Source organism: Aristolochia californica, unplaced genomic scaffold (assembly GCF_029961685.1).
Source record: "Aristolochia californica isolate CCGP_79_NKW_82.1479 unplaced genomic scaffold, dmAriCali1.0.hap1 SCAF_6, whole genome shotgun sequence".
Classification (NCBI taxonomy): Eukaryota; Viridiplantae; Streptophyta; class Magnoliopsida; order Piperales; family Aristolochiaceae; genus Aristolochia; species Aristolochia californica.
This window is the reverse complement of record NW_027182257.1, coordinates 32,372,119-32,444,207: the sequence shown is the minus strand read 5'-3', so window position 1 is coordinate 32,444,207 and position 72,089 is coordinate 32,372,119.

Below are 72,089 nucleotides of genomic sequence, written 5' to 3'. Positions count from 1 at the left end.
TGGACAAAGAACGTTTTGTTTCTGCTCTGTTCAGCCGAGAGGAAGACAAAGGATGTTCTAGATCTCCTAATCTCTTTGTCGCCGAGAAGGACGCACTGTTGTGATCGGAAAGTCATCTTCTATTGCTGACTATGTTCGGAAAGATTTTTCGGAAACTCCTCTCACGCCGATTAATCTGCCTAGATTAAAGTTCCAGGGTTAAAACCCTAAACCCTAAACCTTAAGTTCAGGGGTATTATTGTAATACAGTAGTTTAATAAATCTATAAATAGAGCTTCAGGGGAAGGGTTAGGAATCAAGTCCATAACCTCTTCTCCTCCAGTTTTCTTCCAATGATGTCTCTCTCATTTTTCTCCATGACCTAAATTCATGCAGTTCTGAAAATCAACACTTTGTTCTGGCATGATAAATAAGATTCTTTGCTAAATGAATAGCACTCTAACTGTCACAATACAACACATTCTTCCCATGCTTGAGACTTAATTCTTCTCAGTAAGGCTACAACGATATCATCTCTTAGTTGGATTCGGTCACGACGACATATTCTACCTCAGTAGTGGAAAGAGCAAATATCTTCTACAACTTAGAGACCCAACTAACTACTGTACTGTTAGGATCCTCACGAGCCATGGATCTTGTCACCCTCCTCTCTTCTCTTCCTTCCATTACCTTGCTTGACGTTGAGATAGAATGATGGAATGGTGAAGACAAAATTTCGGAAAAGGAATTGGAGAAAAACGGGAGAGAGCTTGAAGCAGCTCTCGACCTGTTTATCTAATTTAATCTAAGCTAGAGTCGACTCAATTGCTACCTCTTCATTACCCTAGCCATCCCCCTAAATAGGGTTGAGGACGCCCAAAACACTTTAGACCCCTTGGGTCAATGGTTCAAACCAATAAATGCTAAACCAACCAAAACCAAAGACAATTACATGGAAATTGAAAATCACATTAATTAATTCCTACACCTGTTGGTAACTCGTGATGCTATAGAGTCCATAACATCACCCCCCTTTTGGAAAAAGAGCTTGTCCTCAATCTTGAAGGAAGGATATAGGAGTCGAAATGCTGATAACGGCTCCCATGTGGTGTCATTGGGTTGACATCTGCCCACTGGACTAGAATTTCCCAATCACTTTGAATGTGGCATGCTTTTAAAACCTGAAGTGGAGTAGAAAAGACTCTGCCCTCATGTAGTGGCGGCAGTGGAGTATGAAGTAGGGGCTAGTCTCTCTGGAATGGCTTCAATTGGGAGACATGAAATACATTATGTATCTTTGATTCCGTTGCTAGCTGCAAGCGGTTTGCCATGGGACCAATTTTGTCCAACACCTGAAATGGACCTTAATATTTTGGAGATAGCTTATGGTGCTTGGATGCCGTCAGGGATAGCTGGCGGTAGTGTTGAAGCTTTAATCACACATAGTCTCTAGGGAAATAAGATTCCTCCCGGCTCTTCTTATCATAATAGAGCTTCATAAAGTGTTGGGCCTCCTAGAGATGAGTACGTACCTCAATGAGCACAACGTCTCTTTCAGCTAACGCTTGGTCCAAAGTGACGACTTTGGATGCCCCAGGTTCATATGGTAACAGACGAGGTGGATCTCTGCCATAAACTACCCTGAAAGGAGTAGTTCCCAGTGCTGTGTGGTAAGATGTGTTATAGCAAAATTCTGCCCATGAAAGCCATTTCACCCACCGTCTAGGTGCGTCCCCCACAAAACAAACAAGATACATTTCAATCGTACGATTGATGGCCTCTGTTTGTGGATGATATGCAGACGAAAATGCCAATTGGGTGCCCTGTAATTTGAATAATTCCTTCCAAAAGATACTGGTAAAAATGGCATCCCAGACACTGATAATGGATGTGGGAATTTCGTATAATCGGACAATGTTGTCCATAAATAACTGAGCGACCTGACCAGCAGTATATGGATGCACCAAAGCAATGAAGTGACCATATTTTGAAAACCGATCAATGACGACGAATATCGTTGATTTATCGGATGAAATGGGAAGGCCAGCAATGAAGTCCATTGAAATGTCGGACCATATTTGAGACTATAGTTGCAGAGGTTCCAGTAGGTCAGCTGGACTTAAAGATTCGTCCTTGTTTCATTGGCAAATCTGACAAGCAACTACATAATCAGCAATTGTGCCCTTCATGCCCTTCTAGTGAAATTCCCGACTGATTCAGAAATAAGTTTTCTATCGACCCTCATGTGTGCTATCATGGATAGAAGACAGGATGGTGTGAAGAAGTGGGGACATATGATGCATAAAAATCCTATTTTTGTAGAGTATAAGACGATCTTGAATCGTCCAATGAGGAGCTGCTGTCCCCTATTGAATCTCCTGATATAATGACATCATTTCCGGATATTGATGTATTTCCTCACGAATAGAATCCAGCACAAGTGAATGTGGGTTACTGATAGCATAAACTTGTGTTGCTGAAATATCCTGACGTGACAAAGCATCAGTCCCCAAATTCGAACTACCTGGCTTATAGTGAACCGTAAAATTGAAGCCCATGAGTTTAGTTAACCAATGCTGCTGTGGGGATGTGGTGAGGCACTGTTCAAGAAGATACTTGAGGCTGCACTGATCTGTACGAATGAGAAATGGTCATCCCCATAGATAAGGTCGCCAATGTTGGACAACTTTGGCTAACCCAATCAATTCCCTCTCATATGCAGCTAATTTATGGTGGTGTTGTCCCAACTGACGGCTGAAATAAGCTATAGGGTGTCCCAATTATTGTAACACTGCCCCTACACCTCCCTCGGATGCATCACATTCCACCACAAAGTGTCCCTCAAAATCTGGTAGTTGTAGTACTGGCGTTGAGGCTAAGGCCTCCTTTAACAACTGAAAGGCCTGATCCGCTGAAGAAGACCAGTGGAAGGCATGTTTTTTTGAGAAGGTGTTTGAGTGGTGCTGCTATTTGGCCATAAGATTTGATAAATTTTCTGTAATATCCCTCTAGGCCCAAAAATCCCCTTAATGCAGTGATGGAGGTGGGAATCGGCCAATCTGTTACTGCTTGTATCTTGCTCTGGTCAACTTTCATGCCCACAGCTGATATGACGTGGCCCAAATATGCCACCTTAGAGGTACCCATAGAACATTTGGATTTATTCAAAACCAAATGATGAGGGCTTAGAATGGTAAATACCTGATGGAGGTGTTGGAGATGTTCGACCCAATTTTTGCTGTAGACCAGAATGTCATAAAAAAATACTAACACATAGTTGTGCAGAAGTGATGAAAATACCTCATTGATGAGGGCCTAACAGGTGGAGGGTGCATTGGAGAGACTGAAGGGCATGACGTGGACCTCGAAATGACCGTGATGTGTGCAGAACACAGTCTTCTCCACATCTGCCGGGTGAACTCTTATTTGATGATAGCCCAATTTCAAATCTAACTTGGTAAAAATTGTAGCACCATGTAACTCATCTAGCAACTCGTCCACTACTGGAATGGGAAAATTGTCTTTAATTGCCTGCAAGTTGAGTTGCCTATAGTCGACACAAAACCTCCATGATTTATCCTTTTTGCGTACTAGTAACACTGGTGAGGAGAAAGGAGACCGACTGGGTTGGATCATTCCCTGAGCGAGCATATTCATGCACTGTCTTTCTATTTCATCTTTCTGTATATGTGGGTAACGATAAGGCCGCACCACTACTGGATCAATTCCCAACTTTAAACAAATGCGGTGATCACAGTGACGCACTGGTGGTAGACCCGTAGGGTCATTAAATAAATTCAAAAATGCTGTAAGTAAAGGAGCTAACTGACCATCACCATTTTTTTGAAGCTGTAACGTATGAAGGGCATTAGGGACCTGTGCCACAATACCTTGTAATGTAATCTGGCCCTGTGGTGCTGTAAATGTCATAGTCCGAGCCTAAAAGTCCCATAATATAGGGCCTAATAACTGAAACCATTTGACCTCGTGCACCAAATCAAATCCTGCCAAGGGAATGACCAATAAGTCCGCCTGAAATGAATGTCCCTCAATGGTGAAAGGGGTGTTTATACATAACCCCACACTTGAAATTTTAGCCCCATTGGCCACTGAAACCGAGAGACCCCTTTGTTGTTGAATTTCCAATCCCAATTGTTGCGCTGCTGGTTCACTGATAAAATTATGTGTGCTGCCCGAATCAACTAAAGCAAGTAGCATGAGGTGGTGTAACTTGACCTTTACCTGCATAGTATTAGAACTACGTAGGCCATGCATGGCATGGAGGGAGAGCTCTGGTTCTTGTTGTACCTCTTCCACAAATTCATTTTCAGGAAGCTCTTCTGAATCTTCTTCCAAAAGCTCAATACTAAATAAACATTTATAGTTATGTCCTTGAAGGAATTGTTCGTCACAATTAAAACATAGGCCCTTGGCCTTTCTAGCCTCCATTTCCTGTTTAGTCAAAAATTTACGTGGAAGAGTGTGGGGAGGCACACTTGTAGACTGGTCTGCTCGGTTAGGGGCAGAGGACCCAAAATGTGGACCAGATGCAGTACCCTGTATTCTGTTGTTCCAAAATGGTTTTCAGTGTAAGGATTCTTTTAGAAGTCCTTGTTTGTATTCCACAACTCTGGCATAATTCATTGCTAAGTCCAAATTTGTCGGACCAAGTAATTCCACTTCCAATCTAACAGCCTTAGTCAATCCAGCATTAAAAATCTAATCGTGTAGGTGAGGAGGAACAAATTCACTGGCTCAGGCCAACCTTTCTTGGAACATTTTTTGGTACACTTCTAAGATGCCTGTCTATTTAAAGTTAATCAATGCCCCCACTGGGTTGCTGCTAGTTGGAGGTCCAAACCTCATCTGGAAAACATGTTTAAAGTGTAGCCAATCCTGAGTGGAATGGACATTTCGATAGTGATGGAACCACATGAGCGCTTCATCGAGCAGGTGGTAGGCGGCCAATGTAACCTTGTCCATATCCACTGTTTTTTTATGATAGAAAAATTGTTCACATTTTGTGAACCAAAGTAAAGGATCTTTAGAGCCATCATATATAGGAAAGTTAAGTTTAAAGTACCTTGGAACCGTGGTTGGTCCTTGTGCGTGACTAGACATAGGAACTGATTGTTGGCGCAGTGGTGGGTTTGGTGGTGGCGTGAATTGTGGGTGATGTACTGGTTGTGGTTGAAAGTTGGTGGCTGGTGGTGGCGTTGGTGATTGAATTGCAGCAAGTTGGCGGATGACTGTTTGGAGAGATGATTCCAGCATATGTAATGTATTATGGATGTGAGAAATTTCGGTACCTTGAAGAGTGGATCATTGTTGAAGTTCTGAAAGTACTTGATGTATGTCCTCTGGAGAAGAGGAATCACCGAAGGTGGACCTGTCTGATACCACGTTGTTAGGATCCTCACAAGCCATGGATCTTGTCATCCTCCTCTCTTCTCTTCCTTCCATTACCTTGCTTGACGTTGAGATAGAATGATGGAATGGTGAAGACAGAATTTCAGAAAAGGAATTGGGGGAAAACGGGAGAGCACTTGAAGGAGCTTTCAACCTATTTATCTAATTTAATCTAAGCATAGTAGACTCAATTGCTACCTCTTCATTACCCTAGCCGTCCCCCTAAATAGGGTTGAGGACGCCCAAAACACCTTAGAGCCCTTGGGTCAATGGTTCAAACCAATAAATGCTAAACCAACCCAAACTAAAGACAATTACATGGAAATTGAAAATCACATTAATTAATTCTTACGCCTTCTAGTAACTCGTGATGCTATAGAGTCCATAACATGTACCACCTAATGTGTACATATTCAGTGGTACTCTTCCTGCCACGAATATCTACAGACATGTTAGCATCTACATAACCCTATAATCCCATGTTTGACTTTTGGAAACATAAGACTGAGTTTGCAGTGTCTCTCAAATACCTAAGAACCGAGTTCACTACTTCCCAATGTTATTTAGTCAAATTACTCATATATCTACTCACAACTCTCACTGCATGAGTGTTATGGACTCTATAGCATCACGAGTTACCAACAGGCGTAGGAATTAATGAATGTGTTTTTCAATTTCCATGTAATTGTTTCTTGGTTTGGTTTTGTCTTTGGTTTGGGTTGGTTTAGCATTTATTGGTTTGAACCATTGACCCAAGAGGTCTTTAGGGTTTTGGACGTCCTCAACCCTATTTAAGGGGGCGGCTAGGGTAATGAGAATTATGAATTGAGTTAACTTTAGCTAACGTAATTTAGATAAACAGGTCAAGAGCTCCTCCAAGCTCTCTTCCGTTTTTCCCCCAATTCTCCTTTCCGAAATTCAATTCCCTTCAACCCCTCATTCCATCTCAACGTCAAGCAAGGTAATGGAAGGAAGAGAAGAGAGGAGGGTGACAAGATCCATGGCTCGTGAGGATCCTAACAACGTGGTATCAGACAGGTCCACCCTCGGTGATTCCACTTCTCCAGAGGACATACGTCAAGTACTTTCAGAACTTCAACAATTATCCACTCTTCAAGGTACTGAAATTTCTCACATCAATAATACCTTACAAACACTGGAATCATCTCTACAAACCATCCTCCGACAACTTGCTGCACTTCAAGCACCAACGCCACCACCAGCAACCAATTTTTGCCCACAACCAGTTCCCCACCAACAATTCATGCCACCACCAAATCCACCCCTGCGCCAACCAATGGGTTCAATGACCACTCACACACAAGGACCATCAACGGTTCCCAGGTACTTTAAACTTAACTTTCCTACATATGATGGCTCTAAAGATCCTTTACTGTGGTTCACGAAATGTGAACAATTCTTCTATCATCAACAAACGGTGGAAATGGACAAGGTTACTTTGGCCGCCTACCACATGCTCGATGAAGCGCTCATGTGGTTCCATCACTACCGAAATGTCCATTCCATTCAGGATTGGCTGCACTTTAAACATGCTTGCCAGTTGAGGTTCGGACCTCCAGCTAGCAGCAACCCAGTGGGGGAATTGATCAACTATAAACAGACCAGCACCTTAGAAGTTTACCAAAAAACGTTCCAAGAAAGGTTGGCCCGAGCTAGTGAATTTGTTCCTCCTCACCTACATGTTCAGATTTTTAATACTGGATTGACAGAGGCAATTAGATTGGAAGTGGAATTACTTGGTCTGACAGATTTGGACTCAACAATGAATTATGCCCGAGCTATGGAACACAAACAGAGAGTTCTAAAAGAGTCTTTACAGCGAAAACCATTTTGGAACAACAGAATACAGGGTACTGCATTTGGGCCACATTTTGGGTCCTCTACCCCTAACCGAGCAGATCAGGCTACCAATGTGCCTCCACAGACTATGCCATGTAAATTTTTGACTAAACAGGAAATGGATGCTAGAAAGACAAAGGGCCTATGTTTTAATTGTGATGAACAATTCCTGCCAGGCCATACTTGTAAACGCTTATTCAGTATTGAACTGTTGGAAGAAGATTCAGAAGAGCTTATTGAAAATGAAATTGTTGAAGAGGTACAGCAAGAACCAGAGCTCTCCCTCCATGCCATGCATGGCCTACGTACTTCTAATACCATGCAAGTAAGGGCCAGGTTACATCATCTCATGCTACTTGCTTTAGTTGATTCGGGCAGCACACATAATTTTATCAGTGAACCAGCCATGCAACAATTGGGATTGGCCATTCAACAACAAAGGGGACTCCCAGTTTTTGTGGTCAATGGGGCCAAAATTGCTAGTGTGGGGTTATGTGCTAACACCCCTTTCAACATTGAAGGCCATTCATTTCAGTTGGATTTATTAGTCATTCCATTGGCTGGATTTGATTTGGTGCTCGAGGTCAAATGGCTCCAGCTATTAGGACCGATATTATGGGACTTTCAGGCTCGGGCTATGACACTTTCAGCACCATAGGGCTAGATTACATTACAAGGCATTGTGGCACAGGTCCCTAACGCACTTCACACTTTGCATATTCAACACACGGGTGATGATCAGTTAGCTCCTTTACTTACAACATTTGCGGATTTATTTAATGACCCTACAAGTCTACCACCAGTGCGTCATTGCGATCACCGCATTCGTTTAAAGTTGGGAACTGATCCAGTAGTGGTGTGACCTTATCGTTACCCGCATATCCAGAAAGATGAAATAGAGTGACAGTGCATGCATATGCTCGCTCAAGGTGTGATCCAGCCCAGTCGATCTCCTTTCTCCTCACCAGTGTTACTTGTACGTAAAAAAGATAAATCTTGGAGATTTTGTGTCGACTATAGGCAACTCAACTTGCACACAGTTAAGGACAAGTTCCCCATTCCAGTCGTGGACGAGTTGCTGGATGAGTTACATGGTGCTACAATTTTTACCAAATTAGACTTGAAATCGGGCTATCATCAAATACGAGTTCACCCAGCGGATGTGGAGAAGACTGCCTTCCGCACACATCATGGTCATTTCGAGTTCCTCGTCATGCCCTTCGGTCTCTCCAATGCACCATCCACCTTTCAGGCCCTCATGAATGAGGTCTTTTCATCACTTCTGCGCCACTATGTGTTAGTCTTTTTTTATGACATTCTGGTCTACAACAAAAATTGGGAAGAACATCTCCACCACCTCCATCAGGTATTTACCATTCTACGCTCTCATCATTTGGTTTTGAATAAATTGAAATGTTCTATGGGTACATCTGAGGTGGCATATTTGGGCCACGTCATATCAGCTGTGGGCATGAAAGTTGACCAGAGCAAGATACAGGCAGTTACAGATTGGCCGATTCCCACCTCCACCACAACATTAAAGGGCTTTTTGGGCTTACCGGGATATTATAGAAAATTTATCCAATCTTATGGCCAGATAGCAGCACCTCTCAATAACCTGCTAAAAAAAATGCCTTCCATTGGTCTTCTTCAGCAGAACAGGCCTTTAACCTGTTAAAGGAGGCCTTAGGCTCAGCGCCAGTCCTACAATTACCAGATTTTGAGGCAGAATTTGTGGTGGAATGTGATGCCTTCGGGGGAGGCATAGGGGCAGTGTTACAGCAATTGGGACACCCCATTGCTTATTTCAGCCGTCAGTTGGGACAACACCACCATAAGTTAGCTGCATATGAGAGGGAATTGATTGGGTTAGCCAAGGCTGTCCAACATTGGCGACCTTATCTTTGGGGACGACCGTTTCTCATTCGTACAGATCATTGCAGCCTCAAGTATCTTCTTGAACAGTGCCTCACCACATCCCCACAGCAGCATTGGTTAACTAAACTCATGGGCTTCGATTTTACGGTTCATTATAAGCCAGGTAGTACGAATTTGGGGGCTGATGCCTTATCACGTCGGGATATTTCTGCCACACAAATTTATGCTATCAGTCACCCACGTGCACTGCTTTTAGATTCTATTCATGAGGAAGTACATCAATATCCGGATCTCATGTCATTATATCAGGATATTCAACAGGGGACAACTGCTCCTCATTGGACGATTCAGGATCGTCTCATTCTCTACAAAAACATGATCTTTTTGCATAATACATCCCCACTTCTTCACACCATCCTGTCCTCTATCCATGATAGCACACATGAGGGTTGACAGAAAATATATTTCCGAATCAGTTGGGACTTTTACTGGAAGAGCATAAAGAGCACAATTGCTGATTATGTAGCTGCTTGTCAGAATTGTCAAAGAAACAAGGCCGAATCTTTAAGTCCGGCCGGCTTACTGCAACCTCTGCAACTACCATCTCAAATCTGGTTGGATATTTCCATGGACTTCATTGCTGGACTTCCCATTTCATCAGGTAAATCGGTGATATTCGTCGTCGTTGATCGGTTGTCAAAATATGGGCACTTCATTGCTTTGGCGCATCCATATACTGCTGCTCAGGTCGCTCAATTATTTATTGATAACATTGTCCGATTACATGGAATTCCCTCATCCATTATCAGTGATAGGGATGCCATTTTTACCAGTATCTTTTGGAAGGAATTATTCAAATTATAGGGCACCCAATTGGCATTTTCATCTGCCTATCATCCACAAACGGACGGCCAAACAGAGGTTGTCAATCGCACGATTGAAATGTATCTTCGTTGTTTTGTGGGGGACGCACCTAGAAGATGGGTGAAATGGCTTTCATGGGCAGAATTTTGCTATAACACATCTTACCATACAACACTGGGCACTACTCCTTTCAGGGTAGTTTATGGCAGAGATCCACCTCGTCTGTTACCATATGAACCTGGGGCATCCAAAGTAGTCACTTTGGACCAAGCATTAGCTGAAAGAGACGCTATGCTCACTGAGGTACGTACACATCTACAGGAGGCCCAACACTCTATGAAACACTTTTATGATAAGAAGCACCGAGAGGCATCTTATTTCCTTGGAGACTATGTGTGGTTAAAGCTTCAACACTACCGCCAGCTGTCCCTGACTGCATCAAAGCGCCATAAGCTGTCTCCTAAATATTATGGTCAATTTCAGATATTGGACAAAATTGGGCCCGTGGCATACCGCTTGCAGCTACCACCAGAATCAAAGATCCACAATGTCTTTCACGTCTCCCAGTTGAAGCCCTTCCAGGATGACCAACCCCTACTGCACACTCCACTGCCGCCACTACATGAGGGAAGAGTCCTTTCTATTCTGGCTCAGGTAATACAAGCACGCCACATTCAAGGTGATTGGGAAATTCTTGTCCAGTGGGCAGATGTCGATCCAATTGACACCACATGGGAGCCGTTATCAACATTTCGACTTTTATATCCTTCATTCGAGCTTGAGGACAAGCTCTTTCTCCAAGGGGGGGGGGGGGGGGGGGGGGGGGGGGGGGTGATGTTATGGACTCTATAGCATCACGAGTTACCAACAGGCGTAGGAATTAATGAATGTGTTTTTCAATTTCCATGTAATTGTTTCTTGGTTTGGTTTTGTCTTTGGTTTGGGTTGGTTTAGCATTTATTGGTTTGAACCATTGACCGAAGAGGTCTTTAGGGTTTTGGACGTCCTCAACCCTATTTAAGGGGACGGCTAGGGTAATGAGAATTATGAATTGAGTTCACTTTAGCTAACGTAATTTAGATAAACAGGTCTAGAGCTCCTTCAAGCTCTCTTCCGTTTTTCCCCCAATTCTCCTTTCCGAAATTCAATTCCCTTCAACCCCTCATTCCATCTCAACGTCAAGCAAGGTAATGGAAGGAAGAGAAGAGAGGAGGGTGACAAGATCCATGGCTCGTGAGGATCCTAACAATGAGCTATGTCTGGTCTAGTGTACACCATAGCATACATGAGACTGCCAATAGTAGAAGCATAAGGCACATTGGCCATGTATGCTCATTCCTACTCTGTAGAAGGTGATTGCTCCTTAGATAACCTAAAGTGAGTACTCACTAGTTTTGCATCATTCATGTTGAATATGCTCAACACATTCTTCACATATTCTTCTTGTGACAGTTTCAAGACATCGGTGTCCCTGGTAATCCTCATCCCAAGGATTTGTTTTACAGTACCCAAATCCTTCATTACAAACTTCTTGGACAACTACCTTTTCAACTTATCTATTTTCTGTTTGTAGGCACCCTATCAATATGTCATCAACTTATAGTAGTACTATGATATAGGAGTCATCAAAGTTTTTCACATAACAACAATGATCCGCCTGGTACCCAGAAATCATTACTACTCATAAAGGTGTCAAACTTCTTATACCATTGTCGTGGATCTTGTTTAAGACAACACAAGGTCTTTTGAAGTTTGCACACCATTTTCTCCTTTCCTTGTGCTTTGAAACCATGTGGCTTCATCATGTAAATTTCTTCCTCCAAATCACCATGAAGAAAGGTTGTCTTTACATCTAACTACTCTAAGTGCAAGCCTTCATTTACCACTTCTACAAGCACTATTCTAAAAGTAGTCGATTTCACTATTGGAAAGAAAATCTCATTGTAGTCAATGCTTTCTTTTTGTTGAAAACCCTTTACCTCCAGTCTTGCCTTGTACCACTTTCTGCCATCATGTTCGTCTTTTATTTGGTACAACCATTTATTCTACAAGGCCTTCTTCCCTTTTGGTAACTTGACCAACTGCCATGTTTGATTGGAGGACAGTGAATCCATCTCATCCCTCATGGCCAACTCCCACTTGGTTGATTGATCAACTTGCATGACTTTCACATAACTCTCTGGTTCACCTTTATCAGTCAACAAAATATATTTCTATGGTGGTTTGCTAGTTCTGGCAGATCTCCTAAGTTCAATCACAGGAATGTTCTGATTTACTTATGGGGGTATGTTTTCCTGGTCTTCCTGAGCAAATTCTCCATCTCAATAACTGGAAGATCTCTCAACTGAATCACTTCATACTACTTGGATTCATCACTTGTGTTCTCAGACTCTATTCTCAACATGTCTTTATACAGGGCACCTTCATTGAAAATCACGTCCCTGCTCCTGATAACCTTACAACTTTGGTTATCCCATAAGCGAGAACCAAACTCGGTACCACCATAGCCAATAAAGAAACATATCTTAGATTTAGTATAAAGTTTACTTCTAATAGTATAAGCAATATGAATATAAGAAACACAACCACAAACTTTCAAGAAAGAAAGTTTTACCTCTTTTCTGCTCTAGACCTCTTCTAGTATTTTGCAATCCAATGGTGTTGAGGGACATCTATTAATCAATTAGGCAGTAATGCTAATAGCCTTAGACCAGAACATCGTTGGCAATCTCGCATGGAATCTCTTGCTCCTAGCACGCTCATTCAAAGTTCTATTCATCCACTCAGCCACACCATTTTTTGAGGTTTTGCAAGAATGGTCTTCATCATCTTGATTTCATTATCAACACAATACCGCTTGAAATCATCATATATGTATTCTCCCCCATTATCTGACTGTACGCACTTCACCTTCAAATATTTCTCTATTATGGACTCAATAGCATCACGAGTTACCAGCAGGTGTAGGAATTAATTAATGTGGTTTTCAATTTTCATGTAATTGATTTTGGTTTGGTTTGGTGTAGAATTTATTTGGCTTGAACCAGTGACCCAAGGGTCTGAATTGTATTTGGCATCCTCAACCCTATTTAAGGGGACGGCTAGGTTAATGAAAGATAGCAATTGAGTTATAATTTAGCCTAGAGTAAGTAGTTAACAGGACGAGAGCTCCTTCAAGCTCTCCCCCATTTTCCCCAATTCCCTTTTCCGAAATTCTTTCTTCATCACTCCATCAATCTACCTCAACGTCAAGCAAGGCAATGGAAGGAAGAGAAGAGAGGATGGTGACTAGATCCATGGCTCATGAGGACCATAACAACGTGGTATCAGACAAGTCCACCCTCGATGACTCCTCTTCTCCAAAGGACATACGTCAAGTGCTTTCAGATCTTCAACAAAGGTACACTCTTCAAGGTGCTGAAATTAATAACATCCATAATACATTGCACACGCTGGAATCCTCTCTCCAAACCGTCATCTGCCAGCTTGCTGCAATTCAATTGCTAGCGCCACCACCACCCCCACCATTGCGCCAACAACCTGTTCCTATGGCTACTCACGCACAGGGACCAACTATAGTTCCCAAGTACTTTAAACTCAACTTTCCTACATATGAAGGATCTAAAGATCCTTTACTTTGGTTCATGAAATGTGAGCAATTTTGCTATCATCAACAAACGGTGGATCTGGACAAGGTTACACTGGCCGCCTACCACCTACTTGATGAAGTGCTCATGTGGTTCCATCACTAATGAAATGTCCATTCCACTCAGGATTGGCTTCATTTTAAACATGCTTGCCCGATGAGGTTTGGACCTCCAGCTAGTAGCAACCCAGTGGGGGAATTGATCAATTATAAACAAACTGGCACTTAGAATTGTACCAGAAAACATTTCAAGAAAGTTTGGCCCGAGCAAGTAAATTTGTTCCTCCTCACCTACATGTGCAGATTTTTAATGCGGGCTTGACTGAGGCGGTTCGATTGGAAGTAGAATTACTTGGTCTAATAGACTTGGAATTAGCCATGAATTACGCCTGGGCTGTGGAATAGAAACAAAGAGTTCTGAGGGAATCATTAGGCAGAAAACCATTTTGGAACAACAGACTACCGGGTACTACACTTGGACCACGTTTTGGCTCCTCTGCCCCTAACCGTGCAGACCAGTCTCCAAGTGTGCCCTCCCACAATCTTCCACGTAAATTCTTGACTAAACAAGAAATGGAGGCTAGAAAGGCCAAGGGCCTCTGTTTTAATTCTGATGAACAATTTCTTCCAGGACATACATGTAAATGATTATTCAGTATTGAACTTTGGGAAGAAGGTTCAGAAGAGCTTCTTGAAACGGAATTTGTTGAAGAGGAACAGCAAGACCCAGAGCTCTCCCTCCATGCCATGCATGGCCTGCGTAGTTCTAATACAATGTAGCTAAAGGCTGAGTTACACCACCTCCTATTACTTGCTTTAGTTGATTCTGGCAGCACACATAATTTTATCGGTGAGCCCACAGCGAAACAATTGGGATTGGAAATTCAACAGCAAAATGGTTTCTCAGTTTCAGTGGCCAATGGGGCTAAAATTTCCAGTGTGGGGTTATGTGCAAACATCCCTTTTACCTTTGAGGGACATTCATTTCAGGCGGACTTACTGGTCATTCCTTTGGCACGATTTGATTTGGTGCTCGGGGTAAAATGGCTTTAGTTATTAGGCCCTATATTGTGGGACTTTCATGCTCGGACTATGACATTTACAGCACAACAGGACCAGATTACATTAGAAGGTATTGTGGCATAGGTACCTAACGCACTTCACACTTTACAGATTCAGAACACTGGTGATTGTAAGTTAGCTCCTTTACTTACAGTATTTGCGGATTTATTTAATGACCCTACTGGTCTACCACCAGTGTGTCACTGTGATCACCACATTCGTTTGAAGTTGGGAACCGATCCGGTGGTGGTGCGCCCTTATCATTACCCACATATACAGAAAGATGAAATCGAAAGACAGTGCATGAATATGCTCGCTCAGGGAGTTACTAGCCCATTAGGTCTCCCTTCTCATCACCTGTTTTACTGGTATGCAAAAAGGATAAATCATGGAGGTTTTGTGTCGACTATAGGAAACTCAATTTGTAGACAATTAAAGACAAGTTCCCCATCCCAGTGGTGGACGAGTTGCTGGATGAGTTACATGGTGCTACAATTTTTACCAAGTTAGATTTCAAATTGGGCTATCATCAAATTAGAGTTCACCCTGCAGATGTGGAGAAGACTGCGTTCCACACGCACCATGATCATTTTGAGTTCCTCGTCATGCCTTTAGGTCTCTCCAATGCACCCTCCACCTTCCAGGCCCTCATGAATGAGGTATTTTCCCCACTTCTGCGGAACTATGTGTTAGTATTTTTTTATGACATCTTGGTCTATAGAAAAAATTGGGTCGAACATCTCCAACACCTCCATCAGGTATTTACCATTCTACGCTCCCATCATTTGGTTTTGAATAGATCCAAATGTTCTATGGGCACTTTAGAAGTGGCATATTTGGGCCACATTATCTCAATTGTGGGCGTGAAAGTTGACTAAAGCAAGATCCAAGCAGTCACAGATTGGCCTCCTCCCACCTTCCTTACCGCATTAAGGGGATTTTTGGGCCTAGCGGAATATTACAGAAAATTTATCCGTTCTTATGGCCAGATAGCAGCACCACTCAACAACCTTCTCAAGAAACATGCATTCAACTGGTCTTCCTCAGCGAATCAGGCCTTTCAGCTGTTAAAGGAGGCCTTTGCCTCAGTGCATGTACTACAATTACCAGATTTTTATGAAGACTTTGTGGTGGAATGTGATGCGTCTGATGGAGGTATTGGTGCAGTGTTACAAAACTTGGGACACCACATCACTTATTTCAGCCACCAGTTGGGACAACACCACCACAAGTTAGCAGCACATGAGAGGGAACTGATTGGGGTAGCCAAGGCTGTCCAACATTGGCAACCTTATCTCTGGGGATGATCATTTCTCATTCGTATAGATCATTGCAGCCTCAAGTATCTTCTTGAACAATGCCTCACCACATCACCACAGCAGCATTGGTTGACTAAACTCATGGGCTTCGATTTTATAGTTCAATATAAGCTAGGTAGTTCGAATTTGAGGGCTGATGCTTTGTCTCGTCGGGACATTCCAGAACCACATGTTTATGCTATCAGCAACCCACGTTCACTTTTGCTGGATTCTATTCGTGAGGAGATACATCAATATCCAGAACTTATTTCATTATATCAGGATATTCAGCAAGGGACAACAGCTCATCATTGGACGATTCAGGATCATCTTATACTCTACAAAAACAAGATTTTTATGCATCACACGTCCCCATTTCTTCACACCATTCTGTCTTCTATCCATGATAACACCCATGAGGGTCGATAGAAAATATATTTCCTAATCAGTAGGGAATTTTATTGGAGGGGCATGAAGACCACGACTGCTGATTATGTAGTTGCTTGTCAGATTTATCAACGAAACAAGGCCGAATCTTTAAGTCCTGCCGGCCTACTACAACCTCTGCAGCTACCGTCTCAAGTCTGGTCCGACATTTCAATGGACTTCATTGATGGCCTTCCCACTTCATCAGGTAAATCAGTGATATTAGTTTTGGTTGACCGTTTTTCAAAATATGGTCACTTCATTGCTTTGGCGCATCCATATACTGCTGCTCAAGTAGCTCAGTTATTTATGGACCACAATGTCCGATTACACGGAATTCCAGCATCCATTATCTGTGACAGGGATGCCATTTTTACTAGTACCTTTTGGAAAAAATTATTCAAGTTACCGGGCACCCAATTGGCATTCTCTTATGCATATCATCCACAGACTGATGGACAAACCGGGGTCGTCAATCGCACGATTGAAATGTATCTTCATTGTTTTGTAGGGGACTCACCTAAACGGTGGGTTAAGTGGCTTTCCTGGGCAGAATTTTGCTATAACACCTCTTACCACAGTGCACTGAGAACTACTCAGGTAGTTTATGGTAGAGATCCACCTCGTTTGTTATCCTATGAACCAGGGGCATCCAAAGTTGCCACTTTGGACCAAGCGTTAGTTAAAAGAGACACTATGCTCACTAAGGTACGTACTCATCTCCAGGAGGCCCAACATTCTATGAAGCTCTATTATGATAAGAAGCACCGTGAGGTATATTATTTCCCAGGAGATTATGTGTGGTTAAAGCTCCAACACTACCGCCAACTGTCACTAACTACCTCCAAGCGCCATAAGCTTTCTCCAAAATATTATGGTCCATTTTAGGTGTTGGACCAAATTGGCCCTGTGGCCTACCGCTTGCAGCTACCAATCGAGGCAAAGATACATAATGTATTTTACGTATCCCAACTGAAGTCATTCAAGGGTGACTCGCCCTTGCTGCACACACCACTGCCACCACTCCATGAGCGCAGAGTCCTTTCTACTCCAGCTCAGGTATTGAAAGCACGCCACATTCAAGGCGATTTGGATATTCTTGTCCAGTGGGCAGATGCAGACCCCAGTGACATGACATGGGAGCCATTATCTGCATTTTGACTTCTCTACCCTTCCTTTGAGCTTGAGGACAAGCTCTTTGTCCAGTAGGGGGGTGATGTTATGGACTCAATAGCTTCACGAGTTACCAGCAGGCGTAGGAATTAATTAATGTGGTTTTTAATTTCATGTAATTGATTTTGGTTTGGTTTGGTTTAGAATTTATTTGGCGCCCTCAACTCTATTTAAGGGGGCAGCTAGGTTAATGAAAGATAGCAATTGAGTTATAATTTAGCCTAGAGTAAGTAGTTAACAGGTCACGAGCTCCTTCAAGCTCTCCCCCATTTTCCCCAGTTCCCTTTTCTGAATTCTTTCTTCGTCACTCCATCAATCTACCTCAACGTCAAGCAAGGCAATGGAAGGAAGAGAAGAGAGGAGGGTGACAAGATCCATGGCTCGTGAGGACCATAACAGTCTCATTCTCAACCATTTCTCTCCATCTATTGAAGGTATCAAAGACATGAAATTTATTTTCAGGAAATAATCTGTATGGTCTTGGGGTTAAGTACCTATGCCTTCCGCTCCTAATAGGCCGGTCTTTTGGGTAGTATTGGTTAGGTGCTTAAAATTTGGTATCAGAGCTGGCACTACATCCCGAGTTCTACTCCCGCGCGGGGCATCTATGTGTGTTAATCTCGGGTGTCCCGATAGCTGCGTGTGATTAATCCCGATCGGTGGCTGCGTGTGTTAATCCCAGCTACCGTGGTCGTCGGCTCGAGAAGGTGGTGTATCGTTATGGTATTGGGGTTAAGTACCTATGCCTTCTGCTCCTAATAGGGCGGTCTTTTGGTAGTATTGTGTTATGCCCCCTTGGGATGGATTGATTCACCCAACATTCTGTTATGGACTCTATAGCATCACGAGTTACCAACAAGCGTAGGAATTAATTAATGTGATTTTCAATTTCCATGTAATTGATTTTGGTTTGGGTTGGTTTAGAATTTATTTGGTTTGAACCATTGACCCAAGGGGTCTGAATTGCAGTTGGCGTCCTCAACCCTATTTAAGGGGACGGCTAGGTTAATGAAAGGCAGCAATTGAGTCTACTTTAGCCTAGAGTAATTTAGCTAAACAGGTCGAGAGCTCCTTCAAGCTCTCTCTCATTTTTCCCCCAATTACTTTCCAAAATTTTCCTTCCAAAATTCTTCTTCAGCACACCATCAATCTAGCTCAACGTCAAGCAAGCAATGGAAGGAAGAGAAGAGAGGAGGGTGAAAAGATCCATGGCTCGTGAGGATCCTAACAACGTGGTATCAGACAGGTCCACCCTCGGCAACTCCTCTTCTTCAGAGGATATACATCATGTACTTTTAGAACTTAAACAATGATCCACTCTTCAAGGTACTAAAATTACTAACATCCACAGTACATTGCACACACTGGAATCCTCTCTCCAGACAGTCATCCACCAACTTGCTGAAATTCAATAGCCAACGCCACCACCAGCCACCACCTTTCAACCCCAGCCAGTACATCACCCACACTTCACGCCACCACCACCCCCACCACTGCGCCAACAACCTGTTCCCATGGCTAATCACGCACAAGGACCAACTACAGTTCCTAGGTACTTTAAACTCAACTTTCCTACATATAATGGCTCTAAAGATCCTTTACTATGGTTCACGAAATGTGAACAATTTTTATATCATCAACAAACGGTGGATGGCCGCCTACCACCTGCTCGATGAAGCGCTCATGTGGTTCCATCACTATCAAAATGTCCATTCCACTCAGGATTGGCTACACTTTAAACATGCTTGCCAGATGAGGTTTGGACTTCCAGCTAGTAGCAACCCAGTGGTGAATTGATTAACTATAAACAGATGGGCACCTTAGAATTGTACCAAAAAATGTTCCAAGAAAGGTTGGCCCGAGCCAGTAAATTTGTTCCTCCTCACCTACATGTTCAGATTTTTAATGCTGGGTTGACTAAGGCGGTGAGATTGGAAGTGGAATTACTTGGTCCGACAGATTTGGACTCAGCCTTGAATTATGCCAGAGCTGTGGAACACAAAAAAAGAGTTCTAAAAGAATACTTAGGCCGAAAACCATTTTGGAACAACAAAATATAGGGTACAACCTGGCCCACGTTTTGGCTCATCTGCCCCTAACCGAGCAGACCAGTCAACAAGAGTGCTCCCCCCTCCCCCACATTCTTCCATGTAAGTTTTTGACTAAATAGGAAATGGAGGCTAGAAAGGCCAAGGGCCTATGTTTTCATTCTGATGAACAATTCCTTCCAGGACATACCTGTAAACGTTTATTCAGTATTGAACTCTAGGAAGAAAGTTCAGAAGAGCTTCCTGAAAATGAATTTGTTGAAGAGGAACAACAAGAACTAGAACTCTCCTCCATGCCATGCAGGGCCTGCGTAGTTCTAATACCATGCAGGTAAAGGCCACGTTACTCCACCTCATGCTACTTGCTTTAGTTGATTCTGGCAGCACACATAATTTTATCAGTGAGCCCGCAGTGAAACAATTGAGATTGGAAATTCAACAGCAAAGGGGTCTCTCAGTTTCAGTGGCCAGTGGGGCTAAAATTGCCAGTGTGGGGTTATGTGCAAACACACCTTTTACCTTTGACGGACATTCATTTCAGGCGGACTTATTGGTCAATCCTTTGGCAGGATTTGATTTGGTGCTCGGGGTCAAATGGCTTCAGTTATTAGGGCCTATATTGTGGGACTTTCAGGCTCGGACTATGACATTTACAACACCACAAGGCCAGATTACATTACAGGGTATTGTAGCACAGGTACCTAACGCACTTCACACTTTACAACTTTAGAACACTGGTGATTGTCAGTTAGCTCCTTTACTTACAACATTTGCGGATTTATTTAATGACCCTACGGGTCTACCACTAGTGCGTCACTGTGATCACCGCATTCATTTATACCCACATATACAGAAAGATAAAATAGAAAGACAGTGCATGAATATGCTCGCTCAGGGAGTGATCCAACCCAGTCGGTCTCCCTTCTCATCACCTGTTTTACTGGTACGCAAAAAGGATAAATCATGGAGGTTTTGTGTCGACTATAGGCAACTCAATTTGAAGACAATTAAAGACAAGTTCCCCATTCCAGTGGTGGACGAGTTGCTGGATGAGTTACATGGTGCTACGATTTTTACCAAGTTAAATTTGAAATCACGCTATCATCAGATTAGAGTTCACATGGCAGATGTGGAAAAGACTGCGTTCCGCACACACCATGGTCATTTCGAGTTCCTCGTCATGCCCTTCGGTCTCTCCAATGCACCCTCCACCTTTCAAGCCCTCATAAATGAGGTATTTTCCTCGCTTCTATGCAACTATGTGTTAGTATTTTTTTATGACATCCTGGTCTATAGAAAAAATTGGGTCGAACATCTCCAGCACCTCAAGCAGGTATTTATCTTTCTACACTCTCATCATTTGGTTTTGAATAAATCCAAATATTCTATGGGCACCTCCAAAGTGGCATATCAGCTGTGGGCGTGAAAGTTGACCAGACCAAGATACAAGCAGTAACAGATTGGCCGCCTTTGACCTCCCTCACAACATTAAGGGGATTTTTTGGCCTAGCAAGATATTACAGAAAATTTATCCAATCTTATGGCCAGATAGTAGCACCACTCAACAACCTTCTCAAAAAATATGCATTCAACTGGTCTTCTTCAGTGAATCAGGCCTTTCAGCTGTTAAAGGAGGCCTTAGCCTCAACGCCTGTACTATAATTACCAGATTTTGATGAAGACTTTGTGGTGGAATGTGATGCATCCGGGGAGGTTTAGGGGCAGTGATACAACAATTGGGACACCCCATTGCTTATTTTAGTCGTCAGTTGGGACAACACCACAAATTAGCTGCATATGAGAGGGAACTGATTGGGTTAGCCAAGGCTGTCCAACATTGGCGACCTTATCTATGGGGATGACCATTTCTCATTTGTACAGATCATTGCAGCCTCAAGTATCTTCTTGAACAGGGCCTCACCACATCACCACAGCAGCATTGGTTAACTAAACTCATGGGCTTTGATTTTATAGTTCAATATAAGCTAGGTAGTTCGAACTTGGGGGCTGATGCTTTGTCAAGTCGAGACATTCCAGACCCACACGTTTATGCTATCAGCTACCCACGTTCACTTTTGCTGGATTCTATTTGTGAGGAAACACATCAATATCCGGAACTCATTTCATTATATCAGGATATTCAGTAGGGGACAGCAGCTCATCATTGGATGATTCAAGATCGTCTTATACTCTACAAAAACAAGATTTTTATGCATCATACATCCCCACTTCTTCCCACCATCCTGTCTTCTATCCATGATGGCACACATGAGGGTCGACAGAAAACATATTTCCAAATCAGTCGAGAATTTTATTGGAAGGGCATGAAGAGCACAATTGCTGATATGTAGCTGCTTGTCAAGTTTGTCAATGAAACAAGACCGAATCTTTAAGTCCTGCCGGCCTACTACAACCTCTGCAACTACCATCTCAGATCTGGTCCGACATTTCAATGGACTTCATTTTTCCACTTCCTCCAGTAAATCAGTGATATTCGTTGTGGTTGATCATTTTTCAAAATATGGTCACTTCATTGCTTTGGAGCATCCATATGCTGCTGCTTAGGTCGCTCAGTTATTTATGGACCACATTGTCCGATTACACGGAATTCCCACATCCATTATCAGTGACAAGGATGCAATGCAATTTTTACTAGTATCTTTTGGAAGGAATTATTCAAATTACAGGGCACCCAATTGGCATTTTTGTCTGCATATCATCCACAGACTGATTGACAAACCGAGGTCATCAATCTTATGATTGAAATGTATCTTCGTTGTTTTATGGGGGACTCACCTAAACGGTGGGTGAAGTGGCTTTCCTGGGCAGAATTTTTCTATAACACCTCTTACCATACCGCATTGAGAACTACTCCTTTCAGGGTAGTTTATGGCAGAGATCCACCTCGTCTGTTACCATTTGAACCAGGGGCATCCAAAGTTGTCACTTTGGACAAAGCATTAGCTGAAAGAGACGCTATGATCATTGAGGTACGTACTCATCTCCAGGAGGCCCAACACTCTATGAAGCTCTATTATGATAAGAAGCACCGGGCGGTATCTTATTCCCCAGGAAACTATGTGTGGTTAAACCTTCAACATTACCGCCAGCTGTCCCTAACTGCCTCCAAGCGCCATAAGCTTTCTCCAAAATATTATGGTCCATTTCAGGTGTTGGACCAAATTGGCCCCGTGGCCTACCGCTTGCAGCTACCAACTGAGGCAAAGATACATAATGTATTTCACGTATCCCAACTGAAGCCATTCCAGGGTGACTCGCCCCTACTGCACACTCCTCTGCCGCCACTCCATGAGGGCAGAGTCCTTTCTACTCCAGTTCAGGTATTGAAAGCACACCACATTCAAGGCGATTGGGAAATTCTAGTCCAGTGGGTCAATGCAGACCCCAGTGACAAGACATGGGAGCAGTTATCAGCATTTTGACTTCTCTATCCTTCCTTCGAGCTTGAGGACAAGGTCTTTCTCCAGGAGGGGGTTATGTTATGGACTCTATAGCATCACGAGTTACTAGCAGGCGTAGGAATTAATTAATGTGATTTTCAATTTCCATGTAATTGATTTTGGTTTGGGTTGGTTTAGAATTTCTTTGGTTTGAACCATTGACCCAAGGGGTCTGAATTGTATTTGGAATCCTCAACCCTGTTTAAGGGGATGGCTAGGTTAATGAAAGGCAGAAATTGAGTCTACTTTAGCCTAAAGTAATTTAGCTAAACAGGTCAAGAGCTCCTTCAAGCTCTCTCCCGTTTTTCCCCCAATTCCTTTCCGAAATTTCCCTTCCGAAATTCTTCTTCAGCCCACTATCAATCTACCTCAACATCAAGCAAGCAAAGGAAGGAAGAGAAGAGAGGAGGGTGACAAGATCCATGGCTCGTGAGGATCCTAACACATTCTTCTCTCGTTTTTGATTGGAATACGTTTGAGAAGAAGGGTTGGTGTTCTTGGAATCCCGGATCTGATACAGGGACTCGTAGGCAGGCCACCACTTGAACCCATAGGGAGACATGGAGAGGAAGATGAAGATAACCAAGCTTTCGAAGGAAGTTTTCACCTTGGACCTCGTTGGGAGAGAGAATCTGATCTCTGGCTAAAACTATTGATCAATGCTTAATTCATTCATAACCCGACGCCCCTATAAAACGATTAGGGAATGCACACCACAAGGGACGAACAAGAGGGCCACGAGTTTAAAGGAAATTACATCAAGACCTGCTAATTGTATATAGCTGAAATTACATAGTCTACCACCTACGTCTACTAGTTACTTTAGATGCTATGGAGTCCATAACATCACTTCCCTCCTGGAGAACGAGCTTGTCCGCAAACTTGAAGGTAGGTCTGCTCGCCCGTGCTGACATCTCCATCCATGCACAAGTGTCAACCGCGGTATCTGTGTCAGCCCTCGGGACTACCAAACTAGAGTTGCTAACCAGAGGAGCAACAATTTTTTTTCGTTTTACACGACATAACCTACTCCCCTCAAAATGTCAGATAGCCCACTTGAAGTTTTATGTGTGCCTTCTAGACCTCCTTGGTCGTGGTGCAGTAGCATCAGCCTTCTCTTTTTCATCTTCCTTGTCACCAATAGTTCCTTGTTTGTCACCTGCAGCTTCAGAGCATTTCTATTCCGTGAGAGGTACTCGAATAGGACCTTGTTTTGTCCACCAAAGATAACCCTAAAATTGAGTGTTACAAGAACAACAACCACGGACACCCGAATGCCAATAGGAAGAGTAGGGCCCTCCCATCTCAAGGATATCAATGAGCTTGAACTTATCTGCTGCTAAGAAGGGAATATCTGCAATCCAATAGAGTACCGCAAAGACTTGCTTATGAACAGCAAAAATTCCACCAGATGCTGCAACTTCCTCTTCCAGCTGTGTTTCCTTTTCCAATGCAAATTGAGGCCTCCATGCAGTCACCCTAACAAATTCTGCAGTCTCCTCATCCCTAGCTAACAATAGATTGTCAAAAAATACCCCATCCGGCAACGTCCCTACTTCAATTCCAATAACAGAGCCAGGAGCAAACTCACACTGAGGATTAGCAATTGGCAGTGCCTCCCATGCACCATCTGCATCAGCAGCCCAATCTTCGGGCTTCTTAGCTTCGGTGTCGTCAATCTCCTTTGGGTCATCATCCAACCATATGTCTGGCTTTTCTGGGTCCTCATCTTCAAGTTCAATTGGGGCAACTTCATCCCAACCATTCGACTATAAAGCACCAGGATCTGGAATCGTAGCTCTCTCATCCCCATCTTTAGGTGTCTTATCATCTGGAGCTTGTATTGTCTTAGGTGGGATAAGTGGAGGCTCCAATGCAGTGGCATCAGGACCAAAATTTGCTAGAGCAGTTCCCATGTTGAATTGGCCTTCAAACAGAAATAGAGAATTGTTGTACTGAGAATTTGGAGTGAACGGGTCAGTATACTCTGCCAGAATTGCTGGTATGGGCAGCACTGGTTTGTAAACCGCTGTGAAAAGGACAATATCACCCAACGTCTAGATTTGCAAGTGGTCCTGTAATCCAGAAATGGCATCAAGATGATAGACAGAAATAAATCTAGCATGCAAGCTAACCACGATCACTATGACAAAAGCACCATAAGAAATCAGCATCGCAATAACAACCCAGGTGTTATCGGCCACCATGTCTTCCCCATTTCCAGAATGCAGCATGTCCCCTTGAGGTAAAGCAAAAGATAGCCCCTGGTTGCAGTGTCTATCCAAAACCAGATAATTCTTCCCAGAAAAATTGATATAATTCCTCCACAAACAAAATGTCAGCATCCCCTTGTCAATTGTACTACCCAAAAGAATTTTATCTCCCTTCAGCAAGAAATATGAAAGCTGTCTTTTAGACATGCGTGCAACATAAATTGGAAGACATTCATTGCTGCTGGTCTCAGCCAAAGAAAAATAAAACAACCTCCAAAAAAAATTTCGTGGCCGAGCAGCATACATGGGATCCAAAAAATGAAACCCAAGGTGTTCAGATTGACTATTACTACTGGAAAAATGAGACAAAACAGCCACCATGTTGCTGTAGTCATTCCTCAGAATATAAGAATTCCCCTGCTCTGGTGAAAAAAATATGGTGACGGAAGACATAGCTAAGGCCCTCTACTGCTTGAAGTGGAAGATGGCCATGATTCCCGAAGGATTAATTAACCGCATTGGCTTTGCCGACCAGCCAACAACATCACGTTGAGTCATTATTTTGAATAGTTCGTCAGCATTAAGATCCCCATTTTAGTAAGGAGAAATAAGTTCATAGAGAAAGAGGGATGCAAGCTCCATGGTAAGCAAGTGTGGAACGGCAATGACATACCTGAGTTGGTGCCTAGCAACCATGAATGGAAGGCCATTTAAAGCACCACGAACAAGGGCCTCATCTTGTTGAAGCCGTTTCAATTTGAAATCTTCTATGCGAGTTCGTTCTTTTTCCGCCAAGGACACGATTTCAACTTCGAAATCGAAATCTCTTTGTTTTGGTGGTTGTCAGTTCATAGAGGCCGTCAATGGTGATTGTTTGGAATTTTCATGCCCCTTGCCAACTTTGAGCCAGTCGAGCCTGAGATGTGGTGGATGGTGAACAGCATGGAGTGGCCGAAATTGAGAACATTTTGGCTTCTCGACGAACATGTGTTTGGGTTTCGCTACAGAAGAGAAGGTCTTCGGTTTGGAGGTCGCCTCGCCGTCTGATTTCAGATGGTCAGGGAGTTTTTTTGAGACATTGAGCTTTCAGATTAGATACGTCTGTTGTTTTGGAAGACCTATGGTGTCCAGTGAGAAATGTTTGGATGGTGAATCCCCTTCCATTTTTTCCGCTGTAGGTGGTGCTGAATACCCTGCCGACTTTGGACATTCGGAGTTCCCAATTGCGGATGTCACCATCGCTTGAGAAACAGGGAGCTCTCTGATTTTGAGCTTCTCTAATTTCTCTGATTTCATTTCTGCAGCACCACCCAGACCTGGAATAGCAAAAGTCTGAGTAATATATGCTTCAAATCGAAGACGGATTTGAAGAATACTCTCCCTGATCTCCTTCAGATCAGTGTGGGTTGCAGCGTATAGGATCTGTGTTTCAACCCAAAATTCCTCCAGCTGCTTGCGACAATCCTTTAGAGAAGAAGAATCGTCGACGGTGGTCCGATCTGATACCAAGTTGTTATTCCCCCTTGGGATGGATTGATTCACCCGACGTTCTTCTTTCGGTTCCTGATTGGAATACGTTTGAGAAGAAGGGTTGGAGTTCTTGGAATCCCGGATCTGATACAGGGACTCGTATGCAAGCCACCACCTGTACCCATAAGGAGACATGGAGAGGAAGATGAAGATAACCGAGCTTTCAAAGGAAGTTTTCACCTTGGACCTCGTTGGGAGAGATAATTCGATCTCTAGCTAAAACTATTGATCAATGCTTAATTCTGTTATGGTCCTGGGGTTAAGTACCTATGTCTTCCGGTCCTAACAGCCGGTCTTTTGGGTAGTATTGGCTAGGTGCTTAACATTTGGTATCAAAGCGGTCACCACATTACAAGTTCGATTCCCGAGGCATACAGAGGCTAGATTAAAATTACTGGTAGCTCGCAGAGGCTGGATTAAAATTACTGGTAGGCTGTGGTTGGGCCTGTGTCACTGCGCCGCCGTCATCGTCGACTCGTCATGAGTTCGAATCCCAGAGAGGAGTCCCGACACGGGTGTCGTGAGCCCCAGATGTGGTCGCCATAAGGGATTATGGGATCTTGACTCGGCACCCGTCATTGAGTGTTAAGCCATCGTGGACGTCGGCTCGCAAAGGTGGGGTGTACTGTTATGGTCATGGGGTTCTTCCACTCCTAACAGACCGATCTTTTGGGTAGTATTGGCTATGTGCTTAACAAATTCATTCATAACCCGACGTCCCTATAAAATGTTTAGCGAATGCACACCACAAGGGCCGAACAAGAGGGCCACAAGTTTGAAGGAAATTACATCAAGACCTGCTAATTGTATAAAGCTGGAAATTACATAGTCTACCCCCTACGGCTAATAGTTACTTCAGATGTTATGGAGTCCATAACATATTGGCTAGGTGCTTAACATAAACCCATACCTTTTTGCTTGCACCATCAATAAATGTCACATAGTAATTAGAACCACCAAGGAAGGTAATAGTTGAATGCCCCCACACATCTGTGTGAACCAACTCCATTTTTTTTGTCTTTTGCTTCTTTCTAGCTTTAGAAAAGCTAACCCTTTCTGCTTGCCAATAATACAACCTCCACACAAACTGTTGTTTACAATATTCAACCTTGGTAGCTTCCCTTTGGACTGAAGCACTTTCATTCCCTTCTCACTCTTGTGACCGAGCTTATATTGCCACAAATCAAAATTAGTAATAGCATCATCAACTGCAACCATGTCTCCACAACTAGAAGTGATGTACAGATTTCCATTTTTAACTCCTCGTGCAACAACCATGGTTCCCTTAGTGACTTTCCAGGCAGAACCATTAAAAGCCACATTATGAGCCTCATCATCAAGCTGCCCTACTGAGATCAGATTATGCATTAGTTTTGGTACATGTTTGACCTTGTGAATTTTCCACACTGACATGTTTGACATCTTCAAACTAACATTACCAATACCAACTGTTACAATGTGGGACCCACCATAGTTGCACAAGCTGGTGGGACCCACCATGAGGATGTGGGATGCCAAGAAGAGTCCTCACCCAGGCTGATGCGAGTTAGGAGATAAGAAGCACGAGCTGGAATAAGTTAGAAGATTTGAAGATCAAGTGAGACCTATAAAGATACCACAAACTGGTAACCTTATCAACATGAGATGGAAGATCATGTGGGACCCACAAAGATAAGAACATGAGCCAGCCTCCTCTCTTATGTCCACATGATTAAAGAAGAGTTAGAGTTTAAGTTATATTAGACCTCTAGTAGATTGTGTTATCTTTTCATGATAGCTTATCTTAGAGAGTTAGAGTTGGAATGTAATTAGGAGACTTAAAGTTTAATTGTATAAGGACCATATCGCTTCCTCTACAATAAATAGAGGTGTTGTAAATCAGAATTAATAAAGTTCTACAATTCTTTCTTGAGTAAATCTCTCTCTCTCTCTCCTTGCTTGACACGCACCTTGTTTCTCTTCTCCTCTTCTCTCTACCCGAGAGCCTTCTTCCCCTTTCCTTCTTTTTTTTTCTCTCATCACTTGCTCGGAATTTTAGAAAAGGGGTCCTAAATTCAACATGGTATCAGAGCATTAAATTTAGGATCTCCATGTCAAAAGGAAAGCTCTAAGAAGATATGATCAACACCACTCATAGAGGTTCCTTGTGGAGGAAGATAAAAAAATGTGAGATAAGTTCCTTCATTATTATTTTTTCTTAATGTTACTGGTTTCAAAATTTAGAAGATCATTTAAAGATGAGTATGTGAATGTTTTTCATCTTATGAGATTGTGGATATGAATGCCTCTCGATCTAGAAGAAGTTATCAAATCAGTTTTTTCCATTTGGAATTCTGTTAATCGAGACCAGCCCATGCTCAGATTGTTGAGAAAAATATTTTTTTCTTTCATGGGAACTAAATTCCCCTAATATAGAAGATTGATATTGAGTCTATTATGAGTGGTTATTTATTCATAAAAAATCAGAATAATGATTGTTTAGCATCAATGCTAAATTTCTCCATGCACCAAGTTGATTGAAGAATACTACTTAGATTTTTTATTAGAATTTATTGGAGATTTTTTTTCATTGAAGTGCCTATTATGGCTGAAGAAAATATCAGTAGCAAAGGTGTTATACTCAGAACTACCACTATACCCTTGCGAAGGGTATCAAATTTTATGAGTTGGTCCACATTGGTTCGAAGTTTTCTTATAACAAAGAACCTACTTGGTCATCTCACCAACCGTGGACCACCTATTAATGAAGAAGACGTTCTTTATAACAAATGGTTAAAAAATGATACCATTGTGATTAGTTGGCTAATCAACAACATTGAAATTTTTTGGAAAGAATGCACTCGTTGTGGGAGATATGGCCACACTATAGATACATGCTATTACAACTATAGAGAATAATGTTATCATGCCAACGACAACTCAGACTTGACAAAGGCTAATCAAGCCTAAGTAGGTGATAAAAAGGAGGATCAGCCCACCAAATCAACTGAAAAAAAAAATTACTAATGAAGAATAAGAGTTGTTTCATAAAATGATGGGTTCTTCTCCAAGTTCTATAGATACATGCTATTACAACTATAGAGAATAATGTTATCATGCGACCGACAACTCAGACTTGACAAAAGCTAATCAAGCCTTAGTAGGTGATACAAAGGAGGATCTGCCCACCAAATCAACTGAAAAGAAAAATTTACTAATGAAGAATATGAGTTGTTTCAGAAATTGATGGGTTCTTCTCCAAGTTCCTCATTAAATTCTGCTGCCACCACTGCTTCAGGTATGCTATCTGCCTCATCTTCATCCTGGATTGTTGAATATATGGAAAAGAGAAATACTTCATTGACTTATTATAATTAGAGTACATGAACCTCTATTTATAATAGAGGAAGGTAGTAAAGTTCAATTACAATAAAACTACCTTTGTCCCAATTACACCCAAACTCTAACACTTAAATATAAGTCATAACATAATTAAATAACCCAATATAGATAAAAGACAAACATAACTCAAACTAGAAATCTTTTAGGATGTGACCATAAGATAAAGATGCCACTGTGAGTCCTTCTTGATCTTCCAACCAGCTTGTGGTTATCTCTGTGAGTCCTTCTTGATCTTCCAACTTATGTGATAAGGATGTCAACTCATGGTAATCATGATGGGTCCTTGTTAAGAACCTAGCCAATACTACCCAAAATACCAACCGGTTAGGAGTGGAAGGCATAGGTACTTAACCACAGGACCATAACAATCTTTGTGAGCCGACGTCCACGATGACTTAACACCAACGACGGGTGCCGGGTCAAGATCCCATAATCCCTTACAGAGACCACGTCCAGTGCTCATGACACTCGCACCGGGACTCCGCTTAGGGATTCGAACTCGCAATGTGGGATCCCACTCTGATACCAAATGTTAAGCACCTAGCCGATACTACCCAAAAGACCGGCATGTTAGGAGCAGAAGGCATAGGTACTTAAAACCAAGACCATAACACAAACCCGCCCGAACTTGCATTGTGTTGGAGTTGTGCATGCTAGTCATAGCATGGAGTGAAATAGCTGGTGCATCCTATTCGGCCTCAACACTATCTTCCACTGGTTTAACTTCCTCTGTGTCATCAAAGACCTCCAAATAGAATAACCTCTTGCATAGGTGACCCTGGACATATTGTTCATCACAGTTATAATAAAGGCCCTTGGCCCGCCGATGTTCCATCTTCTGCCTGGACAGTTTTCTAATGTATGGAACTGGTGGCGTGGAGGGTGAAATGTCTACACGGGGTGATGAATTTGGCACAGGCTGTGTAGTCCCTGAATAGGATGAGGGGGCATTGGTGGGCGCCCTGCTTGGCCAAGAGGGTCTTTTGACCAGGGACTCTTTGAGGATGCGCTGTTTAGCATCAATTGTCCTAGCCATGTTCATAGCGTGGTCCAAGTCTCTAGGGTCATGTAATTCTACCTCCAAACGCAGGGCCTCTATCAACCCAGTAGTAAAGAGATGAACATACTACGAGGACCTGACAAAGTTACTGGCTCGGGCCAAGCGTTCCTGAAAGTGCTTTTGGTACAATTCAATAGCTCTCGTCTGTTTTAAATTCACCAAATCACCCAAAGGATTGCTACGAGTGGGAGGACAAAACCTCAACATGCAAGATTGTTTAAATAAATCCCAATCCTGAACCAGATGTTCATTCTTAAATTGGTGGAACCATAGAAGCACTTCATCAAGCATATGGAATGCGGCTAAATGGACTCGGTCATCCGCAGGTGTTCTTTGATTGTAAAAGAACTGGTCACATCGGTGTAACCAGATCAAGGGGTTTGTAGACCCATCAAATGTCAAAAAATCCAATTGAACATACCTGGGCACCAAATTAGGGGCATGTGTGTGGGGTCCCATTGTGGGATGTGGGGGGCACATCAGTGGTGGGGGTGGTGGCGAGTGGTGATGGTGGTGCTCAGTCGGAGGAGTTTAGCTTCCTAGCGGCATCAGTCCTTGAACCACACCTTCATCCACTCGCCGGAGGATTTGTGGACGGAATAATTCAAAGCTGCCATTGCCAATTGAAGGTCAGTAGTGTACTGGTGATTATAGTCAATGGCTTGATTTTGTGCCTCTGTCCCTTGACGTTGTTCCTCTGTAAGTTGATGCAAATCCTCTGGGGAAGAGGAATCCGCAAGGGTGGACCTGTCTGATACCAAGATGTTGGGATCTTCCCGGGCCATGGATCTCATCACCCTTCTTCCTTCTCTTCCCTCCAGATTTTCTCTTGACGTGGGAAGGAGTTTTCTGTGTTTGGAATGTGGAATGGTGAAAGCGAATTGAACCTTGAAGGAGGCTTGACCTGGACCGAAGGAGAGATAATCTGACCTCTAACCTTCTACTTGATTCAATGCTTGATTCTTCATTAAGCCCTTCTCCCATATAAATAGGATTAGGGACGTTAATGACAAACTTGACCCATGGGTCACTAAGTTTATGGAAATTACAATCAAACCAACCCCAACCAAAACCAACATACATAAAAAGGAAAATTCTATAATTTAATTTCTATGCCTGTTTATTACCCGGGATGCTATGGAGTGCATAACAAGTAGTTTCTGTAGCACGGGGCACAATCGGTCGAGGAGAACTTGGTACTGAAGATAAACCTAGAGGAACATTGTCAAAATAGTATGGAGAGTCTTAAAAAAATGTGACATCCCTGGACACAAGTAAACACTGAATAGTGGGATTATAGCAAACATAACCCTTTTGTGTACGAGAGTATCCTAAAAAGATACACTTGGATAGATTTAGGATCAAGTTTACTGTGTTTTAGGGAGAAAATATGGACAAAACATTGACACTCGAAGACTTTCAAGGGTAGTGTGAACGGATCATCATTTGGTAAAAATATAGAGTAAGGAGATTTATTACCAAGAATGGAAGATAGTAGATGATTGATAAGAAAACATGTAGTAAGGACGGCATGAGACCAATAAAAGTATGGAACTTTCATGGCTTATAATAAACCTCGAGCTACCACAAGAATATGATGATTTTTTCTTTCGTCTACACCATTTTGTTGAGGAGTGCAAGCACATGATGTTTGATGGATAATGCAATTTTCTTGACAAAAGGATTCAAGGTCTTTGGAAATGTATTCTTTGGCATTATCAGACCAAAGTATTTTTATTTTCTCACCAAACAGAGTGAGTACCATAGCATGAAAAAACATAAAAATCAATGGTATCTCAGAATGCTCCTTAAATAGAAACAACCAAGTGGTATGAGTGAAGTCATCAATAAATGTAATAAAATACCTGACTTGAGAAATATTAGAGACGCACAAGGGTCCCCATACATCGGTATGAATTAATGAAAATTGAGTAATACTTTTGACTTTTGGATGAGGTGAGTATGCACTTCTTTGATGTTTACTCATTTGACAAACTTCACAATTAAACTCTAAATGACTTTAAGAGTAGGAAATATATAATGAAGAGATTATGAAGATGGATGTCCCAACCAGTTGTGCCATAGACTTGTCTCAATAGCACAAGTGGAAACAATATTTATTTATGGCACGTCAGGTAGTACAACCACCCTTGTTCACGGCCTCCACCAATCACCTGCTTCATTATAAGATCCTAAAACACACATGAAGTTGTGAGAAGGTGATAGAGCAATTAAAATATTTTGTCAACTAACTAACAGATAATAGATTCAAAGGGAAGGTAGAAACAAATAGAATATCAGTAAGCGGAAGTGGATCCTTTCCCTTGAACTTTGGTTTAATAACTGTCAGCTATGGTAACAAACTTATGTGAAAGACACGGAGGTACAAATTTAAAAAATTTTGTTACCTGTAAGATGCTCGGAGGCTCAACACTTCACCTCAAGGTGGGGGTGAGAGAACATCACGAACTCCCAGCTTGATGAAAATGATGTATAAGATCTTTTTGAATAAAATGGCAATCCTTCATATCTTTCAACAAATTATTGGAAGGTGGGCTCCAGCCTACACGACCAAGGAAGGCCGACATATCTAAGAGTGTTTGAAGATGGGCCCAAACCCATAAGAAATAGGACCCACCATGATTACCACGAGCTGGCATCCTTATCACATAAGTTGGAAGATCAAGGACTCACAAAGATAACCACAAGCTAGTTGGAAGATCAAGAAGGAATCACAAAGATAACCACAAGCTGGTTGGAAGATCAAGAAGGACTCTCAAAGGCATTTGTATCTTATGGTCACGTCCTAGAAGAGTTCTAGTTTGAGTTATGTCTTTATTTTATCTATATTGAGTTATTTAATTATGTTAGGACTTATATTTAAGTGTTAGAGTTTGGGTGTAATTGGGACAAAGGTAGTTTTATTGTAATTGGACTCTACTACCTTCCTCTATTATAAAGAGAGATTCATGTACTTTGATTATAATAAGTCAATGAAGTATTTTTCTATTCCATAAATTCAACATGGTATCAGATCAGGTTTTGTGAGTTGACTTGGTCAACTCACAGAGATAATGAGATCCTTTTCTCTAAACCCTAAACTCTAAGTCTAGGTTCTTAGCTATTTTTTTTAGTCTCTATACCTATAATTTTCTTTGCATTTTTCACCTCTACACTTAGATTTTCATATTGAAAATTAGATATTGAAGGAAAGATATTTGAGTCTAATTTCCAAGTAAAAATGTTTTTTTTCAATTGGATTTATCTACAAAGAGAAATCAATATTTGAAGCAGTGAAGGTTGTTGGAAAATAAGATCAAGCCTAAACGACCAAGGAAGGCCCAAATTTGTAGGATTATTATAAGATGGGCCACATGACCAAGGAAGGCCCACAAGATGGGCCCAAACCCATAATAAGTAGGACCCACAATGATTACCAAGAGCTGGCATCCTTATCACATCAGTTGGAAGATCAAGAAGGACTCACAAAAGTATCTTTATCTTAGGGTCACGACCAAGAAGAGTTTTAGTTTAAGTTATATTTGTCTTTTATCAATATTGAGTTACCTAATTATGTTAGAACTTACCTTAAGTGCTAGAGTTTGGATGTAATTGGGACAAGGGTAGTTTTATTGTAATTGGACTCTACTACCTTCCTCTATTATAAATAGAGGTTCATGTACTCTGATTACAATAAGTTATTGGTGTCAATGAAGTATTTCATTTTTCCATAAATTCAACATGGTATCAGAGCAGGTTCTGTGAGTTGACTTGGTGAACTCATGAAGGTAATGTGATCCTTTTTTCTAAACCCTAAACCCTAAACCCTAGGTCAAGGTTCGTAGTTAATTTTTTTAGTCTCTACACCTGTAGTTTCCTTTGTGTTTTTTACCTCCATACGAAGTTTTTAATATAGAAAATTATATATTGACGAAAATATATTTTAGTCTAATTTCTAAATAAGAAAGATTTGTTCAAATAGGAGTTATATACAGAGAGTTATTGATATTTGAATGAGCGAAGGTCAGATTGTAGAAAGGTTCAAGCAGCAACAGAAATCTTCCAATTTCGAGGTATTTTTTTATATCAAGGACTAGAATTTCTATTCAACAATTTTTTATCTGAGTTATGTACAAAGAAAAATTGATATTTGAAGCAGCAAAGGTCAAATTGAAAAAGACGTTCGAGCGGCAGCAGAAAGCCTCAACTTCCGAGGTATTTTAAGCTATCAAGAAAGAGACTTTATATGCCTACTTATATATCAAGAGAAAGGTATGTAAGTCTATTTTCTTACCTATTCAACCAATTCTTGGTATGAATTTTTTATAAGGAGATAATAATCTTGGAAGAGTCAATAGTAGTTCTGGAAAAATAAGAGAAATAGAACTTAGTTCGGCCTGATGACAAAGACCGAAACCTATTTGATTATTTATCTTGTAATAATTATATTTTAGGAAGAGATTTTATACTTGGATGAAATTTATTTTAGTCTACTTTCATAAGAAAAAAATTTCATGTCAATCTGATCTATATTGAAAGATATATTCGAATTAGAAGAATCAAAGTCATACTAGTATTATGTTGTATTGAAAACTCCGAATTTATGCCAATTGTTTGCTTCACTTTTTGAGTTGATATATCAGGAAAATATCTCACTTCTCCCTGGTTTGAGGGCTTATTGGTACATATTTGTTATTTTGGCTTATTTCTACATCTATGATATTTTGTTCAAGCTGAGATCATTGCCATTACCTCCTAGCTTGAGGGGGAGAAGTAGAAGAAGTAAAAGAAAGAGGTATTTTATTCCTTATGTTGTGGAAAATTTTATGTGACCAAAATATTCAAGAAAAAGGGAGCACAAAAGATGAAGCTTGTGCATCTAAGAAGAAATTTTTATATCGGGTTATTTCATGGGTTCTTTTACAAAGTTTATTATTTGGTTAATGTTATTTGTGTTGGAAGATGGTCGTCTTATATCCAGCTATTACTATTATGTCTCTTTGGGGACATTATTATTGAAGAAGAGGTGGCCTCATGTCATCATTTATTTTACCCCATCAAAAATATCAAAATTATTTGTGGTTGGGAGTCCATGACAGAGGAACTTCATCCCCGTCAAAAAGATGAAAATTATTTGTCGTTGGAAGTCCATGATGGAGGAACTTATGATTACATCTATGTTATTCCCCTCCCCCCCCACCTGTAATGGCTTTTATATCTCCTACCACTTGAGAGTCGTTCTCCTATGGAGGGACACAGTGGTGAACACTTCAGAGCAATGCCGATAGCACTGGAGTGTGCCCTACATCCAACATTAAGACTGGAGAATGAAACAATGGCTTACCGGCTAGGAATGATTTTTACTCTCACTTATAATGCCGTAGGGCCTCATGGAAGGACGCAACAGCGTGAGGAGGAATGTTGGAAGATGAAGGCATATTGGAAGATGTGCCATTTTATACAAAAATAATTTATACATCATTTGCAGCAAGCTGGGAGTTCATGTTGTTCTCTCACCCCTAGCTTGAGGGGGAGTGTTGAAAGATAAGATCAAGCCCAAATGACCAAGGAAAGCCCACATATGTAAGATTATTATAAGATGGGCCACATGACCAAAGAAGGCCCACAGATGGCCCCAAGCCCATAAGAAGTAGGACCCACAATGATTACCAAGAGCTTGGCATCCTTATCACATCAATTGGAAGATCAAGAAGGAGTCACCAAAGTATCTTTATCTTAGGGTCATGACCAAGAAGAGTTTTAGTTTAAGTTATATTTGTCTTTTATCAATATTGAGTTACCTAATTATGTTAGGACTTACCTTAAGTGTTAGAGTTTGGGTGTAATTGGGACAAGGGTAGTTTTATTGTAATTGGACTCTACTACCTTCCTCTATTATAAACAGAGGTTCATGTAATCTGATTACAACAAGTTATTGATGTCAATCAAGTATTTTACTTTTCCATAAATTCAACAAAGGTCAGATTGAAAAAAAGGTTCGAGCAGTAGTAGAAAGCTTCAACTTCCGAGATATTTTATGCTATCAAGAACGAGATTTTAAATGGAGAATTATATATCAAAAGAAATATCTATAAGTATATTTTCTTACCTATTCAACAAATTCTCTATCTAAGTTTTTTATAAGGATATATTTATCTTGGAAGAGTCAATGGTCATGCTGAAAAAATAGGAGAAACTGTCCTTAGTTCGGCCAGACGATAGAGACCCGAAATCTATCAGATTATTTATCTTCTGATAATTATATTTGATGAAAATAAATTATAATTATATGAAAGGTATTTAAGTCTTATTTCAGAAGTAAAAAATTTCATGTCAATCTAATCTATATTTTAAGATACATTCGCATTGGAAGAATCAAAGGTCATGCTGGTTTCTGTTGCATTGAAAAATCCGAATTTAAGCCCATTGTTTTGTGTCTCTTTTTGAGTTGATATATTAGGAAAATATCTCACTTCCCCCTAGTTTGAGGTCTTATTTATATATCTCTGTTATTTTGGCTCAACGGTTGGGATTCCATGACGGAGGAACTTAATAGCCCGTCAAAAAATATAAAAAATATCAACGTTGGGATTCTATGATGGAGGAACTTAAAAATATCAACGGTTGGGACACCATGATGAAGGAACTTGATACCCCATAAAAAATATCTACCAGTGAGAGTCAGTGCTCGGATTGGGACACCATGATGGATGAGCTTATTATTACATTTATGTTATACCCCCCTGAATTGGTCAGCTGGGCCTCATGGAAGAGAGCACCAGCGTGAGGGGGATTGTTGGAAGATATGGAGGACTGCCATTTTATACAAAAAGATCTTGTACATCATTTGCAGAAAGATGGGAGTTCATGATGCTTTCTCATCCCCAGCTTGAGGGGGACTATTGGAAGATGGGCTCCAGCCTACACGACCAAGGAAGGCCCACATATCTAAGAGTGTTGGAAGATGGGCCCAAGCCCATAAGAAGTAGGACTGTTATGGTCCTGGGGTTAAGTACTTATGCCTTTCGCTCCTAACAGGCCGGTCTTTTGGGTAGTACTGGCTAGGTGCTTAACATTTGGTATCAGAGCTGGTGCTACGTCCCGACTTCGAATCCCCGTGATTACACGGCGCAGGTAGTCTGCACGCCCATGGCATGACATCGGTAGGGATTATGGGATCCTTCCATTAGCAAGCGTTGCTGTGTTATTGCCACCGTGGTCATCGGCTCGGGAAGGCGGGGTGTACTGTTATGGTCCTGGGTGGTTAAGTGCCTATGTCTTCCACTCCTAATAGGCCGGTCTTTTGGGTAGTATTGGCTAGGTGTTTAACATATGGTATCAGAGCAGGTGCTATGTCCCGACTTCGAATCCCCACGATTACACGGCGCAGATGGACCGCACGCCCCTAGCGTGACATCGGTAGGGATTATGGGATCCCTCCACCGGCAAGCGTTGTTTTGTTATTGCCACCGTGGTTGTCGGCTCGGGAAGGCGGGGTGTACTGTTATGGTCCTGGGTGGTTAAGTACCTATGTCTTCCACTCCTAACAGGTCGGTCTTTTGGGTAGTATTGGCTAGGTGCTTAACATTTTGTAACACCTCTAGTTATTGGCCTTACTTGACTCCGGCAGCAACCACAACTTCATAAGTCAGCCAACCGTAGAACAGCTTGGGTTGGTAACTCAGCAGAACACCGGCATATCCGTCTCAGTGGCCAATGGGGCCAAAATCTCCAATGTGGGTATTTCTACAGCCATGCCATTTTGTATTGAGGGGCACTCCTTTGTAGCCAATATTTTGGTCATTCCACTGGCGGGGTTTGACTTGGTACACAGAATTAAATGGCTCCAAATGTTGGGGCCTATCTTGTAGGATTTCAAATCACTTACCATGATGTTTACAGCTACCCAACATCAGATTACCCTTCATGGCACACATGCTACTGCGCCCTGCACTCTTCAAGAAATTCAGGTCCAGAGCGCTGAGCACTGTAAGTTAACTACTTTACTTACAGAATTTGGTGATTTATTTCAGTCCCCTACTATCCTCCCACCTATTCGCCATTGTGATCACCGCATAAGGTTGAAATTTGGGACTGAACTAGTGATGGCCAGACCTTACCGTTACCCCAACTTACAGAAGGATGAAATTGAGCGCCAATGCCAAACTATGTTCGCCCAAGGAATTATTCAGCCCAATAGGTCTCCCTTATCATCAAATTCGGGTTCATCCATTCGATGTGGAGAAGACGGCGTTTAGGATGCACCATGGGCATTTCGAGTTTCTAGTCATGCCATTTGGTCTATCTAACACCCCTTCCACTTTCCAGGCCCTCATGAATGAGGTATTTAATTCTCTTTTGAGGAAGTTTGTTCTTATTTTTTTAATGATATCCTGGTATATAGCAAAAATTGGGACGAGCACCTTCATCATCTTCGCCAAGTTTTTACTATTTTACGTTCCCATTATTTGGTTTTAAACCAATCCAAGTGTTCCATGGGCACATCCAAAGTGGCATATCTAGGGGACGTTATGTTAGCAGAGGGTGTGAAGGTCGACTAGAGTAAAATACAGGCAGTCACTGACTGGCCTCTCTGCCCACTTCCATCTCAGCATTAAGGGGTTTTTTGGGGCTCGCTGGTTATTGCAGAAAATTCATCCGTAACTACGGATAGCATTATCTTCAACGCTAGTCTTGCAGCTACCAGACTTTGATGAATTGTTTGTGGTTGAATGTGATGCATCTGGTGGGGGTATGGACACAATATTACAACAACATGGCCACCTGATAGCTTATTTCATCAGACAGCTGGGCCAACACCATCACAAACTCGCTGCCTATGAAAGGGAACTGATCGGGTTAGCGAAAGCCATCCAGCACTGATGGACCTATCTTTGGGGGCGCTCATTTCTCATACGGATCGACCATTGCAGCCTGAAGTATCTCCTTGAGCAGCATCTTACCACCTCCCCCCACCAGCATTGGTTGAGCAAATTGATGGGGTTCGATTTCACCATTGAGTATAAACCGGGCAGCTTGAATGTGGGGGCAGATGCCTTGTCTTGTTAAGACATGCCAGAGCCACAATTACATGCTATCAGTCACCCCAAACTTCTTTTGTTGGACTCTATTCGGGGTGAAACACAGTAGCATCCGGAGCTCATTGAGTTATATCATAATATTGAGCAGGGTACAATGGATACTCATTGGACAATCCAGGATCATCTTATATTATTCCGGAATAGGATTTATCTGCATCACAAATCGCCACTCATTCACAGCATCTTGTCCACTTTTCATGATAGCACACATGAGGGCAAACATAAAACATATTTCCGTTTCAGTCGGGATTTTTATTGGAGGGGCATGAAGAGAAGTGTAATAGACTATGTGACAGCTTGTCAAACTTGTCAGTGGAACAAAGCTGAATCATTAAATCCAGCATGGTTTCTCCAACAACTTCAGTTACCGTCACAGGTATGGTCTGATATTTTCGTGGATTTCATCGATGGACTGCTGCCATCTTCAGGAAAACCAGTTATTTTTTTAGTGGTCGACTGCTTCTGAAAATATGCCCATTTCCTTTCTTTGGCGCATCCCTACATAGCAGTTCACATCACCCAGCTCTTCATGGATTATATTTTCCGATTACATGGGGTGCCTGCGTCCATTACTTGGGACAGAGACGCCATCTTCACCAGTAATTTTTGGAAGGAACTCTTCAAACTGCAAAGCACCAAGTTGGCTTTCTCTTTCGTGTACCACCCGCAGACGGATGGCTAGACAGATGTCATCAACAGAACTATTGAGATGTACCTACGTTGTTTTGTGAGAGACTCGCCTAAACGGTGGGTTAAGTGGCTAGCATGGGCAGAATTTTGTTATAATACTTCCTACCACAACGCACTTGGCACAACTCCTTTCAAGGTAGTGTATGGTCGTGATCCACCCCGGCTCTTATCGTATGAACCCAGTTCTTCCAAGGTGGCCACTCTGGACCAGTCCCTAGCAGAAAGGGATGATATGCTCAATCAAGTGCACACTCACCTCCAAGCAGCCCAACAAGCAATGAAAGACTCTTATAATAAAAAGCACCGGGAAGTGGTCTTCTCTTCAGGGGATTATGTGTGGCTTCATCTCCAACACTACCGGCAACAATTCCTCACAGCCTCAAAGCATCACAAATTATCCCCAAAATTTTATGGGCCCTTTCAAGTGCTGAACCGCATTGGCATAGTAGCTTACGGCTTGCAGCTACCCCTAGAGGCTAAGCTCCACAATGTTTTTCATATCTCGCAATTGAAGGCCTTCCATGGCGACTCTCCATTCCTCCACACACCTTTGCCACCGTTGGAAGAGGGTCGGGTACTTTCTACTCCAGCTTAGGTGTTGCAGGCTTGCCGCATTCAGGGTGATTGGGAGATTCTAGTGTTGTAGGCTGAGACAAACCCCATTGACACTACCTGGGAGCCCCTGGCGTCCTTCTTGGCTTTCTACCTCACCTTCAAGCTTGTGGACAAGCTCTTTCTCTAGGAAGGGGGTGATGTTATGGACTCCATAGCATCCTGAGTAATAAACAGGCGCATAAATTAAATTATGGAATTTTACTTTTTATGTATGTTGGTTTTGGTTGGGGTTGGTTTGATTGTAATTTCCGTGAACTTAGTGACCCATGGGTCAGGTTTGTCATTCACGTCCCTAATCCTATTTATAGGGGAGAAGGGCTTAATGAAGAATCAAGCATTGAATCAAGTAGAAGGTTAAAGATCGGATTCTCCCTCTTGAGGTCCAGGTCGAGCCTCCTTCAAGGCTCAATTCGCTTTCACCATTCCACGTTCCAAACACAAAAAACTCCTTCCCACGTCAAGAGCAAATATGGAGGGAAGAGAAGGAAGAAGGGTGACGAGATCCATGGCCTGGGAAGATCCCAACACTACTCAACCTCCAGAAACACTGGTTGACACCACATCTGTAGAGTTTACAGATCCCACTGGGGTAAGTCAATCTTTTCCACTTGTTTTTTGCCCACAATATGATACTCGTCCTATTGCCATTAGAAAAGAACCCAGATCATGCACTATACCCTCTACTTCTCATCCCATATCAAAATTTGTGTCAATTTCTCTTTGCTATTTCCTCCATATCTATACTAGAGTCCTATCTGGAGGCTCTCAAACATCCAGGGTGGAAGGCAGCAATGGATGAAGAAATTCCGACACTTTATAAAAATTAGACATGGGCTCTAGTCCCACTTCCATCATATAAGAAACCCGTCAGTTGTAAATGGGCGTTTACTGTGAAACACAATCTCGATGGGTCCATGGCTCGGCTGAAGGCTCACCTCATGACTAAAGGCTATACACAATGTTATGGAATTGATTATGAGGAAACCTTCTCTCCAGTGGCCAAAATGAACTCAGTACATGTGTTATTATCTCTGGTAGCTAACTCTTCTTGGCAGGTATATCAACTTGATGTAAAAAAATGTCTTTCTGAATGGGGACATCAAAGAAGAAATTTATATGCAACAACCATCTGAGTATGTGGTTGAGGGGAAATCAGTATGTCAACTAAAAAAATATTTGTATGGTCTAAAACAGTTCCCTTTTGCAAGGTTTGGGAAATTTAGACAAGCCCTCATATAGGTTGGATTTTACAGATGCTTTGGAGATCACTCAGTATTTATTAAAACACACCTAGTGGCAAGGTAATTCTGGAAGTATATATTGATGATATCATTTAACTAGTAGTGATTCCGAGGGCATCAAGGAAACAAAAGGAAAAATATGAGCTGAATTCAAGACAAATGATCTTGGACTACTCAAATATTTTATGGGTATTGAAGTATTACAATCTAGACATGAGATTGTGCTATCCCAAAGGAAGTATGCCCTTGATCTACTGGAGGAGACACAAATGATGGGATGCAAACAAGCAGAAACTCCTAAGGACTCAAATAAAAAATTATGTGCAGGTACTAGAGATGATATAGATATCTGGAAATATCAAAGACTAGTAGGAAGAGTCATTTACCTGTGTGTAATAGGCCAAATAGTGTATGCATTAAGTGTGGTGAGTCAATATATGCACAAACTACAACTTAGTCATTGGCAAGCACCAGAAAGGATGTTACGATATCTGAAAGAAGCTTCAGGAAGAGGGCTTCTCTATAAAAATCATGGTAATTTCAACATTGAAGGATTCTCAGATGTTGATTGGGTTGGATCCCCAAATGGTAGGAAATCTACTTTGGGAGTTTGTACGATGGTTGGAGGGAATTTTTTTACATGGAGAAGTAAGAAGCAAAATATAGTAGCACGGTCTAGTGCAGAAGCAGAATACAGAGTCATGGCACACACTGTTAGTGAACTCCTATGGATCAGATCTCTTCTCACTGAATTGGGATTCTACAAAGAAGCTACAATGGATCTATATTGTGATAATCAAGCAGCAATACACATTACATTGAATCCAGTCTTCCATGAAAGAACAAAGCATATTGAAGTGGACTGCCACTTTATATAAGAAAATTTCCAAACATGCCTTTTATCTCTAAAGCATGTATCATCACAAAGTCAAGTTGCATATATTCTCACCAAGTCGGTCACTCACAAGATTATGTCTACCATCTACAACAAGTTGGGCATCTATGATGTTTTCTCACCCCCCACTTGAGGGAGAGTGTTACAATGTGGGATCCACCATGGTTGCATGAGTTGGTGGGATCCACCCTGAGGAACTGGGACGCCAAGAAGAGTCCTCACCTAGGCAAGCACGAGTTAGGAGATAAGACACACAAGTTGGAATAAATTAGAAGATTTGAAGATCAAGTGGGACCCACAAAGATACCACAAGCTAGTAACCTTATCAACATAAGTTGGAAGATCATGTGGGACCCACAAAGATAAGACCACGAGCCAACCTCCTCTCTTATGTCCATGTGATTAAAGAAGAGTTAGAGTTCAAGTTATATTAGACCTCTAGTAGATTGTATCAACTTTTCATGATAGGCTTACCTTAGAAGAGTTAGAGTTGGAATCTAATTAGGAGACTTAAAGTATAATTGTGTAAGGATTCTATCACTTCCTGTACTATAAATAGAGGTGTTGTAACTCAGAATTAATAAAGTTCTATAATTCTTTCTTTAGTAAATCTCTCTCTCTTTGCTTGATGCACACCTTGTTTCTCTTCTCCTCTTCTCTTTACCTGAGAGCCTTCTTCCCCTTTTCTTCTTTTTCTTTCTCTCTTCCTTTGCTCAAAATAATAGAAAAGGGGTCCTAAATTCAACACTGACAATATCCAAATGTTCACCATCAGCAAGATATTCCATTGATCTCCAACAACATAATTCTCCATGATCTCATGATGTGCGGTGGTGTAAAAAGAAGCTCCTGAATCTAACACCCAAGAGTCAATAGGGCTATCAACCAACAAGAGTAAAGCATCTTGTACCTCTTCAGTCACTGCATTTTCAGCATCACTTTTCTTTTCATCCTTCTTCAGTGCTTTGCAATTCTTCTTTAAGTGACCAGACTTGCCACAATTCCAGAATTCCACATTCCTTTCAAATTTAGTCTTGATTTTATCATTCCTTGACTTCCCTCTACCAATTCCCTTGTTGGAATTCCTCTCGAAGTCCCTGCCCCTAGTATCAACATTTAGGGTAGAATTAGATGTCGATGATTCTTCAGAGTCCTTTCTACGAACTTCCTCCATGAGAATGGTATCCCAAACATCATTAAAGATCAACTTCCCATTCCATAAAGGGTTTCTGATGACCACCTTCATAGGCTCCCAACAATTTAGCAGAGACGCCGGAAGAATAAAAGCACAAACCTTGTCATCAAATTAAAATTGAATGGAGGTCAATAGATTGACAATCGAGCTAAACTCATTCAAATGTGATGCCAACGATGTATTTGATGTCATCTTTAAATTTAAGAGTTTTTTCATGAGATGTACCTAATTATTTGTGAAAAGATTCTCATCAATGTCAGAAAAAATCTTCATCATCCCCACTGTGATTTTCTCCGATGCCACGTTGTGATCAACGTTCTTCGACAGTGTTAACTGGACTACTATCAACACTATCTATAGAGTAGATTTCACTCATCATCTTTCATACCTTCTGGTTTCATATCCAGAAGAGGTGAGTGCAGCATTTTATTGTATAGATAATGTTCGATCTGTATCCTCTTGAACGCAAAATCCATACAATGGAACTTGTTGATTCCAAGTGTTGATTCTTCTTTACGAGTCATTGATTTCAATCTTGAATCAAAGCTCTAGACACTCTAATTCCAAACTAATGAGAGCAATAATAATAATCGCGTAGAAGAAAAAACAAGCAACAAAAATAACAACAAGATTTATACAGGTTCGCCTTAAGGTGAGACTACATCCTATTTTTCATCACTGCATTAATCCACTATGAAGATGAAATAATTTATAAGAGAAATCACATACTTACAAGTGTTTTCTCTAACCTCTCTAGGGCTGCAACTCAAGGTCCTCTGTGATGATGATTAAACACCAATAGTGTCCCCCCCCCTCCCTCTATTATAAAGAGAAAACTAGGGCAACCACTTTACTAGATTTATACAGGTCAACCTGCGTACCAACTCTGCGTAGGGCATTGATTAGGCTCCACAACTTAACCCCAACAAGCATATGATTGGTCCCCATTGATCATGAAACAATTCAATCATTTTGAAAAAGCCAGTTGAGGTAATGTACTGGTCTTGTCAAGTATTAGTTGAGGCACAAATGTTGTGAGCCTTCTCAGTTTATTGTAGGTGAATTAGTATGGAAGATTAAATAGCACCTTATTTCGTGGAAGAAGATCATCCAATAATGGAACAATTGTGTCTACATTCAGGGCGATCACATCCTTGATCGAGCCAAATAGATTGGTCGACATCATTGCTTTGACATTTTTTATGTTTGTCTATGCACAATCAGACAGTTATCCCAGTAGAAGTTACATATACGAATTGGGTCCATTCAAATAATACTTTTGATGTTCTTGACGAAATAGATCACTTGTTTTTTCATCTTAAAAACCATCACCATTTTGAATGGAATATGAATGCTACATGCTACTGTTACAACAATATTATTTTCCAGTCCTATATTTTTTTTCTTTTGTTTTTGTCATAGGTGGAGTTTTTGCACAAGTGGGGACATAGTATATTATTTTCTAGCATGAAGACAAAGAGCTAGAGTTTATAATTTTATACTGGATTTATATTTTTTATTTGGGTGATTATAAATTGATATTAATATTTTATTTGAATTTTTGTGTGTTTGATTATTGTATGAAGTTTATGCATAATATTATGTAGTATTTATGAATAATTTTATGTAGAGTGTATAGACAGTTTTATGCAGGTATTATGTACATAGGTTATGCCAAATTTTATGTACAATGTATGCATAATTTTATATACAACTTATTTGACATGTATTTTTTGCAAAGTTTTAAATGTAGGTTGGAGCTAGAACTCGGCTCGAGCTCGAGCTCGAACTCGGTTAAAATTGTTGAATTTATGGAAAAAAATAAATACTTCATTGACGTATTATAATCAAAGTACAAGAAACTCTATTTATAATAGAAGAAGTTAGTAGAGTCCAGTTACAATAAAACTACATTTGTCCCAATTACACCCAAACTCTAACACTTAAGGATAACCCTTAGCATAATTAAATAACTCAATATAAATAGAAGACAAACATGACTCAAACTAGAACTCTTCTAAGATGTGACCATAAGATAAAGATGTCAGCTCGTGGTTATCTTTGTGAGTCCTTCTTGATCTTCCAACCAAATTGTAGTTATCTTTGTAAGTCCGTCTTGATCTTCCAACTTATGTGATAAGGATGCCAGCTTGTGGTAATCTTGGTGGGTCCTACTTCTTATGTGCTTGGGCCCATCTTGTGGGCCTTCCTTGGTCATGTGACCCATCTTGTAATACTCTTAGATATGTGGGTCTTCCTTGGTCATGTGGGCTGGAGCCCATCTTCCAACACTCCCCCTCAAGCTGGGGGTCAGAGAACATCATGAACTCCCAGCTTGCTACAAATGATGTATAGAATCTTTTTGTATAAAATGGTAGTCCTCCCATCCTCCAACAATTCCCCTCCCACTGGTGGTCTCTTCCATGAGGCACAGCGGGAAAATTCAGGGGAGTATAACATAGATGTAATAATAAGTTCCTCCGTCATGGTGTCCCAACCGTGATATTTTTTGATTGGGTATCCTACAACATGGCTTCCAAATCGTGATATTTTTTTTTTTGACAGGGTGTATCATGGTTTCCCAACCGTGATATTTTTTTATAGGGTATCAAGTTCCTCAGTCATGGTTTCCCAACTATGATATTTTTTGAAAGGGTATCCTCCATCATGGTTTCCCAACCGTGGTTATTATTATTTATTTAAGGGCCCGTCATGGTTTCCCAACTGTGATATTTTTTTATGGGGTTAAATAAATGATGATATGAGAAAGGAAACCGAGGCCACCTCTTCTTTAATAATAATGTCCCCAAAGAGACATATTAGCTTTAGCTTAATATAACACGACTATCTTCCAAGTATGATTTATTTCTTATATTACTTTGAGTAGGATTGATTTCTTATATTACTTTGAGTAGGATTTATTTCTTATATTTTTTTAAGTAGGAGTTATTTCTAATTACTTTTATATGTAGGGGCATTATGGGAATTATTGTAACCCTAACCCTAAAACTCCATGACGTGATCTATTTAAAGGAAAGAATGAATGAAATAGGTAAGCTTTGAGATTTTAGAATAACCTAGTGTAAACAGGCTGAGATCACCTCTTGATCTCGAGTTTAGGGTTTACTCCAAAAATTCAACATATCCTTCACCCTCCATTGCCATCCATCTTCCATCACCAGCATCCCAAGTAAGAAGGGGAGCTTCCTGCCCCTTTTCCGAGCCCAAAGAGAAGGTCTTTCCTCCTTCTCGGCAACAGTAGCAAGAGAGGCCTCAACTCCTCCCTTATCAAGCAGAAAAGTGAGGATCTTCATCCTCAGACCTTGAGCAGTCCTGGTGCAACGTGGGAGCTGATCACAATAGCAAAGAAGAGGTAATAATTTATTCCAAACTAGTGTTTCAAGTTAATTTAGAAAGAAGGATTGCAATCTTAGCTAGAGCAGCAACAAAGAGGGCCAAACCCTCTTTGCCGTGATCAAGAAAAGAGAGCAGCTTACTCTAGCAAGCTCAGCATTGTTATGGGGTATCCTACCTTTCACAGCAACTTGCTAGGACCATCAAAAGAGGAGCTTTCCTCCTGGCCGAGCACTGGTCAAGAGAAAGACTCACATACAGACCCTTGACGCGAAGTGAGCTTTAATTCTGAATGCTGAAGTCTCAAGTTCCATGTTGTGTTACTTGATCCATATAAAGTATCGTTCTCGATAGCTTAAAATACTTTGGAAGTTAAAGTTTTTTCTTGTTGCTCAAAACTTTCTTTCAATCTGACCTTCGCAATTTAAAATATTGATTTCTCATTGTAGATAAATCCGATTAAAAATTGGTTGAATATATAAGATAATAGACTTATAGATATTTTGTTTGATATATGTTCAAAGACTGGGCCCAAGCCCACACGACCAAGGAAGGCTCACATATCCAAGTGTAGGGGTGGCTTCGAACAGAGCTGGCTCGTGTTCCGCTCGGTTCGACTCGTTATATATCGAGCTCGAGCCGAACTCATACTAAAAAATGGGCTCATTTAGGTTAACGAGCTGAGCTCGAGTAGAGCCAGGTTTGGCTCATTGGCTCGCGAGCCAACTCGTTAATTTAACGAGCGGCGGGATGGGGCAAATTTTCGTGGGTCTCGCACTCTCTCTCCCGAATTTTTTTTGGGTCTCTCTCTTGCCCTCACTCTCTTTGTCTCCTTCTTCCCTTCTCTCTTCTTCCTCCGAAATTCCCTCTCTCGGCCTCCATCTCCCTTCTCCCTCTCGCCACCGGTGCCCCTTCTGCTGCCACCGCACCTAATCCTTCCCCCCGCTCATCGCCTTCTCTGCTTCTCATCGTCATTGTCGTCGACTCCCGTAGCGTCGCCCTCGCCTCATCGTACCCCAACTAGAGCGGCTGTTCTGGACCCTCTCCTGTCATCGTTACCCCCCTACCACCGCCTGATGCTGTCGTCAAATCAGTCGGCCACCGCTCTCGCCGGAAAAGGAACCCTCGGATACCTAAAGTTTAGAGACCTAAGTTGAGGGGGGGAGATTATTTTTCCCCCTCGACGCTCCGTTCCGCACAGCGTGCAAACTCGCACGTGCAATTCACACATGCGAGTTTCGCACGTGTGGTTTTTATAAAAAAAAAAAACTTGCAAATCCTATTCTCAGCCTGTTTTTCCTTTGGACGATGCAATAACACGTAAAAATGTAGTGTGTTAAAGTTAGTATTTGATCAAATTTTCCTGTTTATTTTTCATTTTTTATAATTAATCATGTACACAGTTAATTGGCTCACGTAATTATTGTATTAATGTATAATAAACTGCAATCATTAAATAATATAATATCTAATTGAATTAATTAATATATTAATTTATTTTGATTATACATTAAATTACTTATTTGTGTTGTAATCATGTTTGTTTTACCTAATTTAGGGTTTAAATATTATGTTTTAATTAAGTATACTATTATAAGTTACTAATTTTCTTTTTTTTTATATTTTTCTTATTTTGGGGCACTAACACTGGAAACTGTTTTCCAATATATATGAACTCGTCCACACTAACACCAAATTTGAAATTGAATTTTATGTAGAGGAATTAAATGAATTTGAAGCAGGAGATGAAGATGAACTTCCAATTTTAAGTTTGTTGGCTAACCCCCCTTATAATTTTCATATCCACAGTAGCTTCAGAGTCATTATTTAGTGCTGGTGGTAGAGTAATAGACTCGTATCATTCTTCCTTGGTACCAAATACATTTCAAACTTTGATTTGTGGTAGTGGTTGGGTTCGGACTCTTCACGGTATAATGAAAAATCAAAAGGTGAATTTCTTTGATTAATTATTTATTACGATATTTTTAGTATATTTTTTAGTTTTATTTATTAAAATTTTGTTTTATGATTACATCCTAAGAAGAAGAGTGCAGAGATAATGCTACCAGCTACAAGATTTTTCATGTTTTTCTCATCATGGTAATTTTAATATTTTTAACGACATTAAGTAACTACTAGTGGAAGAGTATTTTTTTATCTGACAATAATTAATTTTTTTTCATAGGTGGAAATTTTTCTCAAGCAAGGATGTATATTATTTTCTAGCATGAAGAGAAATAACTATAGTTTGTAAATTTATAATGGATTTATAGTTTTTATTTGGGTGATTGTAAATTAATAGTGATATTTCATTTAATTTTGTTCTGTTTGATTATTGTATAGAGTTTATTTATAATATTATGCAGTGTATGGAGTGTTTAGACAATTTTATGAAATATATAAACAATTTATTGGAGTGTTTATGGAATGTATAAACAATTTTATGGAGTATTTACGCAGGTATTATGTATGTTGATTATGCCCAATTTTAAATAGAGGTCATGTCGAATTTTATATATGTATTATATATATAGATTATGCTTAATTTTTAGTAGAGGTTATGCCCAATCTTATACATGTATTATATATATAGGTTATGCCCAATTTTATGTAAAATGTATGCATAATTTTATATATATTTTTTGAAAAATTTTAAATGTATGTTGAGGCTCGAGTTCGGCTCGAAGCTTGGCACGATGCTCGGCTCGAAGCTCGGCTCGAACTCGGTGGGCTCGAGCTCGATAACAATTTAGGCTCGAGATGAGGCTCGACTCGAAGCTCGGCTCGAAATATTTAAATCAAGCTCGACTCGAACATAGGCAGGTTCGGGCTCGGCTCAGCTCGATACCACCCCTATCCAAGTGTATAAGAAGATGGGCCCAACCCCATAAGACCATGGAAAACCCATGGATCCAAGAGATAAAGAAGATGGGCTCAAGGCCCATAGATCAAGGAGAAGGCCCATAGGCCTACATACAATAATGGCAGGATGGTGAAAAAAGGGTCATCTCATAGAGATGGCATTGATGTAATTATGTTAAAGTTCCAAGGTTAAAACCCTAAACCCAAAGTTCAGGGGTATTATTATAATATTTTAGTTTCATAAATCTATAAATAGAGCTTCAGGGGGAGGGTTAGGGAGAACCAATTCCATTACCCTTCTTCCTCCAGTTTTCTCCCAATGGGTTTCTTTTCCTTTTTCTCCATGAGCTAAATTCATGAAGTCCTGAAAATCAACATGGTATCAGAGCTTTGATTTTTAGGATTCCGACTATGGTTTTTCAGGTTTCATTCAGCTTCGTGTAGGGTTAGAAAAAAATTCTCTTCTTTTATTTCGTAGTCTTGTGCATTGTTTTGCTTTCTTATTTTGATTAAATCATCCTGCCTTGAGTCTCATTGTCTTTGAAGCTATCGATTGCCCTGTTGGTTCTATTGCTGCCCAACATTACTCTACCATTACTTGGCTCAAATTAAGGTTATCTATCTTCATTTATCTTCCATAGACATTCTACGCACCAAAAAAGTCTCCCCGACTGTCAACCCACCGTCGTCGAAAGTCTCTACCTACGACTTTTGTGTGGTGTTTTGAAAATCTTGAGACAAGCCATTCCGGTGCTTACAGAAGCTCCATTGCTTTTTGAGACGTGCTTGTTGGAAATAACCAGAAACATTATTTACCGAAGATGATGACTTCTTATAGCTAGGAATTCATCGATCGTCGCTCTATTATTTGGGTACTGGATTGAATTATCTTTTGAAAAGCTGTCTCTGCTCAGAATCGTGTTGTTGTTCCACTTTGTTCGCCTGACGGGGAAGGTGACCCATCGTCGCCGGAGAAGACGACGCTGCATCCCAGTGGAATGATCCCGCCAGCATTGTTACAGTTTCTGGACGGTTTTTGCCGAACAAGATGTCTTGTCGTTGTTTCCTTTTTGGAGGTGGAAAACAATTGTTGCTGCCAGAACGTTTCTCGTTACTGCTGTCAGAAAGATCATTGCTAGCTATCTTCGGAAAGTTATTATGTGTTGCTATTTTTTGGAAGTTGCCATCGTCAAAATCTTACCTTCGATGTTCTGCTTGATTCCCGATGATGTCTCTTATTTCAGAGAGTTTCCGTTTTCGTCTAGCCTTCAAAGATCCCTCTGGTTTTTATTCAGAAAATTTCCTCCCAAAGATATGGTACTTTGGTTTTCTATTGTTCAGTGGGGGAAGAAAGCACTGTTGTCAAATTTAATTCTTCCTATGTTTGGAAGAGCTTATTAAATCCGAGTCCGCTTCTATTATGCGGAGACCCAAAATCTCCCGAGTCAACTCGCACTAGCAAGCCGAGTTCCCCGCTGACCGACTGCACCACTCTATTGAGTCAACCTAGACCAACTTGGACCGACTCAACTCGAGTCCTGGTCAACTTGACTCGAGCCACTTATTTTCTTCCTCGGTATGTGTGCCCAAGATTTTGGCGCAACTCGGTAATTTTTTTTCTCTTTTTGGATTATTATTTTTGAAGAATTGACAGATTATTCCTTGGTCAACATATTATTATGTCTAGATATGTGCATTGGATTATTTCATGGGTGATATTACATGGATTATTTCATGGGTGATATTACATGGATTATTTCATGGGTGATATTACAAGGATTATTTTGGGTCGTGTTAAGTGGCCCAAACCAAGCCCATTTAAGCTGCTACTATCGTGTCTCTTTTGATGAGACATTATTATTGAAGAAGAGGCAGCCTCATACCATTATTTATTATCAACCCCATAAAAATATCAAATTTATTTGTGATTGGTTGTAGTTGGGAGTCCATGGCAGAGGAAGTTATTATTTATTGTCAACCCCGTAAAAAATATCATTTTTTTTTTATTTGGAGTTCATGACGGAGGAACTTTATTATATTTATTGTCAACCCCATCAAAAATATCAAATTTATTTGTGGTTGGGAGTCCATGAAGGAGGAACTTCATTCCCGTAAAAAATATTAAATTTTTGTGGTTGGAAGTACATGACAGAGGAACTTCATCCACGTAAAAAATATCGAATTTTTGTGGTTGGGAGTCCATGACGAAGGAACTTCATCCCCGTAAAAAATATCAATTTTTTGTGGTTGGAATACATGACGGAGGAACTTCATCCCCATAAAAAAATATCGATTTTTTGTGGTTAGAAGTCCGTGATAGAGGAACTTATTGTTATATTTATATTACCACCCCCATTAACATCATATATTACTCTACCACTTGAGAGTCGTTGTCCTGTGGAGGGACACGGTGGTGGAGGTGGACACTTCAAAGCAATGTCTTAGTGGCTACGAGTGATTTTTCTCTCACTGATATTATACCAGTTGGGCCTCATGAAAGAGAGCACCATCGTGAGGGGGGGGAGTGTTGGCATATTATACAAAAAAAAAAAAATTTTATACATCATTTGCAGCAAGCTAGGAGTTCATGCTATTCTCTCACCCCCAGCTTGAGGGGGAGTGTTGGAAGACAAAGCCCAAGCCCACACGACCAAGGAAGGCTCACATATCCAATTGTATAAGAAAATGGGCCCAAGGCCCATAGATCAAGGAGAAGGCCCATAGGCCCACATACAATGATGGCAGGATGGTAAATAAAGGGTCATCTCATAGATATGGCATTGATGTAAAAAGTTCCAAGGTTAAAACCCTAAACCCTAAACCTAAGTTCAGGGTATTATTGTAATATTTTAGTTTCATAAATCTATAAATAGAGCTTCGGGGGGAGGGTTAGGGAGAACCAATTCCATTACCCTTCTTCCTCCAGTTTTCTCCCAATGGGTTTCTTTTCCTTTTTCCCCATGAGCTAAATTCATGAAGTCCTGAAAATCAACAATATATATATCTCCATATAAAGTCTCCATCTTGATAGCATAAAATACCTCAGAAGTTGAGGCTTTCTGCTCCTCCTCGAACCTCTTTTAAAATCTGACCTTCGCTCATTCAAATATCGATTTCTCTTTGTAGATAACTCTGATTAGAAAAAAAATCATTTTTGTTTGGAAAGTAGACTCAAATATATTTTCGTCAATATAAAATTTGCTCTATTAAAATCTTAGTATAGAGGTGAAAAATGTAAAGAAAACTATGGGTGTTGGGAATGAAAAAAATAACTACAAACCTAGACTTAGGGTTTAGGGTCTAGAGAAAAGGATTTCATTATCTTTGTGGGTTGACCAAGTCAACTCACAGAACCTGCTCTAATACCATGTTGAATTTATAGAAAAAAGAAATACTTCATTGACTTATTTTAATCAGAGTACATGAAACTTTATTTATAATAGTGGAAGATAGTAGAGTCCAATTACAATAAAACTACATTTGTCCCAATTACACCCAAACTCTAACACTTAAAGATAAGCCTTAGCATAATTAAATAACTCAATATAAATAGAAGACAAATATAACTCAAACTAGAACTTTTCTATGACGTGACCATAAGATAAAGATGCCAGTTCACCATTATCTTTGTGAGTCCTTGATCTTCCAACAAGCTTATAGTTATCTTTTTGAGTCCTTGATCTTCCAACTGATGTGATAAGGATGCCAGCTCGTGGTAATCATGGTGGGTCCTACTTCTTATGTGGTTGGGCCCATCTCGTGGGCCTTCCTTAGTCGTGTGGCCCATCTTATAATACTCTTAGATATGTGGGCCTTCCTTGGTATTGTGGGTTGGTGCCCATCTTCCAACAAAAAATATTGGATTCGAGCTCGATTACAATTTTAGGCTCAAGGTTGGGCTTGGCTTGAGCTCAAGTTCCAAATATTTAAATCAAGGCTAGCTCAATCATAGGCAGGTTCGAGCTCGGCTCTATTCAATGCCACCCCTACCAGCTGGCATAATATAAGTGAGAGTAAAATCACTCATAGTTGTAAGACATTGCTCCATAGTCCAGTCAAATAACTCATGTTGGATGTTAGGCACACTCCTATCTTCCATAGGTAGTGGGTCTATAAGAATTGCTCAGAAGTGTAATAAAATTCCTCCATCACCATGTCCCTCCACAAGACGCCGACTCTCAAATGGTAGGAGTAATATGCCAATTAAGATGGGTAACAAGTAATCAGCGGAAAGATAATATTTTGGGGCACCATGTACTTTCTTCTTCATCTGAATAACCAATGCTGACAACAATTAGCAACTGAGAAGTCCTTCAATAATAATATCTCAGCCAAAAAGACACAATAGTAGCAACTAAAATGGGTCTGGGCCCAATAACACGTACCAAATAATGAATCCTTAATACTCTGACTGAGTTGACCCAGATCGATTTGACTTGGATTGAGTTGGTCCGTGTTGACTCGATCAGGTTGGTGCGGCTCAATCCGAGTTGACTTGCAAATCGCTCAGTCTGAGTCAACTCAGCAGAATAGGTGCTGGATTAAAATCTAGCACTACCTAACTTAGGTAGTATTTTAATCCAAAATATCCCTTATTCTTCCTCACTTTCTTTCGAATAGAGCAGAACAACAGTGAGAGTAGAGACTTTTTGGAAAAAAATAGCTTTCTTTAAGTTGCAATGGAGCTCTTGTTTCTGCAGTAGATCAACAACAAGAGAGTCATTGCCGGCGATGAACCAACGAGAACTAGAAATAGCCAGGCTTCGTCCTCCAAAAAATGGCAATGCAGAGGGTGGATTCAGAAATAGGCAATAGGATAACAACAAGATTTATGAGAAATCAGCCATCGGATTAGTTTTCAAAAAAAGCAGCTCCCGAGATGGAAACTCCAATGAACTAGCAACCCGGAAGTCTCTCTTTAATGTTCTGCTGATAATAATTAATAACTCAGCAACATGTATAATCTCTCGGCAATTCTGACAACATTTAATGAGCTGGATGATAACAACCCAGCCGTGGGATAATTTCACACTGATTGAGCGACGATACAAAATCAAAATAACTTCTGCAAATAAATAGAGGGAAGATTACAGAAACAATAGTAAGATGAGATGAACTAGGCTGGATCAGAATAAACCAAGGATAGAGTTGCAGAATCTGAATATCTACGTTGGCATTACCAAACTTTATTGTTAGATTAATCTCACAGGATCGAAATTATATGCAGTAAATATTTTTCCAGATATGATTTGCTGGATATGGTGAGCTGGTCAATTACGGAAGATATTTGTAGGAGGCCAGCCATGATTTCCAACAATCGTCACCTTGAATTCTGGAACACTATTGGGGATACTGGAATGAAGACGTGCCATCCCATAATACCAGGAATGATTGCTGGAATTTAACCTCTTGTGAGATCTGCTGTTGTTGCTACTCCCAACTCTGCTCACTACCGTCAACTACCAAACACTCCCTCTTCCTCTGATGGATTGATAAAAAATAGAGATATGAAGTCCTCTCCATGGAGTTCTCTACCTTGGCCAGAATAAGGAAGAGGAGAACCATAGTGCAAGTGCTGCAAATACTTCTCCCAACAGAGAAGGGTAGAAGAGAATCAATAGATTGGCGCCAACAAAAAATAAACTCTGATCATAAACTCTATTGTAAGCAGTAGATAGCAGCAACACCACCAGAAATAAGATAATCTCAAAGGCTCAAGTGAAAATGAACAACAAAATAAATAAAAAATGAATTCCAGCAACTATAAAAAAAGAAGCATCAATATGAGATAAGAAAAAATAATGGGTTTTTGGAATCCTGAAAACCATACTACGAGTCCTGAAAATCAATGCTCTGATACCATGTTGATTTTCAGGACTCAATGGATGGAGAAAGAGAGAGAGAGAGAGGGAGAGAGACTTATTGGGAGAAAACAAGAGAAATAAGAGGTAATAGACTTATGTTCTAACCCTCCCCTTGAAGTTCAATTTATAGATTGATAAAAGTATAATATTAAAATAATACCCCTGGAACGTAAACTAATTATATCAATATTATCTCTATGAGATGACTCTTTATTTACCATACTACCATCACTGTGTGGGCCTATGGGCGTTCCCCTTGATATATGGGCCTTCAGCCCATCTTCCAACAAGAAGAAATATATATGGAACAACCACCTCGATATGTGGTTGAGGGGGAGTCTGTATGCAAACTGAGGAAACCTCTATATGGTTTGAAACATTCTCCTTGTGCATGGTTTGATAAATTTAGCCAAGCACTGAAATGGGTTGGATTTCATCTATGCTCAGTCGATCACTTCGTTTTTTTTAAAGACACCCCCAAAGGGAAATTACTTCTGACAGTCTATGTTGATGATATTGCCTTAACTGGCAGTGATTCAGATGACATTCAAGATGCCAAAAAGAAGATATGTTAAGAGTTCAAAACAAAGAACCTTGGACTACTTAAATATTTTCTAGGTATTGATGTGTTACAGTCCAAACATGGGATCATACTATCTCAGAGAAAATATGTCCTTGATCTACTTGAGGACACAAGAATGATGGGGGCCTATGGTGTTATGGACTCAATAACACTGAGTCATCTACTTTACTTTTATTATTAATGTTGCTTTTAATTTTAAATTTTATTGATTTGTAATAAGACTTAAAGGTAGGGGTAGAATTGAGTTTTATAACCCTAACCTATGTTGATGTTAATTACCCTATTTAAGGGGTAAGGATGGAGAAATAAAGCAAGTTCGGAATTAGCATAAACTAGGCTAATTTAGGTTCTTGCTAAGCTCCCTATTCTAGGGTTCTGTTAGGTTCTTCCCTTGCCATGGATCGAGTCACCCTTCTTTCCTTTCTTCCCTCCATGAATGATCTTGACGTTGGAAGAGAATTCTTGTTTCTTGACCGAGTAATGGTGGAACTCAATTAGAATGAAGGAGCTTTGGAGGAAGCTCAACCTTGGACCTCAAAGGGAGAAATCCGACCTAGACCTCTGAGGGAGAATCTGACCTGTAAAACATAATTTTCTCAATACTTGCCTCTCTTTTCCTTCATGTCCCCCTAAATAGGGTTGAGGACGAAAATACAAAGATGACCCATAGGTCAAGTGGTTCACGCCACATTACACTGAACCAACCCAAAGTAAACCAAACCAAATAAAGTAAACCAAACTGAATTGAAATTACATGAAAAGTAAATTGACATAATTTAATTCCTATGCCTATGGATAACTCGTGATGCTATGGAGTCCATAACATCACCCCCCCCCCCCCCCCCCTAGAGAAAGAGCTTGTCCTCAAGCTCAAAGTATGGGTAGAGGGTGTGAAACGCCGCTAATGGCTCCCATGTCATGTCACTGGGGTCAGCATCTGCCCATTGCACTAAGATCTCCCAATCACCCTGAATACGGTGAGTTTGTAATACCTGTGTCGGGGTAGAAAGTACACGTCCCTCATGGAGTGGGGGCAGCAGGGTGTGCAGAAAAGGTGAATCACCTTGGAAGGCCTTTAATTCTGGCCTCTGACGGAAGCTGCAATCTGTAGGCCACTGTCCCAATGCGGTCCATCACCTGAAAGGGACCATAATATTTTGGAGAGAGCTTGTGACGTTTGGAGGCTATCAACGACAACTGCCTGTAGTGTTGGAGACGCAACCAAACATAATCTCCAGGAGAAAAGAGGACTTCCCAGTGCTTCTTGTCATAATATTTTTTCATAGAATGTTGTGCCTCCTGTAGATGAGTGCGCACCTCAGTGATGAATGTGTCTCTTTCAGCTAATGCTTGGTCCAAAGTGGCGACTTTAGAGGCCCCTGGTTCATAGGCTAAAAGACAGGGAGGTTCTCTACCATATACCACCTTGAATGGGGTTGTGCCGAGTGCACTGTGGTAGGAGGTGTTGTAACAGAACTCAGCCCAGGCGAGCCACTTAACCCACCTCTTAGGTGAGTCCCCCACGAAATAGTGGAGATACATTTCAATGGTTCTGTTGACGACCTCTGTCTGACCATCAGTCTGTGGATGGTAGGCTGAAGAAAAGGCTAACGTTGTGCCCTGTAACTTGAAGAGTTCTTTCCAGAAGGTACTTGTAAAGATTGCATCCCTATCACTGGTAATTGAATTAGGCATCCCATGTAATCGAACAATGTTATCCATAAAAAGTTGAGCAACCTGAGTTGCAGTGTAAGGATGTGCCAGAGGAATGAAATGCCCATATTTAGAGAAACGATCCACCACTACAAGGATAACAGATTTACCCGATGAAGAGGGATGTCCATCTATGATGTCCATAGAAATATCAGACCAGACCTGTGACGGAAGCTGACGTGGTTGGAGCAACCCCGTTGGACTTAATGTTTCAGCTTTATCCGTTGACAAGTCTGACAAGCCGCCACATAATCAGCTATACTGCGCTTCATGCCCCTCCAATAAAATTCCCTACTGATCCGAAAATATGTTTTCTGTCGACCCTCATGTGTACTGTCATGGAAGGAGGCTAAAATGCTATTAATCAGAGGGGATGTGAGGTGTAGAAAAATTCTGTTTTTTTAGAGGACGAGATTGTCCAGAACCCTCCAATGTGGTGTCGTTGTCCCTTGCTGGATGTCCTGGCATAAGGAGATAATATCCGGGTACTGTTGGGCCTCTTCCCGTATAGAATCCAACAAGAGAGCTCTGGGCTGACTGATGGCGTTTAATTGCGGCTCTGGAACGTCCCGGCGAGATAAGGCATCAGCCCCTACATTCAAACTTCCCGGTTTATACTCGACAGAAAAGTCAAACCCCATAAGCTTACTTAACCAATGCTATTGTGGTGAAGTAGTGAGACGCTGCTCAAGAAGATACTTGAGGCTGCAACGATTAGTGCAAATAAAAAAAAAGCCCCCATAGATAAGGGTGCCAATGATATATAGCTTTCGCCAATCCGATCAATTCCCACTCATAAGCTGCCAACTTGTGGTGGTGTTGGCCCAATTGATGGCTAAAATAAGCAATCGGGTGGCCCTATTGGTGCAACGTTGCGCCAATACCGCCCCCCGAAGCATCACATTCCACTACAAAGGACTCCTCAAAGTCGGGGAGCTGCAAAACTGGGGCTGATGATAAGGCATCTTTCAATTGCTGAAAGGAATGAGCTACTGTCTTTGACCAGGTAAAAGCAGTTTTCTTGAGGAGATTGTTGAGCGGAGCTGCAAGCTGGCCATAGCTACGAATAAATTTTCTATAATATCCAGTTAGGCCCAAAAATCCTCTTAAGGCTATAATAGATGTAGGAATAGGCCAATCTGTGACCGCCTGTGTCTTACTCTGGTCTACCTTCACCCCGATGCTGAAATAACATGGCCCAAATATGCCACTTCTGATGTGCCCATAGAACATTTTGACCGATTTAAAACCAAATGATGTGAACGTATAAGAGAAAATACCTGGTGAAGGTGTTGAAGATGTTCTTCCCAGCTGTTGCCATAGACCAAAATATCGTCGAAAAATACCAATACATATTTTCTCAAGAGAGAGGAAAATACCTCATTCATGTGGGCCTGGAAGGTGGAAGGCGCATTTGACAGACCAAATGACATTACGAGGAATTCAAAATGGTCGTGATGCGTGCGGAACGCTGTTTTCTCCACATCTGATGGATGAGCTTGGATTTGATGATAGCCAGATTTAAAATCGAGTTTAGTAAAAATAGTAGCTCCATGTAGCTCGTCTAACAGCTCATCCACCACTGGAATAGGAAATTTATCTTTAATCGTATGGGCATTGAGTTGTCGGTAATCCACACAGAACCTCCATGATTTATCATGCTTGCAGACTAGTAATACTGGTGAAGAAAAAGGAGACCTGCTGGGCTGAATAATACCCTGTGCTAACATCTGCTGGCACTGCCTTTCAATCTCGTCCCTCTGTAAGTGAGGGTAACGATACGAATGCACCACTACTGGCTCGGTACCCATTTTCAAACAGATACGGTGATCACAGTGCCTAAGTGGTGGTAAGGCAGTAGGGTCTTGAAAGATATCTTCAAATTCTGTAAGTAAGTGAGATAACTTACATGTGTTTGTGGACTGGACCTGGGCAACCTATAGTGCGTAGGTGAGTGGTGCTTGTGTTCCATGCAATATAATCTGATGTTGGTCCTCTATAAAAGACATGGTTAGAGCTTGGAAATCCCATAGTATTGGTCCCAACAATTGTAGCCATTTAATTCCTAGCACCAAATCGAATCCTGATAGTGGAATCACCAGAAAATCTGCAACAAATTCATATCCCTCAATATCAAAGTGTGTGGCTGGTGATATGCCTACACTAATAATTTTAGCCCCATTGGCTACTAATATAGAAAGACCAGTCTGTTGCTGTACTACTAACCCAAGTTGTTTTGCCGCCTGCTGACTGATGAAATTATGTGTACTACCTGAGTCAACTAAAGCCAGTAACTATAAATGATGTAATTGGGCTTTAACCTGCATTGTGCTTGCACTGCGTAGACCAGTCATAGCATGAAGGGAAATCTCTGGACCTTCTTGGTCAGTTTCCACAATTTTCTCCTCTAGTGGTATTTCTTCACCATCCTCCCATAGACATATATTGAATAATCATTTGCAGTGGTGTCCAATGGCATACTGTTCATCACAGTTAAAACAGAGGCCCTTGGCCTTTCTCTGGTCCATTTCCTGTCTAGTAAGTTTTTTGAAGTAAGGAGCAGGTGGAGCTGAATTAGAGACGTCTGGGCGTGGGGCTGCACTGTCTCTAAATCTTGGAGGTTTATAGGAAGGGTTTGGCGCAGAGGCATTGCACCTCCCTGGCCAAGCTGGTTTTCTAACCAGTGACTCCTTTAGAACATGCTGCTTGTGCTCAATTGCCCTGGCTAAATTCATAGCATGGTCTAAATCTATAGGAGCATGTAATTCAACTTCTAAACGTAGAGCTTCTGTCAAACCAGCAGTAAAAATATGAACATACTGTGTGTGGCTAACAAACTAGTTTGCTCGGGCTAACCTTTCCTGGAAGGTCTTTTGGTACACCTCTAGTGTTCTAGTTTGTTTGTAATTGATTAATTCTCCCAATGGATTGCTACTAGCTGGAGGACCAAATCTCATCATGCAAGACTGTCTAAAAGTTGTTGAATCCTTAACCACTTGGTCATTTCGGAATTGGTGGTACCATAGAAGTGCTTCATCGAGCATGTGCTAGGCAGCCAAATACACTTTCTCATCCGTAGGTGTTTTTAGATAATAAAAGAACTTATCACTCTCGGCTAACCAAATCAAAGGGTCCTTAGACCTATCATACGTAGGAAAGTCAAGTTTTAAATAGCTGGGCACAGTGTTTGGTCCTTGAACGGCAGGCCCCAGATGGAGGTGATGTTGACGCATTGGTGGTTGTGGGGGAGGTGGTGGGTGGAATGGAAGGTGGTCGGCCGGTGGAGAGTAGGCAGTTGCTGGTTGGGCTCATGTATCATGGTCCTCTTGTCCCCGGAGGAGAGCTTGGATGGCAGCATCCATAGATTTTATTGCCTCACGCAAATCAAAGGTTGTTTGACGCACCTCTTCCAGGGCATGAGCCTGGTCATCTGTCCTCTGCCTAGTATCTTCCACTAACTGTCTCAACTCTTCAGGGGAAGAGGAATCCCCAAGGGTGGACCTGTCTAATACCAAGATGTTAGGTTCTTCCCTTGCCATGGATCGAGTCACCCTTCTTTCCTCTCTTCCCTCCATGGATGATCTTGACTCAACCTTGGACCTCAAAGGGAGAAATCCGACCTAGACCTCTGAGGGAGAATCTGAACTGTAAAACATAATTTTCTCAACACTTGCCTCTCTTTTCCTTCACGTCCCCCTAAATAGGGTTGAGGACGAAAATACAAAGATGACCCATAGGTCAAGTGGTTCACGCCATATTACACTGAACCAACCCAAAGTAAACCAAACCGAATTGAAATTACATGAAAATCAAATTGACATAATTTAATTCCTATGCCTATGGATAACTCGTGATGCTATGGAGTCCATAACAGGTTCTTGGCGTGAACTCTCTTGGTGGTTTTCTGCATCCATTGAAGAGTCCTTGAGGAGATTGTGGGAGGAAGAGGAAGAGGAATCACCCTTCTCTTCCAAGTTTCAAGATCAATCTACCTCTGCCACGAACCAGCAGCAAGAGGGGGAGGTTTGCGTGAGCCTTATCATCAAAGGAGGAGGCTTTTGAGTTGCTGGTTGGAGGAGATCTTCAAGAGGTATTTCTGATTACCTTTTCTATATTTGGAAAGGTCTTCTCTAGTCTCTTTTACATATAAGACAGTAGATGCATGGTTTTAGGGATTTATACCTGTTGACGTGAGTTATAAAATAGGGGTTTCATATCTGAGTGATTAAACATTCCTTTAACTTGCTGGTTGTATCTATAATTGAGAAAAGAAAACTTCTTTTCAATCCAAACGTAAAAGGAGAAGTAGAAGAGAGTTCTTTTCACAAAAACATGTTAAGAAACCCTCAAACAATGATAGATCCTTATTCAACTCATCGAGTTACTAGATCCATGGCTAGGACCATAACATATGGATTCAAATACTTAACTATTTGTAGGCTTTGGAGAAGATGTGGATATCGGGAAATATCAAAGACTTGTAGGAAAACTTATTTACCTTTGTCTAACAAGACCAGATATATCATGTGTAGTAAGTGTGGTAAGTCAATACATGCATAAACCACAACTTATTCCTTGGCAAGATTTGGAAAGAATATTATGATATTTGAAAGAAGCTCTGAGAAGAGGGTTTCTCTATCAAAACCATGGTCACTTCAATATCGAAGGGTTCTCTTATGCAGACTAGGTAAGATCCCCAGATGATAGAAAGTCTAGTTCTGGGTACTATACGATGGTTGGAGGAAACTTGGTTACATGGAGAAGCAGAATACAGAGTCATGCCACACACAGTCAGTGGACTTCTATGGATTAGATCCCTTCTCATAGAATTGAGATTCTATAATAGAGCTTCTATGGATCTACATTGTGATAATCAAGTGGCTATCCATATCACTTCAAATTCAGTCTTCACTAAAAGAAAAAAATATATTGAGGTGGATTGTCACTCTATATGGGAAAAATTCCAAGCTGACATGTTATTCCTCAGACATTTCTCATCACAAGGACAAGTTGCAGACATCCTTACAAAGTTAGTCACTCACAAGATCTTATCCACCATTTGCAGTAAGTTGGGCATTTATGATGTTTTCTCACCCCCAGCTTGAGGGAGAGTGTTAGAAGATTGGCTCAAGCCCGACCATGGAGAAGGTCCACACGTCCAAGATAGGTGGCATGATGGTAAATAAGAAGTAATCTCATACAGATGCCACAAGTTAGTCAAGGAGAACATGTCTACTTATTTCTTTTCTTATGTAAAGCTTGTAGCTGTAAGGGCATTGTAGACATTGTAACATCCTCTAAAAAACTATAAATAAAGGACCTTGGTTTGGGTAGAGCATCAAGTCTCTCTCCTCTTCTTTCAATTCGTCCCTAAGCTCTCTTTGTCTCTCCCCTTTGGCTAAGCTCCTCTCTTTCTTTCTTTATTTTCTTCTCTTCTCTCTTTCTTCTTCTCTTTCTCTCTCATCACCTTGTTCGAGGTTCTAATCATGGGATCTTAAATTCAACAACTTCCAAAGTCATGAACTATGAGGAAGAAAACCATCGTTAGAATGAAAATTTTAGAATAAGGAGCTTGGAAGAGCTACTTTGGATTCCCCTAGCTTATGAGATGGAACCTAAAGAGAGAGAAGAAGAACAATCCAAGAGGCAGACTCTTGCTATTAAAGCCAAACTTGCGTGAATGATGACACTAGTGAAGAAAGCTCAGGTGAAGTGGGTTTTTTTACTAGACATCTTCAAAAAAATTCGGTTTAGGATCCCTTTTCCATAATTCTGAGCAAGAGAAAGAAGAAAGAAAAAAGAGAAAAGGGAAGAAGAGCTCTCGGGTAGAGAGAAGAAAAAATAAAAGAGCAAAGAGAGGTTGAGCCAAGCAAAGGGAGAGAGAGAGTAACTCAAGAATGAGATGTGTAACTTGATTAATTCCAAATTACGACACCTTTATTTATAGTAGAGGAGGAGGTAGAGTCCTTATACAATTAGCCTTTCAATCCTAATTACATTCCAACTCTAACTCTCAAAGATAAGTCTATTTAAACCAAACTACTAGAAGCATAATATGAGTTGAACTAGAACACTTGCTTTCTTCACGTGACTATAGGGGAGAAGGCCACCTTGTAGCCTCATCCTTGTGGGTCCCTCGTTATCCTCCAGCTCATCTTGATAAGGTTGACAACTCGTGAGATATTTGTGGGTCCCACTTGATCTTCAAGCCTTCTAATTCAATTCTGCTTGTGCTTCTTGATTCCTTAACTCGTGCTTGCTTGGGTGAGGACTCTTCTTAGTGTCCCACATACTCTAGGACTCTTCTTGGTGTCCCACATCCTCATGGTGGGTCCCACCAGCTCGAGCACCATGGTGGGTCCCACATTGTAACACTCCCCCTCAAGCTGGGGGTGAGAAGACATCATAAATACCCAGTTTTCTACATATGGAAGACATAATCTTGTGAGTGAAAAAGGAGGCGTTAAGTGCAAAACGCAATTAAATTGGGTGATTCTGGACAGTTTCAACATTGCTGCGTAAGCTTGGAATAACTCTCTCATATAAGCTCTAATTGAGATGATTCAAGATGATATTGAACAACAAGAAAAAATTCTACAACTTTTATGTTTTCAACTTTGAGAGATGCTGGATACATCTAGGTATAAATCTGGCTTGAAGTCGTGGCACATGCATTGTGATGTCCCGGACCGGACCGGATGCACGAAAAAACCCTCAACCAAGGAACGGGAAAAAGGGGGAATAAAGGGAGGCACAAAGGGAGTTCGGAAGGGACACCTCTTTGTCTCTTCTCCAGCTTTTCATCCTCTTATTTCTAGTTTTTCCTTGAGTTTTCTTCATGGCCCTGTGTGGTTAAACTTTCAGACTTGGTCAAAGAAAGTTGAAGCCATCAGAATCAATACAATTGTGAGATCCGATTTGTTTTCATTGTTCAATTTATGTTTTGAGTATCTGATGTTATTCTTTAATTTTTCTTTCAAGATTGTCTAGTTTAATCACAAGGAGGCCTACTAGTTTATTACTCATTGCAATCTACTACTAGGTTATCAAATCCGTAATTGTTTGATCTCTTTAACTTGTAAAGCAATTGAGATTTGATGATTTGCTGTTTCAGGAATTATTAGATCTTAAGAAGAACACTATACTAAATTAAATGCAACCGCTTGTGCTTGTGTTGTTTAGTTTCATTGATCTATCCAACTCTTAAGATTGCTGCTAGATTAAACCTTTAGTGCTTGTATTGGGTTGTTTAGTAGTTAGGGTTAATTAGATCACTTGTTTTCTAATTAACTACAAAAGGAGAGATAGGAAGATAGTTCCAATGGTGAATACTCAAGTGTGAATTGATATATGCTTGCATTAGATGTTGACTTAGACCAAGGTTTGTTCTTTTGATTGATTTCAATTCTTTAATTTGAATTGTTTCTTAATCATTTTTCTTAAAAGTGTTTTCATCATACTCAAACCCCTCCCATCCTCGTTCACAGAGCATAAAAGTTGACATATCACTCTTTGTGGGATTGATCCTTACTGGCACTACTACATATATTTTTAGGAGTATAGGTGTTATTTTTGGTTGCATGTAGCAGCACAACAGTTGGCGTCAAAGATTATTTTTGGCAAAGATCTTGGAATATGTTAGTCTCTCGGCAAGGAAAATAGGAAATTGATTCTTTTATGATTTGGATTTCTTGATTGAAGTTTTCCTCTTAATCTAAAAGGATGATAAGAGGTCTGATTCAAGTGATTTTTGGCCAGCACTCTTTCTTACTTAGTGGATGGGACATTAACCTGAGTCAAACATCAACTTGGACTAGTTCAATTCACCAAGGTTTGGAAATTACCTTCCTCCACCCTTTACAAGTAAGGTATCGTATTCTTCTTCTCTCATCTTTTTTTAGGAGATTATAACCAGTCTCAATTACCAAAGGCTGAGGAAAACATGGGAAGTAGGCATGATATGCTCAAGATGGCACTATACCCCTGAGTGGATTATCTAACTACTTGAGCTAGTAAAAATCGGTTAGGAGGTTTGTTGTTACCCAAGACTTATTAGGTCACCTAACTAAACTTGGACCACCTATTGATGATGAAGATAATGTTTAAAATAAGTGGTTGAAACATGATACCTTGGTGATTAGTTGGCCCATAAATAATATGGAGGAGCATATAGCCAACAATGTTGTCCACCTGGAGATAGCTGAATAGATTTGGGATACATGTGTCAAATTGTACTCTAGCACATACAATCTAAAGAAGTTGTAAGATGTCTTACAAAGTATGTTTAATACTAAAATGGAGACACTCTACATGAGTATTTGGAAAGATTCAGAGGCCTCATTCAAGAGTGGAAACTAGCTCAACCTTACTTCACCGATGTCTCTATTCAAGAAAAGCAAAAGAAAGTCTTAGCAATTGCAATCTACGTAGAAATTTTTAAGCCTTCTCTCGAGGTTGCTAAAAATCAACTCCTTAACTCCTCCTCTATTAAAACATTTGATGATGTATTTGCCACCTTATTCAAAATCCCAAATTCTTCTTCCACCTTTCAAAGGGAAGTATCATCCACAATGTACTTAGATAATAGTATCACATCTTCCACCAACCGAGGTCGTGGTAGAAGCTATAGAGGAGGCCGAGGAAGATGTGGAAGGACTAGTCCACCTAGAACAGACCACCGGGGATGCACTCATTGCGGGAGGTCCAACCATACCATAGAAAATTGTTGGAAACTCCATGGAAAAGCCAGATTGGTCCATGACAAATCAGGCCTCAGTCCACAGTAAGGAGGAAAAGTTTGAACCAAAATCAAACAAAAAGACACTCATTAATGACGAGTATGACCTGTTCCAAAGAATGAAAACTCTAATGGCATCTCCTACTACATCTTCCTCTACTACTTCTGCCACCACTGCTTCAGGTATGCTTTTTGCCACTACATCATCTTCATCTTGGATTATTGAGTCAGATCCTCAGAGCATATCACAGGTATCAAAGGTCTACTAAATTCATTATCTCCATGCCTCTCAGATAAATTTGTTACCATAGTTGATGGATCTCAAACTAAATTTCTCGGGAAAGGATCCACCTTTGTTACTCCATCACTTCCGCTAAGAGATTTGTTACAAAATTTTCCTTGAACCTATTGTCTATCAGTCAACTTACTAAACATTTTAATTGCTCCATAACCTTCTCACCCTCTTCTTGTGTGCTTGTTAGGAATTAGACTTCATAATTCAATACTAACAAGAGCAATAATAATCGCAGAAGAAGAAGAATAATAATCAAACACGAAAACACAAGATTTATATAGGTTTGTCTCAAGTTGAGACTATGTCATGTCTTCCGCCATTGTAATATCTCACTATAATGATGAAGTAGTTTAAAAGAGAAATCACACACACTCAAGTGTTTTTCTCTAACCTCTTCCTGTTGCAATTGATGATCCTCGTCAATGATAACCCTAACAACGACGCTCCTAAATATAAAGAGAAAACTAGGGCAACTGTAATACAAGTGTGAAATCTCCAAACTACCCTTAATGAACAGAAGTCAATACAAGTGTGAAATCTCCACATACCGACTCAGTATAAGGTATTAATTAGGCTCCACAACTTAACATGTTTCAAGATCTAACGATAAAGCGGTTGATTGGTGGAGGCCATGAACATGGGGGGCTTTACTACCTGGACTTGCCTCAAATAAATACAGTCTCAACCAAGCAAACTGAGGAAATATTATGGCACAATCGGTTGGGACACCCCTCAGTACCATCTCTTTCCAACATTTAATTTTTTTTCAATTTTGAACTGTGAAGTGTGTCAACTAAGCAAACACTAGAGAACCACATACTCTCCTTGGTCTGACCTTAAAGGTGTTCTTCCTTTTTTCTTGATCTACACTGATGTATGGGGACCCTTGAGTGTCTAAAACATTTTCAAAGTTAAGTACTTTATTACTTTTATTGATGATTTTACTCGAGTCATATGGATATTCCTCTTTAAAGAGAGATCTAAATTTTTTTCCATTTTAAAATCCTTCCATGTTATGGTGGCCACTTAATTTGGTACAAAAAATAAAAATTTGTAGAATTTAGGATATCATGAAAGGAACTTTAGATCAACAAGAAAGAAGAAGAAGAAGAAGAGAAAAGGAGAAGAAAAGAAGAAAAACGTGGAAGAAGAGAGTTTGGATTAAGGGAGAAGAGGGTTGCATCAAAAAGAAAAATGAGGGCTGGACAAATTTATGGAAAGAGAGGAGAGTGCTATAATGCCCTACCTCTTAGCCAATGCCTTTATTTATAGTTTTACAATACCCTTAGGGCTACAACTTGATAAAACAAAAGACATAAAAGGAACACATATTTACACTTCTATGCCATCTTTATGGAAAGTACCATATTTTACACATATGTCACTCCTTTGACGTGTGGGCTTCTTGTCTTGAGCTCGTGGGCTTGAGCCCATCTTCCAACAATCCCCCTCAAGCTGGAGCAGAAAAGACATCATAAATACCCAGTTTGCCACATATAAATGATAGGATTTTAGATGTAACAGGTTTAGTGATAATATCAACTACTTGCTCTTGAGATGACACATGTTTGAGAGAGATTATTCCTGCTTGAAACTTTTCTCGTATAAAATGACAATCCACCTCAATATGTTTAGTTTTTTCATGAAAATTTGGATTTGAAGTGATATGAATGGCTGCTTGATTATCACAATGCAGATTCATGGACCCCTTTTTATAAAAACCTAGTTCGGTAAGAAGGGTCCTAATCCATAAAAAGTTCACTAATGGTATGGGCCATAGCTCTGTATTCTGCTTCGGCGCTAGATCTTGAAACCACATTTTGCTTCTTACTTTTCCATGTAACTAAGTTTCCCCCAACCAGAGTACAATATCCTGATGTAGATTTTCTATCATCAGGAGATCCAGCCCAATCTGCATCTGAGAAGTCTTCTATGTTGAAGTGCCCATGTTTTTTATACAGCAATCGTCTTCCAGGAGCTTCTTTTAGATAACATAATATTCTCTCTAAAGCCTGTCAGTGGGTAATTTGGTTTGTGTATGAATTGACTCACCACACTTACAACATATGATATGTCGGACCTAGTTATCGTGAGATAAATTAGTTTTCCCACGAGTCTTTGATATTTGCCAATATCAATATCTTCTTCATTTGTGGCACATAATTTTACATTTGTATCCATAGGTGTGTCAATTGGTTTACAACCCTTCATTCCTGTTTCTTCAAGGAGATCCAAGACATATTTCCTTTGAGACAATATTATCCCATGTTTGGATTGAAGAACTTCTATACCCAAAAAATATTTAAGCATACCAAGGTCTTTAGTCTTGAATTCCTGACATATCATTTGGTTCACCTCTTGTATGCTCAAAGCATCATCACTGGTTAAGATAATATCATCCATGTATACGGCCAATAATATTTTCCCTTTGACCGTATCTTTATAATATACGAAATGATCAACTGAGCACCGATGAAAACCAAACCGTAGGAGTGTTTGACTAAATTTATCAAACCAAGCCCGAGGGGACTGCTTAAGCCCATATAAAGACTTTTTTAACCGGCATACTGACTCCCCCTCAACCACATAACCAGGTGGTTGAATGATATAAATTTCCTCACTAATATCACCATTTAAAAAAGTATTTTTAACATCCAACTGATAGACGGGCCATGAGGAGTTAGCAGCAATAGATAAGATGATGTGAACCAAATTCAATTTTGCAACAGGAGAGAAGGTCTCCTCATAATCTATCCCATAGCACTGTGTATAGCCCTTAGCAACCAGTCGAGCTTTAAGACGAGCAACCGATCCATCCGGATTATGTTTCACCGAAAAAACCCATCAACAACCAACCGGTCTTTTTCCTTTCAGGAGTGATGTTAAGTACCAGGTTTGGTTTTCGTATAAGGCGTGCATTTCTTCATCCATAGCCGCCTTCCATCCTGGATGTCTCAGGGCCTCCTGATACGACTGCGGAACGGAAGTAGAAGAAAGGGACGCAAGAAACTGAAAAAAACTCGGAAGACAAGCGATGGTGAGACATAAAATTTGAGATAGGATGCGAAGTAGTACAGGAGCGACATTCTTTTCTTAAAGCAATAGGCTGAGTATCAAATTCAGGCCCATACATAGGAGGAGAAGGACTTACCTCAGGTGGAACCGACAACTCCACACGTGAAGGTACGGCCGGTGCATCAGGAGATGGATCCACTTCAAGATTGAACGGCACAAGCGAACAAGGAGTAGTAGAAGGACAAGTCCATCCTGGAGGAGCATCATCGGAGGACTAGAAGGGAGTGTCCTCAAAGAAAGTCACATCCCTAGAGATAAACATCCTTTGAAGGGTAGGATTGTAACAGACATAACCTTTTTGGGTGAGAGAGTATCCCAAAAAATGCACTTCATAGACAGAGGATCAAGTTTATTTTTATATGGAGATGTAACATGAACAAAACACGTACATCCAAACACTTTCAAAGGAAGAGAAAAAAGGATCTTCACCATTAAATAACACAGAGTAAGGAGTTTTATGATGAAGGACTGATGAAGGTAACCTATTAATGAGAAAGCATGTTGTAAGTATAGCATGAGGCTAATAGAAATAGGGTACCTTCATGGAGTAGAGGAGGCCCCGAGCAACTTCAAGAAGATGA